The sequence below is a fragment of the Mya arenaria genome, chromosome 4 (genome assembly GCF_026914265.1).
Source record: "Mya arenaria isolate MELC-2E11 chromosome 4, ASM2691426v1".
NCBI classification, from domain to species: domain Eukaryota; kingdom Metazoa; phylum Mollusca; class Bivalvia; order Myida; family Myidae; genus Mya; species Mya arenaria.
This window is the reverse complement of record NC_069125.1, coordinates 50,354,713-50,411,146: the sequence shown is the minus strand read 5'-3', so window position 1 is coordinate 50,411,146 and position 56,434 is coordinate 50,354,713. Positions and strand designations below refer to the sequence as shown.

Below are 56,434 nucleotides of genomic sequence, written 5' to 3'. Positions count from 1 at the left end.
TTCTTAATGAATTTATACTTTACTTAATACATAATTAAATAACCTTTATTTCTATATAAGTTAAACAAATGAACATACTACCTTTTATCACAAGTTATACATTGTTTCCAGTTTTATATAACTATATTATATAAAACATTTCCTGTATTAAACCTGTGTTGAATACCAATATCACTTGGCATATTTGTGAACAGTTTAATTGGAAATTAATTGCTGAAATGTTATTATTCCTGCAAGTCATACGTTTATTTCTCATTTTGTAGACACGATTAAAGTTTTTTTTAATAAAGTATTTTATTTTCCATTTCAATCATACGAAGTACACGTTCCTCTGGATTTTATGAGATACATTCTTAAAATATCCGTCACTTTCTGTATTTAATCCTGATATAATGTCATTAACAAACTATAACGTCATCGGACTGGGTATGACGTCATCAATTAAAAGAAAGTAAATTTCGTTAAAAGTATAGTCATGTGATTACTAGTGGATAATTTCGCACTATTCTTTTGACTTTAAACGGAATCGGAACGATCGGATACAAATTTTGTTTACAATTATTCCTGGTACTACATTTTTGCAATGGTTGTCACTGCTTTGTCAGTTCGTGGTTTTCGGTTCATCATCAGTGCAATTAACACAGATATCTGAAAAAAATATCGGATGCCTGGGTATCATCGTGGGACGCAATGTTAACAAGTCGGAAAGAGATGTGGAAGTTATTTCATTTCTATTTTGCGCGAGCATGGTGTAAACATTCATTTGCAAAATGATGGATTATATGAACGAATCCTATTGATTGGATTAGAAGATATCTGTATGTTGTTTGCATATGAGTTTTATTTTCGCCAAATTCAGTGTTCAAACAATATGATATCTACGGGTCTTGTATTGGTTTGTTTCGTCACTTCTCTCACTTATAGCTCCAAATATTGGGTACGTATTTTTTATTGCATAAATAATGATTATTTTGTTAATGGAATTATCAACAATGACTTTGAGCATGGTCACAACACATTTATTGTCAATAATAACATTTAATTTCCAAAATTTAAGCCATTATGTTATTTATTGATTCCGTGCCAGTTTGCACGTGTCGTATTTATGGCACTTCGTACATATACAAGGAAAAGAACCACCTGAGAGCACAATTGATATTTTTGCTCCAATTGTTAGGAAGGATAGATTGATCTAAGTATGGAACACGGTTTTGATTTATTTTTAGGCTGTAGGACGCTAAGCTTGCATATAATACATTTTTACAATAAAAATCAAAGCGCTTAAAGCGTTGACAGGTTTTCAGCCTGCTAAGATTTGTGAAATGGAACAGAAAATGGGTGAAGATTTCTCAGTTTGTCTCAGTAATTCCAACCAAGTGATACAAATCTGTTTATTTTGTCCTCGGGTGAAATAGGTTGAGGACACTTTACATCAATAAGCACAGGCAATATAGTAAGTGGGTGATTCGATCCAGACGAATTTTGCGCGATCATCCTGACATTGTAGAAAGAGATCTCAAACATACTTTAATGTCCAAAACATTTTGTTGGATGCATTTGGCTTGCCGGGCATGCCCTGGTAGTAAATTAAATACAACTCAGGCATGTTTGAAGGGTAGCTCAGTGGCCAAAAATTAAAACATAAACCCCGTTTAATGGGTAAACGCCAAAGAAATAGAACACAAAATAATCACAAACAAGAAACATAGAACAACACCAGCACAAAACTCCACAAACAACACAGTGCATATATACTATATAAAAAACAAGGTGTGAATATCAAGGATTGTTAGGTACCGCCTTGAAACGGTCAGTAAAATGTATATTTACTGGGGATTTAAACCAGCTTGCGTGCACAACCTCACTCTTATCCCAACAATCCAAAATAAAGTGAAAACTTAAAAGGTAAATCTTATCTTAAATCATGCTTAAATGCTATATCCGTGGCAGTGCATTGTTTGTGCACCAAATTTTTAGATAAGGTTTCATATGCAATTGCGTATTACTCCATACGTGTATAATTGAGTATTTAGGGTGACTGATACTTCATGGTTTTGATTTAATTGAGTTTCAGCGTAAAAATCTAAAACAATTTGCGGAGGATTCATGAGCATACATACACTATCTTTAGATGTTTATGTAAAATGTTATATGTTTTAGAATACATGACCATAAACACAAAACGTAGCAGGCCGAAAGCCTTTCAACGATTTAAGCGCTTTGATTACTCTTTTTGTACATCTTCAAGTACTATTCCCAAAGCATATTATCGCCATCGCATTAGCATTAATAATATTCACCGCTTTAGGCCAAATTTATCGCGCAAACATAACATGACCATAATATTTTGTTGATGCACTTGTAGTTTTTGAAAAGTGATTACACAGTCACAAAAAGTTAATTGGTTTTGACTTCGGTGTCTGATGGTAACTGGGTAATTGTGGTATTTGACCTCCATGCCCTCCTCGTTCTGAATAGTAATGTATATCTGATACTTTTTAGGGGAGACTTTTGCGTATACGACAAAGAAATTGTCAAAAACAGCCACTCATAGCCGAATGTAACGACATGGGAGATTATTGCGCTGTAGTTTGATATGCTGCTGGGCTCAATAGATTTAGAGTACACGGGAATGCATGACACTTTAGTATTTATGTGATAATTTGTTTAAGTGACAGCATTCAGTCAGTGATTTGACTAATGATCCTGGCTTAAATACGCATAATCTCCTTTTGGAAGTTCGTCATGTTTCAAGGAAAAGTTAAGAATTTTGTCGTCAACAATTGGTTGTAGGTCGTCGGTTGTACTTGAAGGTTGCAATCTAGTCATACACATTTTCGGTACTTGTGTGGGTCATGTACTGCACATGGGTATTTTTTACACTGAAAATAACATGTTTAAATGTTTACACATATTTACACATCGTGATAAAATCTGTATTTACTCTTACGAATTTAGCCTAAGCACCAAACAATATGTTTTGTAGCTATTAATATATACTATTAAGTACACTATCTATAAGATATATATATATTTTGCTCTGAGAGAGAATACGGCACTAATTATAAAGAAATACCAAAGAGGACAAAAATATAATTGAAACGAATTTACCGTAAGAATGCATATGTTTCTTAACAATAGAATGAAGTGGAACCATAAAAAATAACATAAGTAAAAGCTGTACACTTTATGAAATAGACCACTATAAATGTTCGTGGTGCACTTACCGAATATCGTCCCCCAAAACTTGCTCTGAGCCTACGGAATTACCTGAAACAAGTTTTAAATATTAATTAAATAGTTCTTCATTTGAAGTAGCAGTTCTTGTGAAATACAAGCGTGATGGAAAAAAGAGCCCAAACATGAAACCAATAAACCTTTTCTGTGTCCGTGCCAGTATTTCACCACAAGAAGGACAGCAAAAAGAACAATACTGCAGAAGACAATGGCTATGACTGCTGAGGGGTCGATCTTCGCGCTGTCAGAATCTGAATAATGAGCAAAATAATACATCCACTCATTTGTTATTATTATTAACATCAACCGTTTCTGTCAGGGTATAATAATGACACAGTTTGAAAAGTATCAGTTCGAAATAATAAAATACTTTGATATTTTCGGTTTGATATACCATGCACACATATGTGACTACTTTAATAATAAATAGGTAGACTTATTGCTGATACCTTATTGCTGTAATGCTTGTAATGCTGAAAAGTCAACACCATTGCGTTGATAGAATGTCATAAATACTGGAATATTAAATACCTCTGACGCAGCACCTTTGTCAGTACGGATATAGCCATCATATCACCAGGTACCTGCCTGGTAAATTATCGCAATGTGTGCTTTGATCTGTGCAAATACTTCCATCTTCACATTCATCGATATCAACATCGCATGTAAACCCGGTCCATCCCTTTTTGAAAAAGCATTTCCCGGTGTCAGATATGCATGGCTCGCCTTCTTCAACGACGTTATCAATGTTACATGGGCATTCAAGAAAACATTCAGGACCGTAAAACAGGTGGTCACATCCTGAAACCAATGCAAAAATAGACGATATTGGACGCTCATGTACATGTTTCTTTCTGTAAGCATTCCCTGAAACAAATTTCGATCAAACACTGAAAATAACCAACTATTCTATTTCATTTAAAATGCTTACGTGTTAGAAAAACATCAATGTAGTTGGTGTTAATTGAAAAAACGAGTAAGAACAATAATGTTGTGACATCCTATGAGCAAATAACCGGACATGGTGAACAGTGCGCTACTTTTATTAAGTAAGCAAATTTTAAAAGACCAGTGATACTACTAAAATGGATACTTCACTGCTTGGCACAATACAACATTCAAAATCCCACAATGCATCTCATCGAATGCATAGGAGAAAGAGGCCATAATGTAAGGTTATGTTCGATCGTTTCCAGTATAAGAATGTCAATTATTGTAACGAGAGTCTTAATCAGACAGTCTACCAAACACAAAACAAACACGACTCGAAAACATACCTTTTTTGCATTTTAATCCATCGGGTGACAGTTTAAAACCTAGCATGCTTTTGCAATGATAGGAACCCTTTATTGCGATACATTCACTGTTCTCTGGACAGTAAAGGTCATTGGATGCGCATTCGTTCATCGAGACAGTTCTATTACACGTACTTCCGGACCAACCCGGTTTACATTCACAGTCACCGTTGTTTGGGTAGCAAAAAACGGTGTTCTTTTCAACACATTGGCATTCCTGCCCACAATTCTCCCCGTATAGGTCTTGTTTACACTGAATATATGTAGCAGGACACATGTTGTATGAATATTTCAAACGACAATTAAAGCATTATCTGTCAAATATTTCTTTGAAGCATTATAGTTTTTTTCTCTCCATTGTACTCGGTCAATTGTATGGCAGAATTATCTGGGATAGTTTATTAAATCAAAAGACAACCAACACAATTTAATATTAAAATGTAACACAGGCACATTTCAAGACAGTTGAAACCTTTGGAACGAATTAATTAAACAAATACCTGATTAGTTATATAAAGTAAACTGACATCAACAGTTTGAATATAAAAGTCCAGACAATAAGCAAAGAAATACGAATTTGTCAACATATTCAACCACGTTACAAAATTCCATATTCATTATTGGTGAAGATAAGTTGGAATTATAGAAGAACAAAGAAAATAAGCGATATTTACCATAGCAATACGCTGCATATGGAATTGTAGCCTTAAGGTAATATCGCATTTCATGTCCACACCTTCTAACTATAATGTCCTGCAAATGGTTGCATGTTCAGTCTGTGTCTAAAGAACAACCTTTCATAACCGCCAATTCACTCGTTAAGGACCACAATTCTAAAACTTTATATGAACAAATATAAAGTATCAAAAACGAGATGCCTTACCTCAAGATTAATCTAGTTCCTTATCATTATTTTGCTCAATCATAAGTTGCAGAGAAAATAAAACGTATCGACCATGCTCTATGCAGCTGATTGTCATGTTTGATTTCAATCCAGACCAATTTAACTAAACTGATAGAATTTTGTTCTATTTTCAAGAAGGACCCACATATCATTTGAAGTAGGTTTTGAACTAGACTTATGAAGCTATCCCCTTTTAAAACCTGATATCTGCAACATATATATATTCGCGATGAAAAATAGAATGTTATACACTATTGTATTGAAATAAACATGTTTTATAGCTCTGCAAACAACAATTTAATATATTTTGAAATTGTCTAAATATATTAAAGGAGACCTTGCAGGAAAATTGGTTTGAAAGTTCCACAGTTTCCGTTAGTGACATTGTGGCCTGGGCCCGCAAGGAGGAACGACCGACCATTGTATATCGGTCTAAACCATCCTGACTTTAACGTAGAGTCACTTAGCAAATTGTTTGGGTTATTCTCGAAGTTGCTGATCAGCCTTGTTGAAAGATTACTCATTACCAGTGCCTCGTCATCGCAGCCATTCTGAACAAACAGTTCTGTTAATATAAGTAGTAATAAAACAATTGTCGAATACAATCGACAAATCGTCGCTGACAATACTATGTCGGCGTGGTTGTCCAAAATCGATGTCGCTTAACATACAAAGAAACACGGGTGTTGAAACCTTTTATTTTTAATGAGCTATGGTTAAAGTTCCGGTCATATGAGCATCGCGACTGCGATGCGACCACTTCCCGTTTGACAGAAGACCGCCAAAACTGATGCAACAACCTCTGCCAATAGTTGGAATTATAGCTTGATGGCCGATCATTTGTTAAAATGAACATACTTCACTGTAATGAGTAAATTAATGTGTGCAAAATGATCATGCATTTCGATGGAATAAGATCGAATAAATGATTGACATTGCCAAAGGAAAAAAAATCAATCACAATAAATAAATTGCAATATTATACAGTCTTCAAAAATGAGTTCTGCATTTTGTGTATTTTCCCTTTAAATGTCGCCGCTAGCCAATGGATAATACTACGTCGGAAATTGTGCAACTTATAGGAAACTCTGATGGTAGCGTGTAATCTTCGGCTTTTAAGTGAAAAGTTGGTTATTAAGCAAACGATGAACTGACATGTAATGACTTAAGACCTGATTATCAATTAAATCATCCTTTTTAAACACAACGCACGTCTCATTTAGTCGCGCAACTTGAAAAAAATAGTAAGCATTCTTCTGCAATTTATTACAACTATTTATATATCTATCAACTACAGTCTGCATCCTCCCGACGCGCCGACTAATTAAAATGATCCAGTTGCTGCCATGATGGTTTACTTTTCTTTTGTGTTCTAGTCTTTACGCACTATAATTACAAGTCGAACTAATTGATAAAATAAAAAACAAACAATTGTTTATGTGAACTCTCTGAATATGTTTTAAAAAGCTGTTATGCGACAGCTGACAGGTCTTTTTATAGCAAACTCAACGGTGAATGATCGGCTCACCTTTGGACACCATTTTACAACCGATCTCATACGCGCTGGCCAATATCCTCCATTACTGACCAATCTCTGGTCACCACAGAGTTGCAAACATTAAACGCTCTTGTCAATTAAAAAAATGATATACGTACTGTGAAAACCAATTTGCAATGAAAATACTACCTCTAGAAGATTTTTAAAACCTTTGAGCGACCAAATCGTTCAAAGCTGGTGCAAGTGCAAAAGACCGGTTGCGACCTATTGCGCTTTGCGACCGCTGTGAAACATCGTAGCGACCTCTGAAACTGCGATTGTCATTGATTTCCTGGAGAAGAGTTCGCACCGTTTTTTGTGTGACCGAGACTACTTAGCGCAATTATTAAGACAATGAGACGAAAAAAACACTTTTACCGAAACATTAGGCAGCATACGCGATGGCAGGGTCCAGATAATATTGTACTTCGTAGCCACATCTCCGCATTGGTATGGTGTATTCAAGTTTGCATGGATTTACAGGGTCATACTGACAGGCCTTGATTACAGAAATATCGCTGGTGAGAGTTGACATGAATGGATGCAAGTCTGAAACGTAAAAAAGTACCCTTGTCAATATAACGGTTCCGTGAAAACTTTTGATGATAAATTGGTATTCACTCACAAAAATGGAATACTTTTTCTTAATATACATATTGAAGGGAAGCAATCATTCTTGGTGATCGGGCCGACTATCTTGCCCCTAACAGGCTCTTAAACGACACCGTTTATCGCAACATTGATTAATTAAATGTAACATGATTATTAAAACTAAAAATTGAGCAAAGTTATTTTATTCCAAATGTAAATGTGAAGTCTTCGTTATCGAAAATACAACTGGGGACACACAGCATATTTATTTTTATAATGCTTTTAAAAAATGCAAAATTGAGTAAAATGTTCGGTTAATTGTCAATTGTTTTGTTTTGTTTAAGATGAATAAAGCATATTTGAGAACAATGCTCGTACTTGCCAAAAATCTCTGTTTTCAGATATATGGTATTTTTTTCAAAGAGCTATATTTTCGGAATTTTTATAATACTGATTATTTAAGAATGAATTCGCTAAAGCGATATCACTATGTGGGTGACGGTTTTAGGTGAGGAGCGTAGCTACATCGCCATCTAAGGCTTCATTTTGGGCCTGCGCACTCCATCATTTTTTAAATGCAAATGCACAATTGACGGCGTGAATGTTTTTGAGAAAAAAGCAGAGTATGCCAATTTTAATGTAGTTACTATAAAGAACTAGCGCTGGCAATATTTTGTGCGGGTTAAATATCTAGAGTTATAACATGCTTTTGCAGAATACGATGACGTTCATAGAACTGAGTTGAGAGCTGCTCATTCTTTATCTAGATTCAATTTGTTGCAATTTCCACTATCTTATACAATTTAAGAATTGCAAATATATACGATCTAACAGATATGGCACATCTGTTCATAACTTTTAGATTTCATCTCGGAAATTTGTACATTGAAATAGTCAAAGTTTAAATAAAACTAATACTATAGATAATAAATAATAATTTATGTCCTGCTTAAATACATTTCTTCTGCTATTCTTGAGATATGTTATATTTAATACGTAAAGAGGACACTTAAATTGCTACAATAGAGGCTTTGATAAAGATCTAAGTTAAACGTTTTAATTGTTATCTGTCACATAGTTCATGAACGTATCATGCTAAACATCTTTTGTAACTTTTTAGTTTCATATATTTCAAAATAATAGCTGTAATAAGGAAGAATTGATTAAGAAAGATATGCCTGTTGCTTTTGAAAGAGTTTCACATAGATTTAGTAGACAATGCATACACAATGAGACCTACATTTTAAGCGAATTTATTTATGAGCCTGACAAAAAGAGTTCTTTTTTTCCATTTGCAAATAGTATCACTTGTGTTTGTATATTTTGCATTGGTACACAAAAAACTTTTAAAACCATATAAAATGAGAAAGTTCGAACACCTAAAGCTCATAATAGTGTTTTGATGAAATAATCTCAAAAGTATACGTTTTACAGGTAATTTTACGGTTGATTGACTTATTTCTTTCTCTGTCATTTAATATTTCCTTTGTATCCTATTGCATTGATGATTTCATTAATTCATTTAAATAATACGTAATTAGTCCTGCTGCCATACTGTAAGTAAGGGTTGTCGTTACAAGTGACACTACCGGGCTGTAAGCAGTCGTTGTCGTTACAAGTGAATCAAGAAAACAGCAAAAAACTGTCATACGCAACGTACAGTTTTGTTAATAAAAATATCGTAACTAACCTTTTTCGAAACCAATAAAGGTAACGACTAATCCGACGATTGTCTTTATACGGCTAATTTCCGATAGTTCACATGTCGAAAGCCATTCGGAACTCCTCGGCCATTTTGTTCAAAAACAACCTCGGATGTATGCCGGTACATCAGTTGAAGTAGTTCGTATTTTTTTAATTATATCGTTAATTAAATTTAGTGTTTTAGAGTTGATTTTTTTTATCTAAGTTTAAATTGATAACCAGTGAAGTGTATTATTGCAAAGATAATTAAGATTCCCAAATGTTAAGACATAAAGTTTAACTTCTAAAAAAAATTACTACGCGATCTACTTGCAGCGGACGTAAACGTACCTCTTTTTGAGTATGTAAACCGTCCAAATACATCCGAGGTTGTTTTTGAAAAAAATGGCCGAGGACTTCCGAATGGTCGAAAGCACATCCGGAAGTATTTTGTTTAAAACCAGCTCCAGTTGTGCGCAACCGCTAGGGCATGATATACTGTATGACTTTGAAATCAGGTAATCCTGATTAAAGCATTTTTCAGTATTACATCTGCCTTACAAACTACTGCTCTTTATTTAGGAGACAATTTGTAGCTGCAAGACCCGTATACATTATTATTACAAAGACTATTATTACTGTTTTGCGTATTTAGGTATTTAAATTGATTTTGCTTTGTTTACCCATTTGTAGTTTTGTTTGTACTTGAAATGGTAAAGTTGCCCTTTACTTTTAGAAGGATTACTTTAAAACTTATTAATCTTTTACTTGTTATTATTTGTGAATAATGTCATCTTACTTAAAGCTGAACTCTCACAGATTGAACATTTTGACTTTCTTTTTTTTTTAACTTGGAACGAGCCAATTTATATGAAAATGCATGGACACCCGTGATATCAGACTGCTGACAAAAATTAAATCGCAGATTTTCATAGTTTAGTTCAAAACTTGATGTTTTATGCATTTTTTCTTAAACCGTTTAAGTAACGCTTTAAGCCATAAAACATCAATTTACGACGGAAATATGAAATCTGCGATTTGATCTTTTGTTAGCAGTCTAATATCACTAGTTTGCATAAATTTACGCCAAAATTGGCTCATTCAAAGACAAAAAATAAAAAAAGTTGCCAAAACAGTAAATCTGTGAGACTGCTTTAAGAGATGGTTACAAATGACGTCTGTTTTTCCCACACAAGAGCTGGATATCAGGTCATTTCAGCCATGGAAGATAAAGAGAATATCTGTTGATTTCAGCGTAATGTCGTATTTTTACGAGTGGCGAAGCCACGACTAAAATAGTATTACTTTGAACACGAGTGAATTTTAATACGATCTTACATTGAAATCAATAATGTTTTCTGTTTTTTTAATGCATATTGTCAGGGTTTTAATAGTATTTTATTTTTTCCTATAAGTACCCTCTTTTTCTACGCCGCTATCCGTGGGACGCCCCTCACACGAAATTAGAGTATAGCAAATTTGAAAGATCGTACGTACAAACTAAATAATTGCGGATAATCAGTGGATAAAACTTGTTTCCTAGTTTTAGAGTCTGTCTCATGATAAATCGGAATTCAGTGAGCCCTCACTGTAGGAGACCAGTCTGATTTGCTTGGAGACAGGTCGTTTTACAGGTAAAGAGTGAAGACGACGCATGGTTGTTGAAATATTTTGAAGCGCTGGTGGGGTAAAAGAACTCATCATTTGATATGTTAAATGTTCTGTGAATTTTCCTGGAAGTTCGTTTTACATATTACAACAACAAAAAGTTTAAAAATATATTTAAACGATGATATAACGTCTGATGTATGTTCGAGCAGTTGTTTTCGTCTGTTGTTTTTTTGTTTTGTGAGAAAACAACTGTTCGAACATTCAGTTTAAAGTTCAAGACAACGAAAAAAAAGGATTACATTTTTTGCTGATAAACGGTAAGTTATGAATCTCCAAACATATCTTCACTTAAACTAATGCAACCTCTTATAAATTTCAAAATATTTTTGGCAACATTTTCTGGTTCAAGAAAGACGTTTTTGTTTTGATAAAGGGGAAGTCAGCAATCGATTTTAAAAAAAGTTTACATATTTACTCCTTAGTTTGCAGGGAATATATCAAATTGATATTCCCACTGTTGTTATTTCACTGATAAAACTCCATATTTCACAGAAAAGAATGAAAGAAAACCTTTTCTCTCTCCCCAGATAAATAGCTCCAAATATTTGACCATGCTGTAAATCCTTAACTTGCCCACGGGCAAAGATAAAAAAGTACCCGTATGGAACTATTTTTATTGCCATCACGCAAGTAAGTCACTTATTGAAGACCGTCATCTTAAGCTGCATGAAAACCTTATCTTGTGCCAATTTTTAAAATCCAAATAAATAATTTATCGCTTTAAATGGCACATGAAATTGTTAATGCTGAATTCAATAAATAATGCATTCACGTTGTGTTCCCACTTTCCCAACCGCTATTTTTTCCTGTAGAAATTGACGTTGGGGTCGGGGAGATGTATGGTGTGTTTATTAATAGAGTTGATAGGTGATAATTGACGAAAATTGCTATACAGTGCAGAAAAAGTTGCGTTTATAGTTTTGAGAAAGTTGTTCTTAAATTTAATAACGCCACACACATTGACTTCAGTTTTATACAAAATGGGGAGCAGCATCAACATATGTCATTATATCCATATCGCCTGTTTGCAGCTAGTGCTGCGTAAGCCTGATGGGCCTTGGCTCCAGCTCACGGTAGACCCGCTTCCTTAACCGCTGCTTTCCACCATTGTGTTGATCCCCGTACCTGCTTTCTCAGACCACTTAGGATGTCTGCGACAACGAAGGCGCTGTCATCTCTCTTGTGTGACTGTGTTCACCAGCGATTTTAGTAGAAAGATCATTCTTCGTGTTGATTTTCGCATCGCATATTTGGTTGACATAATTCCAATAGCGATTCTGCCGTTTTCTGGATTTCAGGCTGTACATGTAGCCATTTAGAACTACAGTCTGGCGTCCTCTGCTATTCTCTGTGAACCATATACAAATCATTTCAATGTTAAATAATAGTCGCTACGAATATATTGTACTTCGTCGTTTCAAATATGCACTTACAGTAAATTTGGACAGTTTTCGAGTATATAAGAACATAGAGTGTTAAATTTAGTGTTCATATTCACAATTTCAGGATGTATTTGATCAAGGTACAACAATCACAAATTATTATATAGATTGCATTGAAATACATGTAGAAAATACTTTTTGTCTTTAATTTGGCCTAGTTCACATAGTCTGCATATTCTCTGATCTAATTGTTCTCCAAAAAAACGACCTGTTTCTACCCCACGGGTGCGAAACAGTGGCTCCAGCTCTTTTAGAAGCTGTATATAAAAAAAGAGCCAATGACACTGCCGAGCTAGAGCAAAAGAACGGACATCATTATAAAACGTAAGCATAACTCGTTATTTTATCTAATATCACAATTATGAGGGCTTATTTGGGAAATCGGAGAATGCAGTGCCATATAAATATGTTTAATCTTCACATCTTTATTAATACGATAACATAAAGAAAAAAAACACATTATACGTATCCTTGCCCAATTTTGAATATAGAAATGAATGAAAAAACATATATCTAACAGATGAAAATAGATTCCAGTTTTTGCATAAAATTGGCTCATTCCAAGACAAAAAAATAAATAAAAAAAGTCAAAACCTTCAATCTGTGAGAGTGCACCTTTAAGGATATAAACTCAGCTTTAAATACAGAGGTACATCTCTATGTTGTCGTTTAAAAATTGAAGTGCACCTCTGTTTTTAGAACTGCACTCCTTAATAATGATAATAAGAGAGAGCAGTACCTTTTGATTAAGGTTACGCTTGCGAACTGACATTTACTCAATATTACATTAATAAACGAGAGATAAACACGAATTGTGAAAATTTCGGTGGTACTAAGAGGTGGCAAAAATGTGTATGGGAATATCACAACACCTACCTGTGAGGAATTATTACAAATATGTCACATGTATGACATGTATATGGGGGACTTCCATGGATGGAATTCCATCATTCAGTCGGCCTCTTATTGTTGGAGTTGATCACGGTCGATCAGAAGTGCTTTAAAGTGTCTTTGCATGTCTGTATATGCCCATACAATATATAGTAGCCTCTGGTATGACAATTTGTCTAACGCTTTGGACAAATTAAGTAATATATTGTTATACTGTTCTTGGTTACCTATATTTTTAGGAAGGTCGTTAATGGTAAGAATGAGTTGCGATGCACATGAACTTATTTACGAAACCGATTTCTAAGCATTTGTAAGTACAAGTATGATGTTAAAGCTTAGATGTTTCAAGTCAAGTCGTGATAATGTGTTCAAAAAGTTACATGAGACTATTGTCAGAGACATGTGCCTGTAGTTTGCTGGGTTTTATTACCCTTCTTGAATATTGGCAGGTCTTAGTCACTTGGAATAATAACATAATCTACTGATTCTTCGAAAACAAAATACTGGGGATAGTTCAGGAACGTTGTTTTAATATTCTAGTCTGGCGCTTGTCTGGATCAGCGACTTTATGAGGTTTGAGATCTTGAAGGAGCTTTTCAACGCAAGAATGTGACATATTGATGTGTGGCATAGTTGGGTGGGGACTTTGACCGTAATAGTGCAATAATGAGGTACACTTTATATATATTTGCTTTTGTTTCCTCATACGAAATTATATCTCACGACTTACATGGTGCAACCCCAATACTGATACATTTCATACTCTTGGTGAAATTCCAGAATTATTTAGAGGAAAATAGGTTATATTCTCTGTGTGTGGGTCTACAGGGTCATTTGTGAAAAGCTATTTTCCATTTTCTGATGAAATTCAATATCTGACTGTTTTAATCCTGTGTTTTCTTGAAACTCTTTTTCATCCGGCAGCTAACTTTCTTGACCTCCTTGTTAACCCATCAGTGACTGAATCTTGTTGGGCTCGTCTTGTATGATACAGAATAGCAGTTAATGGGCTTGACAACTGTTCAACATATTCAGGATATCACTATTGAGCTGAACTAAAATCATGTTGAAATTTAAGTGACTTCTTTTTTTAATTAATCCATTGCACAAGTGGATTGTCTTTTTATTAGTCAATAGTAATTCTTTGCATTTATGAAATTCTAGTTTGGAAAATTGGGCAAAAGCAAAGTTTTTCTATATTTTATTTTTTTATCACAGATAAATAATGATGAAAAGATAATGGGCGATAAGGAGTAAAGATAACTAAAACATAACAGTGTATACAAAACAGAAAAACAGAATTGCACTTTTTCATTCAAAGTAGGAAAATTAATACATAAGGTGCACAAACGTTTGGATGTGTTGCCTGTTTGGAGGGCCAATGAAGTAATGGTCGCCATTACCTTGACCCAAATACCAGCTGGGCTCATTTACTGACCATGATCAATGTGCATATTGAGTTTAAAGACATAACAACAAGTCGTTAAGAAGTAACTAATTTGAAAACGGGTAGTTAAGCTCATCTGTTTTTCGCAGATAAAAAATCTGGGTACTTTGACAGTCTTGGTTTTGTCGTATTGTAAACTTTAACTTTTGCCATTACTCAATTTTTTTTAATGATATTCGAATGAAGCTTGGTACATATTGTAGCCAGAAACAATATGCACATGTATATGAAGACCCATAGCCCGTGCTTAAAAAAGTCATATAATGCCCCTTATTCAACAGAACCAGACGAGCGTTGGTGATAGCTCCGTGACTCTCTTGTTCTTGCTCTATGGGAAAAATCATGTGTGGAAATAAAAACCATTCTGTGTTATTTCTTTAAAGAAGGCTCCAGTATTGGGAAGTAATAAATAACAGCTGCATTTTAGCAATTAGACGAATGCAGTTGAAGAAATGAATCATATCACTTATACAACAGTACATTTTAATATCTTAAATGACTCTAAACAATTTGAATGGCTAATATAATATTATATACATTTAATACAATAAACATGAACAGGCAGTGATTCATTTTTATGCTAATCCAATGTTATATACCCGTCTTTTTTCAAAAAGATCTATTATTCCTATACATTAGCATCAGACAAAATTGTTTTTGAATAAAATGTCAACAAAGCTATGCTTTGAACTCTCAAGATCCATGGTTATAAATAATTATTGTGAAAATATTGTGGGATGCCCTAAAGCACATTTAAAATAAATCACTGCATGTGGTGACTCAAAAATGAAACGAAAAAAAGTTCTTATAATAGGAATATAACTTAACTAATAATGTTCAAGGTTTACAGACTACACAAACCATTAATACGAGTCCCGTCTTTGAATATAACTATTACACCATGAAGAAAAGGCATGAAATAATTATAACTATATTAAATACAGACACACATTATATGCTAAGAATATATTGTGAAGCTGAATTAAATATGACTTGCTTGTAATCATAGCCGCTGCCCACAACCGTACCATCCCTACATAAAAGTTGCACAACTATTTATGTTCACTGTATATCACTATATTTGTATCACAATCACTTTGATTTTTCAGGAAAACATTATGTTAATTTAACACGCCGCTCATCTGGAGTCAGGAAACTTTAACGACCTCTCTGCACACCGGACATGTTGCGTTGTCCTGAAAGTTAAAGCCAGTAACGTAAAGTGGTATAGAAGAAAATCTCTAAAGCAAAACAGAGATCAAATAATAATACCAGGATAACGAATCACGTGACTTTAAAGGAGTTATCACGTGGGTCACCACGGGTCACAACCGATGTAAACCAACAAGAAGGTGACGTTTATTTCTAAATGACTTTTTTAGCAGAAAAACAACAACATGAAAACATTTCTAAGCCTATAAAAGACTATGCTATTTTCTGCTTCTACATAAGTGAACTATTTTAGACTTGCTTGTATTTAAATGACGCAATCCTTGGCCAAAGTTTCGACTTGACGGAAGTTTGTAGAACGATGCAAAGCTGAAGTTTTGGCCAAGGATTGTACTTCTTTAAAGCATATTATTTAAAAATCAATGGAACAGTAGTTTTTGTTTGTGAGATACTATTAGAAATTGCTCGTGCGATTGTTTAAAATATAGCAACTACATTGTATAAGGCATTAAAATGTCTACTTTATGTCATCAATGTTGTGTACCTTGACATGTATGAAGTCACGCAACGGTATGATTGCATTTTAATTAGGACAATACATTTTGATATAATTATGTTTTAAGGCAAATTTGATGGCTCAAAAATGTGTCCATACAATAAGCAGACATGACACGCCTCAATTCGACGAAAACCATTAGTTCAACAAAGGCAATCAGAATGTTTAGGCAAATTAAACCAATTATTGATGGACGTACACATTTGTGTAAAAATTCCAAATGCATGGCCAATCTTAACTCCCGATAAGCAAAAATCAAGTAATTTAGACCAATAACCAAATGTGACCATGACCTTTCACAATTGACATAATGCTTTACATGCTATATACTAGCTCTTTATGTTTAACATTATGCCAAAAATATTAAAATTCCAAAAAGTATATCCAAGTTACAGGCATGAAAAGCCAAATTACAATGAATTTTGATCAATGACCCTTGAATGTGACCTTCGACCTACTGGCATGGGTCTTGATCGCGACACGTCCCCTCCTCAGAGTGAACATTTGTGCAAAATAATCTTTAAAGTATCCCTTATCAGGACTACACAACGTACAAGCAAAAATACAAGGAATTTTGGTCAAAGGCATTTGAGTATGACTTTGACCTAAAAACAAGGGTATTGCACGCGAAACACCGTCTTTTTATTGTTATCTTTTTGTTCTAATTTATTTAAAAAAATAATCATGGCCAAGTTACAATCCAGATACAATTTTTAGACAAACATTTTTCACAAGAATATCCGACTGCCAAACATCATTCCCTTATCTAGTAACCTATGCCTTTCTTCCGAAAAACATGTTATCTATGGTATTGTTTTATTAAAATCGAGTATACGTATCAAAAACCCATACTATCTTGAAAGTAGTAGAGAATCTAGGAATTAACCCGAACATTATTATTTGGAGTATGCAGCTAATGTATATGTATTAAGAATAATGCAAATCATATTGAGTTTAAAACCTCTTTCTGTTTATTTTTCGCTTTTTGTTTAACTTTTCCACAAAGTAATGCACCAGTCAATTGTAACCACGGCTCCCCCAGGTCCGGGGAATAGCGGGGACTTTGACTTTCGGTCCATGCAACCCCGGCTAAAATTCTTGTTAGGCCCATTTCCAGCTCTATTTTGCGCGAAGACAAAACCACCGCAATCACCCGGCACTGCGGAGCCACCTGAAAGGTAAAAACACGGCCCATTTCCCCGACTATCCCCGCAGACCTGGGGGCCGTGGTTACAACTGACTGGTGAATATTTTAGTAAGTCCTGAAAATGATGCCTAAACAATGACTCTGTATTTTAAAGTACACTGTTCTATTTCATTTCACCAGTGCAATTAAGGATGTTCTGGTTCTTCTGTAATTGTCATAAATGTGTATTTTCTCGGTATTAACTAATGCCATCATCATAAAAATGTCTTATAAATCCTTCAAACGCAGTCAGTATTTTTATCTGAAGATCTTTGGTATTTTTCTTATAAAAAGGGCTAAACTTTTGGGTTTACCTGCTTGATAAAAGTTGAATAAACGAACAAAAAGTGAAAACATATCAGAAGTGAACCTACTTTTAACCATGGGTCAATACAGGAGTCATGGAATATATGGAGACAGGGCAATCTTTTCTGTGTATCTCCAGTCTTGTATTCCTCCATACACACGCTGCAGTCCGCGGTATCTCCGTCTCTCTGTGTGTACCTCTCGGTCGGAAGTGTGGAGCACTCCTCTATGGTTAGGCCTCTACTAACATTACCCAGGCGCGCTCCCAGTTCTAACAGAGACTGTTTGTACAAACTTTATTAGAAACATTCATTATAAGGATTACATTCAAAATGGATATTTTGCAGTTTTCTGGCTTTAGATCTACTCCCTATTCTTTGATTAAGATCCCAGTAGATAATAATGGTCTGAATTTAACACAAACCTGAAGTGGTATTGATGAACCAATAATTGCATACCAAAGAAGCTTATAAGAAAATACAAGATACAAGAATCTTTATTTCAAGTCGGGTATATGATAACAAGAAACATTCGCTCAATGAGCAATTTTCCGACATGAATAACAAACATACATAACATATCAAAACATAACAATGAGCTTGTGGCCTGGAAATAAAGCATAATTATAGTCTTAAATAGGTAAAAATATTGAAGCAAGTATTTACAAAAGCTGATTTTCGTAAATTGCGGTGTTACCACTAAAACATTTATAAGCTCTGTTTTGAATATCTTTTCTAGTTTTTCAGCGTTGGTCTTGCTACAAAAAAAATGCTTAATCTTTGAAGAAATCTGGGCATCAAAATTTAATAAACTCATTAATCAACCTCATCGCCTAAAAGTTTAACTTGCTCTTCACAAACAGTGTGATTAAGTATAACAAAATTATTCAATTGTTTTATTTCTTAAACAGACTTGAGCCAACTGAAATTGCTTGAAATTTGTCAGGGCTAGCATGCATTTGATTGTTAGAAAACCAGTTAAAAACATATTACTCTCTTCTTCAAGAGTGGTCTTAGCAACATCATGACTTTAATCAACCACATAAAGAGTATTGTCATCTGCATACTTATAAAAAGCTGCATTTTTTATCAAGTAAAAGATGTCATTGAGCAGATGTTGAAGACGGAAGGCCTAACTTTATTGCAGAACTGTTAAATAATGTGTGACTGTAAAAATGCAGAATTCAAAATCAGAAAACAGTATTCTCAACTTACATATTATTATTACTTTTTAAAAACTGAAGTAATTTATATGATTCTCTCTATAAATGGATAAGCTATATCTTACCTCATAACTATTTCCTATATTATTCAAGCCAGGGACGTCAAACATTGCAGGAACCCTGACAAAGTTCCCTCTTCTGCCCATCTGTAGGAAGTAGCAGTACATATAAACATAACAATAATTAAGCCACAATAGTGATCCTTTCCACCCATCTAGGTCCTAATTACAACAAGTTTCCTACAATGATGCTATTGTTTCAATTAATTTAACAACAAACAAGGTATCAAAAGAACCATATAGGAACACTTGATTACCCAGTCAAATATTATGAACATGTGTTGTTTTGTCATAGTAGTATTAGTAATTTAGTGTATTAGTCTGTCACTTACAAATACTATGATGGTTAAGTGTTTATTTCATTTATTGCCACATCAGAGGTGACACGTAAAGTGAGTTTGGTTTTAGTATTTTGCGTCTGCAACAAAAGATGGTAGCATGAATATAAAACACGGTGTTTTATCATCTCCATGTAACTGATTACACCATGAAAACCCAACCCCATGCCTGTTGTGTACCTGCCATAGTCTCCTATGGTGGTTCTGGAACTCCAGCTGTGCCTCATTAAGGTCTCGGAGCTGAGATTGGTGATGATGCTGTAACTGCTGTTGGCGGGCGGCCACTGCCTGGAAATGAAATGTAAGATTAGCATACTAGTCATCAGAACTACCATATTTTTAAGTATTGAGTAGGAAACTATAAATTTATTCAATTTAACAAGAGTTTGATTTTCATAATTTTTCGCGAACCGGTCAGGGCGAAAATTCTAAACCTGGCAAAAATATCCATTTTAAAATTTTTGTCACTTAGGAAATATTGCAACACTAATTTTGAAACTCTAGAAATTTGGCAAATTTATTTTTTGGGGAATCGAATTAAAAGCAGTGAACTATTTTTTTGTACATAAGCTTGCCATATACTAAGTTTAATCACTCCGCATCATTCTTAACTGAATTAATGAAGTATAATGGCATGGCCGAAAATTTGAGTAACACAATGGAAAGTCTACACTCTTAGTTCCATTATAATAAGTCATTCCCTAACTCCTGTTATTTAATAAAAAAAAACATTTTTTTTTTTTTTTTTTTAAGTCAATGATATTTACCCTGAACCAAAAAGCAATCCAAAGGTAAATTTTACACAATCTTCGAATGTTGATAACTTTAAATTTATTTAAAACTCCAGTTACTAACTAGAGCCCAATTGTTATTCCATAGTACGTCTTGAAATGAGCCTTCTATGTGCTTCACCTCACCATTTTCCTATTTAAGTAACAGTGACCTTGACCCTACTAACCCCAATAGCAATCAATCCGAACAAAGATCTTTACATGGACATCCTTAATTGTTTCATCGCTACATGTATATTTAAAGATATTATTAAATTGAGTTAATGAGCATAACCCTTTCATTTCATTTTAAGCACCAGCCATCAAGACTCAACTGTCCCCAAAAGTAATCCAGCCCAATATACATCTATGATCTTCATTTGATATACCCTGTACTTAAGCTTCATCACTGTAGGTTATTTTTACATTGAGTGAAAAAAAATTATTTTTACTGTTACATCAAGTCTGACCTTGCCTCTCCTAGCCCCACACTCCTGCACAAGGTACCTCTTTAAATAAACCTCATACACAAGTCTCATCACTATACAAACACAACAGACTGCATCACTATAGATACACAAAATCTAACAAGAGCGTTTGAGAGGAAAACATTTTTCTATTTCTAGTAGCAAGTACCTTCACTCCATTGACCTCAAATACAATACCAAGCTATATCTACACATTAGCTTGCTGTAAACCAAGTTTCAACATTGTAATTCATTTCTTACTTAAGCTATTGAGCATAAATCATTTTCCTATTGTAGGTTATACTGACCTTGAACCCACCAATTCCGAAAGCAGTCATCAGCTACATTCACACCAAGTTTAATCATTACTTAACAAAGATAAACAAACTAAAGTTATTGAGCAGAAACCTGCACTCCCGAACATGCTCCCGCCCTCGAATCAATGCCAAACCTCATTTAATAACCAGGACCTTTCTGTTAAAGAAACCTGGTTCAACATGAAATGTTTCAGGAGTAAAAGTATCAATGACATCATTTGTTTCATTAATGTTAAAGCATCTTACAAGAATAAAACTCATAAAAGCAATCACAAACGTAGTTTTCCAGTATCAGAGAAATATGAATGTAGTTAAAAGGATAGATATTTATACATTCAATTGCAGGAGTGTAAATATTCAGGAATAATAAAAAAACAGACAAACTGTGACACATGAAAGAATTCTTAATGTAAAATGTAGGGATGTCGCATGCATGTTTTCAGATGTCGTATGCGGCCGCAGCAGCACCATTTTAGTAATATGTGATTATTTTTTTATATTGAGATACAAATACACAAACCTGTTGTATTTCCTGGCGAGTTCTTCTCCTTTCCTGTTGCATTTGATGATAATCCTGCAGAATACCTGTACATAAAGTTCAAATTTGAAAGTACACAAAATAATTATGCTATGTTTTGTTAGTCTCTGTAAGGTATAATTGGCAGTTATGAATAATTCAATGCAATTAAATTTAGCAATTTCCTGGGCAGATTAACATTTCATTGACATTTACATACTTAAATGAAATAATACCCATTACCTGCAGATTGTGGAGCAACTGGGGGAACCATAGTAGGCCCAGCCCAACCCCCTCTGTTCCCGGCCCCATCCCTTGCATCCTCCTCCCTCTGTAGAGAAAGGGCCAACTCTTGGTCAATAGTCTCCTGATTTGTCCTCTCTTCACCTTGACCTCTGGTCATTCCTTGAGATCTGTGACCCCTATTTTGATGCAAAACACCTCTCCGTCCTCTGTTTCTAACATGTTGGCCACCCCTTTTCGCTATTTCTCCCTGGGTTAATGATTCTTGCACTGTAAGGGCAAACATTCTGTCTTGCTGCTCTTGCTCTTCCCTTTCAGCTTGTATTAATTCCTCCAAATGCAGGCGATCTTGCTCTTCCCTCTCAGTTCTTAGCATTTCCTCCAAATGCAGGCGATCTTGCTCTACCTGTCTCTGTCTTTCTTGGTTTAACTCTTCCTGTTAATAAGAATGCTGATAAGCATACATGTACATAACTATCATAAGTCAGTGATATTTTTTGGTGTAATTAACTGCCTTCTAAAGGGATTTTCCCTTGCGAAAAACTGTCCATTTTTCCCCAAATTTTATAAAAAAATTCCAATTTGATAAATGCAGATTACGTTGATGAATAAAAAAGCAATGAATTTCTTAAAATAAATACAATCTTGACAAGACTGACCCTTTAACAGCATAATGTAAGCAAAAAAGTTAAAACATGAATATTTGCCATTATATTAGCAATATTGGCCTGTTTTTATATTTTTACCAAAGTCAACTTTTTTCTCACCTTGCAAGGCACAGGCGGTAAAAATAATTAAAAAAAATCACTGTATGTTGGTATAAAGTTGATTTAATAACAAGAAGAATGAAAATGTTCTGAACTTTTCAGTTATACTAAATCTGGCGAAAGGAATATTTTGCAATAGTGTGACAATTTTTCTCTATCATACTTTATAAATTTATGGATATTATATCAATCAAATATAAGAAAAATAAAATGTGCAAAACTGAATACAATTTAAAAAAAACTTTTTTTTTTCCATTTCTAACTAAAACTCTACGAACTGAATATGTTGCCTGCTTGAAGCATACTCTTATTTACAATTTGGCAATTCAAGGGCTATTACTCTGACTCTGGATTGAATAATGCAATCTAGCCATCTTTCAAACTTGACAGACATATTTTACCCATAACCATTCTAAAACAAGAGCTGTCACAGTATGTGACGAATGCCCCCGATTGTGACATTGACCTATGAACAAGGTCAGTACATGAAAAGTTGATCTTGCCTTTACATGTCAAATACATATGGGAAGTTATTTTAAATTGCCTCTAAACATAAAAAAATACAACCCATAGTTGACAACCGACTCTGTTATGTCCTTATATATGCAGCATTCCATTGTAAATAAACACTCAAGTGTGACCTTGACCTTAGAGATAGGGACATGGGTCTGTCATGCGACACGTCGTCTTGGTATGTGGAACACATGTGGCAAGTTATTTTAAAATCTGTCCATTCAAGGGAAAGTTACAGCCCGGACACAACAACCTATACTCTATGTCCTTATATGCAGCACTCTGTTGTGAATAAACACTAAGTGTGACCTTGACCTTTGAGATAGGGACACGGGTCTTGCACGCGACACGTCATCTTGGTATGTGGAACACATGTGGCAAGTTATTTTAAAATCTGTCCATACAAGGGAAAGTTACAGCCCAGACACGACAACCTATACTCTATGTCCTTATATGCAGCACTCCATTGTGAATAAACACTAAGTGTGACCTTGACCTTAGAGGTAGGGACACGGGTCGTGCATGCGACAAATTGTCTTGGTATGTGGAACACATGTGGCAAGTTATTTTAAAATCTGTCCATACATGGGAAAGTTACAGCCCGGACACGACAACCTATACTCTATGTCCTATATGCAGCACTCAATTGTGAATAAAGACTAAGTGTGACCTTGACCTTTGAGGTAGGGACAAGGGTCTTGCACGCGACACATCGTCTTGGTATGTGGAACACATGTGGCAAGTTATTTTAAAATCTGTCCATACAAGGGAAAGTTACAGCCCGGACACGACAACCTATACTCTATGTCCTATATGCAGCACTCCATTGTGAATAAAGACTAAGTGTGACCTTGACCTTTGAGGTAGCGGCACGGGTCTTGCACGTGACACGTCGTCTTGGTATGTGGAACACATGTGGCAAGTTATTTTAAAATCTGTCCATACATGGGAAAGTAACAGCCCGGACAGGACAACCTATACTCTATGTCCTATATGCAGGACTCCATTGCGAATAAAGACTAAGTGTGACCTTGACCTTTGAGGTAGGGGCACGGGTCTTGCACGTGACACGTCGTCTTGGTATGTGGAACACATATGGCAAGTTATTTTAAAATCTGTTCATACATGGGAAAGTTACAGCCCGGACACAACAACCTATACTCTATGTCCTATATGCAGCACTCCATTGTGAATAAAGACTAAGTGTGAGCTTGACCTTACAGGTAGGGGCACGGGTCTTGCACGCGACACGTCGTCTTGGTATGTGGAACACATGTGGCAAGTTATTTTAAAATCTGTCTATACATGGGAAAGTTACAGCCCGGACACGACAACCTATACTCTATGTCATATAAATGCAGCACTCCATTGTGAATAAAGACTAAGTGTGACCTTGACCGTTGAGGTAGGGGCACGGGTCTTGCACGTGACACGTCGTCTTGGTAAATGGAACACATGTGGCAAGTTATTTTAAAATCTGTCCATACAAAGGAAAGTTACAGCACGGACACGAGTTATTGAGCCGGACACACGGACGGAAGGACGGACGGACGGACGGTGCGATTTTAATATGCCCACCTTCGGGGGCATAAAAATGGTAAAGACCCAATGAGAAAGTTAGATATCGGAAAGGAATGTGTGACACCGCAGTCAATATGGAAAATCTTGTGGACGATTAACAATTGCAATGGCACACATCATGATCATGCTTTTTATTTCACATTTGCAAAGTTTCATTGCATGTACACTTACTCCTAGCAAACAAGAATTTGTTACCTGCATTAATCTAGCAATTTGTTCGTCATGTTCACTGTTGTTTGTTCGAGGTACATTATGTTCAGCTGTTTTCATGGTCCAATGTGGCTGCTTGGACATTGTGGATGTGGAGGCAGCAGCCTGGCTTTGGCTTGTTTGCACTAGTTGGGGAAAGGTTGGTGCGGAGGCTGGAGCCTGGCCTCGGATTGTTTGCACTGGTTGAGGCATGGGTGGTGTGGAGGCTGCAGCCTGACCTCGGCTTGTTTGCCCTGGTTGGGGCATGGGTGGTGTGGAGGCTGGAGCCTGGCACCGGCTTGTTTGCACTGGTTGGGGCATGGGTGGTGAGAAGGCTGAAGCATGACCTTGGCTTGTTTGCACTGGTTGGGGCATGGGTGGTGAGAAGGCTGAAGCATGACCTTGGCTTGTTTGCCCTGGTTGGGACACTGTGAAAACAGAACGGCAATCAAGAATTCAATATTTTATACAAAATTATCTCAAGTACAATGGGAAAATTTGTTTTGCATGCAAGTAAACAATATGAATCTGAATGTGTAATCACATACTTTAGTTATTAACTTATTATTTTTCTGAATATAAACCTCAAGCAAAATATAAGCAAGCACTTTACATCACATCTAAAGAACTCTATAAAATGCATCTAGAAAAACTAGGTCATACCCGTATGCTGCTGCTGCTGATGTTGGCCATAGGGTGGAAAAGCGCTGTTGAAAGGATCATCCATATCCATTGGAGATTCTGTTCTGTGGGTATTTTCATTCCCTGTTGCTGTCCAGAAATCTTCAGTATTGCATTGTGCCATTGCTAGCATGGTCTAGACAGAAAATGATGTTATGGTTAATCATGATATCTATAAAAAGTTCTAAAAAATGGACATATCACACTCTTTTTGCACAATTCCATAAGACAAATCACATTTGTATAGCACAATGCAATAAGACATATCCCACTCATTTGCACAACGCCATAAGACATATCCCACTCATAAGCACAATGCCAAAAGACATATCACACTCATTAGAACAATGTCATAAGACTTAACACACTCATACGAACAATGCCATAAGACATAACACACTCATACGCACAATGCCATAAGACATAACACACTCATTAGCACAATGCCATAAGACATAACACACTCATTAGCACAATGCCATAAGACATATCATACTTGTGAGCACAATGACACTTGTAAGCATAATGCCATGCAAGAATGTTATCTAATGCTGCTTGGTGAACATGTGTGTTACAAGTATTAACAGCATGGTACATTGGGTGCCATGGTTTATATTGCCGTTTTAACATTGACAGCCTTATTGTTATATATATCAACTTGACCTTCATATGTTACATATTGTATATAAGCGTTTCCAATTGAAAAACAAATCATTTCCGTACCTGGGTAAAAAGGTATGATGATGTTAAGATATTTCAACCTACATCACATGTTTACACCATTACAGTATTGAAACATTTATTACATTATGAGTTATAAGAACAGATTTTAAACATTCATGAATGATTTATTTAACTAAACATCAAATCTGGTCTTTTTATAGTACTAAGTAGTCTTCCAGAAGGCAAGTAGCTCTTGGACACTTTTTAAGCTTTCTTTCAAGATATTCTCCTTGTTTTTGAATGTATCTTTTTTAAATATAACTTTCAGCTCTCTCTCTCTCTGTTAGAATAATGCAAAACTAAGTGAAATTAAATATCTTGAGTTGATGTACTTTGGCTTCTATTAAGGTTATCAAAATGAGCCAAATATTGGTTTGATAACAGTAGTTCTCGGACACTTCCTTAAAGGAACTGTACTTCGTATGATAAACAGCGAAAAAAAAAGAAATTTGTCAAAAACTGACATAAACTTGGTATCAATGTGTACAATGCCTTGGAACTTACTAACTGAAGTACATCATTGCTTGCAATTTAATTATTTTTTGCAGTTTTTTCTTATTTTTCCATTAAAAATATTACTAGGTATGTCTACCTAGTAGAATTCATTCCTTATGCATGATTGGCTAGTCGATGTTATCACGTGATATGACCATGTTAGGTATATAGCTTAAATATTCCAACTATTAAGAGTAAGCCTTCATAGCACAGTGGATACAGCACTGGACTACAATTTTGTCGACACCTGTTCAAACCTGGTCTCTGATTTTTTTTTCACATTTTGGTATGTTTTTTTACAATTATGATATCAAAGAGTAAAACATTTTATTAAAAAATTGTCTTGAGATTGGTTACAGAAATAAAACTTTTTTTGGTGCCAATCTGGTGTACAGTCCCTTTAAGTTAACAACAACACCAGGAATGCTCTCCTGAAGCAAGTTTGTTTCATATAATCTATGCGAAACTTATAATCAAACCAGTATTCTTTTGTCATTAAAATAACATTGTTTAAAGGAGCATACAAATATATACACGTCATAACATGACGTTCATAATGGTCGACCTTCATTTTACGGTTATTCAGAAAAAAATTATGGTTGTGTGGCCTTTCTTCATAAAGTTAAACTTGCCAAAATCATATTACATATATATGTAATCCTGTATCTTTTCCCTGACATTTTCTTATTTTAATACAATAATCATAATTCAAATTTACTTTCATTGTCATAGAACAACATCTATATAGCCTGACATACCTTGTATGTCGCATAGCCTGACAAACCTTGTATGTCGCATAGTCATGAAAAAAACTGTGAAATAAGCTTTTCCTGATAACAATGTAAAATGTCGATAAAAAGTCAGCTAAATTGTTTTACATGTCTTTAGTCTGTTTTTCCTGGTGTCATGTTTTTTTTTAATCCTTGCAGAAGTAATTTAAGATTTTGTAATAAACCTGAAACTTTTGCTATTTAACTTCAAATAAACCTTGTTTGATCAAAAAAAAAGTTACATGCTGGGACATTTTAAGCACCTGATTGAGCACCTGACCAGGTGCTTGGAATTTAATTTCCTAAATGAGGTGCAAATCATGACTGTCCGAGAACTACAGCAGTCCAAAAACAACTCGCCTACTGGTACTAGGATATTAGCTAACTAGTAATGGAAGGGTGCTGCACCCTGTCCTTTTTTGGAAGCACCCTTCTGCCCTCATGGAGACCAGTGTGTGTACCCTCCTGCCTCCATAGAATTAAATGCTAGGGATAAACAAAATTTTATTAGCTTAATTTATTATAAAACCTGTCTAAAACCCTAGGTCCTGTTCACCAAAAACATGTGCATCATTAACAAGTGCAGAAAATAATTAGTCCAAATTTTGTATCATTGAAACAATAATACACTATCAACCACACGTTTTTTGCATTGCCATTGCGTGAAAGATTGCGCTAACACAGTGGCGCGCATTATCACCTCGTTCATTGGCTGCTACCACATATGGCATCTGAAAACATGCACGCGTCATATTGCCACGATGCGGCTCACAGCAATATGCAGGTATTTTAACAGGTATTTTTGGTACACATATAGAACATTCTAAATTGTACCATGCTCACAGAATGGCTTTCACCCGATTGCAAGGGTAAACAATCTCATCCCCCCAATTGATAATTAGGTCACTGGAATATTGAGTGTTTGTTTAAGCATTTTTAATAAGTTAATTGATACTAAAATATACCTGCGAATGGCCTTTCACGCCTTTAGGAAGAGTTTGTACCAGTAGCTCTGTTATATTCTGGAGCTGTTGATAGTGGGGAAAATTATAGAAATGAACGTGGTGAACATCATTTCCCCACATATTACATTTTAATCTTTAAGTACATTAGAACATCGAACGGCATTTTTCAAAAATACTCAATGAAACTAGTAGAAACTTCATAAGTGGTGCTAGATAATCAAAATTATCGATCCCCTGAACACACACATGTTTTAAATGGTGTTCTGGATTTGTACTGTCAACCAGTATATTAAACAAAAGGAATACATATCACATACGTAATAGAATATTCTGAATCCCATTTTCTGTTTCAATTATTCGATTTAACTTGGTTAAGACTTTTATAGTAATAATATCCGTAATATGTACTGTTGACAGTGTAAAATAATCATAACAAATGTTAATATATTACCTGCGATTTCTGTATGAATACAGAAATTGCTTCGAATTCTGTAAATTATTTTTAATCTTAATTTCGTGTTTTAGTTTCCTTTTCGATCCCTCTTGCGCAATGTTTACAAAAGCGTCGACTGATCAAGATCAAAATGGTTTAGTCAAATCGTCCAAAGTGACTAGTGATACTAGAATGTTACTAGACCAATTCCTTCATTCTCTTTTCTCCAAAAAAAGGATTTTTACCAAAAAGTAACGTAGTAGGGTACCAGTCTAGGTGACACTGCTGCAAATTAATCCGCTTATTTACTTGCTATAATCTGATCAGGAATAGATTAGCCGCTAGTGTCGTTGATTATGTTATTGTCAATTATAATATGTTTCAGTTGATTGATCATTTTGAAGTGCATGATCTAAATGAATTTTCGGACCACTGTCCATTACATTTTACAATAAATCTAAACAATATGAAAAATGGCAATGAAAATTTTTCATGTGATAAAATTATGTGGGATGTTTCTAAAAAGGAACAATTTTTATCAAAACTAAATGATAATAAGCCTCATTTTAATAATATTGTTGAAAATTTATTAAACGATTGTGTGGATTTAAACACTTGTATCGATGATTTTTCAACCTTGATACATGATATATCATTTGCTGTACATGGTAAAACCATTCGTATTACAGGTAACAAAATTAGTTCACCACACAGAAAACAGTCGCCTTGGTTTGATAACACGTGTAAGCAACGTAAAAAGGATTTTTACAATTGTAAAAGGCTGTATACTGAAAATCCTACACCTGATAACAGATTATTATTTTTGAATGCTAGGGCTTTGTATTGTAAAGCCAAGCGTAAAGCTAAACATAGGTATTCATATATTGAAAAATGTACATTAGCTACACTTAGCAAGACAAATGCTAGATCCTTTTGGAAATATATCAATAAGTATAAAGGTAAAAAAAATACAAATTCTAATGACATAAGTATTGATGAATTTGTTAAGCATTTCAAAAATATGTCAAATACACCCCATCCCAGCAATTTCGATGTTAACGATTATCCTGATTCTGTGAATACTATTGAAATCAATGAATTGGATTGCGACTTCACTGTTGATGAGATATGTAAAATTATTTCAAGTCTGAAACGCAATAAGAGCTGCGACACATCTAATGTTGTTGCTGATTTTTTCATAGATTCCAAAGAATTTATTGCTCCATATTTGACCAAATTATTTAATTACATATTTCAGAAGGGTGTCTATCCAGAAGCGTGGAGTAAAGGGGCTATTGTCCCAATCTTTAAAAAAGGTGATCGTTCTGATCCGGCAAATTACAGAGGAATAACTTTAGTTAATATTACTGCTAAGATATTCTCATTAGTTCTTAGAAATAGAATTGATAAATGGTGTGAGAACAATAATGTATATAATGAATCACAGTTCGGATTTAGAAATAGTCATAGTACTTCTGATTGTATTTTTATCTTACATGCATTAATTCAGAATACTATTCTAAGCAAACATAAACTATATTGTGCATTTGTTGATTACGAAAAAGCTTTCGATACTGTTATCCATGATGCATTGTGGGTAAAATTAGTAGAATCGGGAGTTAGCTCCAAGATGATAAATATGATAAAATCTATATATAGAAGTGTTAAGGCTTGTATTAAGGATGCTAGTAATATGTCCTACTCTGATATGTTTGATATATCACTTGGTGTTAAACAAGGGGAGCCATTATCACCCCTTTTATTTATTTTGTTTATCAATGATGTTAAAGACTCTGTTGACTTTCACAATTTAACTGAGTCAGACATTGATACACTATCTATTTTTATGCTGTTGTTTGCGGATGATATCGCATTATTTACCACTGATCCTGTAAGTTTACAGCATCAGCTAAATTCTCTGTACATGTATTCATGTAACTGGGGTTTAAAAATCAACATTAAAAAAAACTAAAATATGTGTGTTTGAAAGCAGGAAAAGCCAGTGTAATTTTAGATGGACAATTAATGACGAAATTGTTGAAGTGGTGGATAACTTTTGTTACTTAGGTATTAACTTTTCTTATACTGGGAATATGAATAATGCTGTAAAAATGCTGAATGAACAGGCTTTAAAGGCATACAACCATCTACTATCGGTCTTTAGTAGATTAACACTAGATATTAAAACTAAACTATCGTTGTTTGATGCTCTAATTGTACCAATTATTTTATATGGATCGGAGATTTGGGGAGCATATGATCATAGCGAGCTAGATAAACTCCATTTAAAGTTCTGCAAACATATTCTTGGTGTTAAACAACAGACATCTAATGCCGCCGTTTTAGGCGAGATAGGACGGTTTCCATTGTCAGTTATATGTAAAGAAAGGGCATTAAAATATTGGATAAAAATTAATATGAATCCGAATTCATTAATGCACCATGTGTTAACAAAACAATCCAATATTTATCATTATAATAACATACGTCCTGCTAGTAAAAAAATATGGCACTCAGCTATGTCTGAGTTGTTAAACAGAATGGGTTATGGTAACTTGTTAGTTGATTTTAATACAGATTACAATTATTCTCCTTTGTTAACCCAAAGAGTACGGGATCAATATATTCAAACGTGGTATGATAACTTAACATCCCAACCAAAAATGGAATACTATTGTAGATTTAAAAAAGAATTTTTATTTGAAGAATATTTAACGTGTGTCAAAAATGATAAACACCGAAAAGAATTATCAAGATTTAGACTGTCATCTCATTCACTGGAAATAGAGACTGGTCGATATACGAATATTAACAGAGACAACAGAAAATGTAAACTCTGTTCACATGACACTGTGGAGTCTGAATACCATTTTCTACTTTGTTGTACAGCCTATTCAGATCTTAGAAAAAAATATCATATTAAATTTAATTGGCCAAATATGGCTTAATTTAAATATTTGATGTCAGTAAAGAGGGACTTATTTTTACAAAACTTAGCTAAGTTTATATATAGTGCTATGAAATTAAGACAAGAAAAGCTAGAAGTTTAGCTGCTTCTAATGGTTATATTTTCGTATATATTATTAGGATATTGCTTTTGTGAATGTATATGTAATGTTATCACATAATTGCTTTATAAATCAATATACTTTTGTGTCTTGGCCATAATTAGACAGTTTGTAAATGGTCAAAGGCAAACATGCCGATTCGCCAATAAACTCTTGAAAAAATTCTAAAGTCATCAATCATCCCGCTCAGCGATTGAATATTAAATGCTTTGAATGGTCTCGCATACTCAGTCTCAGTTAAATGTAACAGCGTTCCTTCGTGTTTTTTTCCGGCGTTGATATTATTTCTCTAAGTGAAAGCGCTATGGGGTTTTTTTCAATGCGTGTTCCAGCTTAGAGACTTATGTAAATAAATTCCAAGGCTTGACCATCTTTAATAGTTGTTGTCAGTTTTACATTCACTGTTGTAATATGAATGACTACAAGATGCAAGCATCCACGGACCCAAGAGATATTCTGAGACCTTTTCTGGCAGATCGTATATACGGAGGGCTGTCAGACTTTTCAACCCCAAGACTTTTCAACCCCTTTGTCATTTGTGAAATCAAAGACTTTTCAACCCCTTTGTCATTTCAACCCCTAAAATTGCTAAGACTTTTCAACCCCACCTTAAACATAGACCTTTCAACCCCTAATGAACGAAGACTTTTCAACCCCTTAATATATCACCTTTTTAAGAAAATAACTACAACAGTAAACAATTTATTTTGAAATTTCTTTTAAAAATCAAGAATATATTAAGATTAAAAATATAACAGACAAAAAATATGTAATACATACAAAATATACATACTTGAAACACATAATAATACTATAATTCATTAAATATTTACATTGAAATAAATAATGCTCGACTGTCCATTTAGCTATTTAGTCACTTAGCCATAAATCCCTATCTCCCTGAGGAAATCCTCACACAATATATTATGTGCATGGTACTGCTCCATAAATTAATTGAAACAGCGTTTGTTTTTCTTTTAGTTTTTTAAACACTTTTTTTTAAACTTTTTGTCATCAATAAAAAAGACAATAAAATGAGTTGAACTTTAAATAAAAATCTTCCTAATATTTCAAAATATCTAGATTTAGCAGACAATGTTTAAGAAATACAAAAGTATACATTGAGTTCAAAGATGTTAAAAATGTATTATAGATTGAGTTCCAAATGCTTTCAAATTACATAAGTGTAACATAAGATTTTATTAACGTTTTTTTTATTTCTCAGTTTAAAAAAAAGTAAGGACATTCTATTATAAAGTGGTATATATGTAAAAAAAATGCTATCAGCATTGTATTGTCTTTTCATATATGCAATTTAAGAATGGAATGAAGGTCGCACATTCATTAATGGGCAACATGTGTGACATGGTCATACATTCCTAAGGGATTAGGGGGCTTCATATCACCTTTAATTTGAGGTTATAGAACAGAACAGAACAGAATGTTTATTTAACTTAAGCATATACAGCTCATCGTTATAAACACAAAAATAAATACACCTAATCAATTCACTATTGTTATAGTAACTTGAAAGTGACAGTTAATTAAGGTTCTAATATCATGGCCATCATTCCGAACAATGGGCAGCTTGATTCATTTTGTGTATGATTTTCAGGATTTAAAACCAAACAAAAAATATATTTTAGTTAATTATACCCACAAACTCTGAATTTTTAGATAATACGGTATCAAGAACTATAATCAAACTGTACTGAAATAGCAATATGGTACTACAAAAAAAGTTTGCACTGTTGACCTTTTTAAAAGCAATGAAAGTTCAAGTTCAGGTTTTTATTGGCATTCTACAGGCACAAAAAGGAGAAAGTTCCGTAAATTCTTCTTTGCATTCATTTTCTTTTGCAATTATTCAAATTTGTTATTTAAAGAACAAAATTATGGTAATAACTTTGTACATAATATATGTGAATTCGCTGAAATATGTAATATCCTTCAGAATAATACAACAATTGCATGTTCGGGGTAACCAAGCATCAAAATCTTACTTTACCGTACCATTGTTAATGTTCGGAATATTATTTTGAAAAACACTAACCATCAAGTGCTTAGTAAATCAAGGCAAAGCCTTTGTAAATTTCATCCAATACTTTGGAGAAAAGTGTAACAAATAAGCCAAACAAATCTTTAATTGTATTTCAATAACAATTGGTTAGGTTTGTTGCAAAAACAATGAAAAAGACAACACCTGGCTGACAAAAATAATAGGGGTTGAAAAGTCTTTGATATAGGGGTTGAAAAGTCTTCAATATGGCTATCAAAATATTTCAACTAGGGGTTGAAAAGTCTTTGATTTAGGGGTTGTAAAGTCCAAACAGATAGGGGTTGAAAAGCCTTTAAAATAGGGGTTGAAAAGTCTAAGGGTTGAAAAGTCTTCGTTTTGAGAAGGGGTTGAAAAGTCTTGGGGTTGAAAATTCCTGCTCCCTATACGGAGTAGGATCAGTATCAAGCCAGTACACTTCCTTGAGACACCCCAGATTGAATTTGTCAAGTATTGGAGATGGAACAGACCAGTACAACCTGCTGTTCTCGAGACGATGGTATCATCCTGTCCTGTATCCACTTCTGTATATTGTTCGTTACCGTAAAACGTGCACTTGTACAGTAGCCTCTGGCGTGGCAGTGTGTTGAATGCTTTAGAAAAATCAAGTAGCATCATATGTCAGACTGTTTATCGTAATCTATATTTTTAGCAATGTCGTTGATGATAAGAATTGGTTGTGATTCGCATGATCGTCTTGTGCGGAATCCATGTTCAAGAACATCTGTTTACAAGTAGAAAGTTCAAGAACATCTGTATGTTGTTGAAATCTAATGTTTCAAGATGGAACCTTTGATATGTTACCATGTTCTAGCAGTTTAACATGCCACTGAAGTCAGCGACACGGTTCTGTCGTCAAGTTCATGTTTTTTCTTGAACATTGACACTTCATTAGCGTTTGTTCGATCGCTTGGAATAATACTAGAATCTAATGATGCTTTGAAGGATAAGTTAAGTGAGTCTGTAGACGCGATGAGTTATGAGGCTTGATATCTTAATTGAGCTTTTCCCCAGCCAGCCTGTGTGTGTTATAGCCGGAGGCACACTTTGTCGCGGATGAAATTTAGCTTTTCGTGTGTGTGTGTTTTTTTTTTAAATACTGAGGGTCTACTGATTGCTTAGGTAATCCCATCTCACTTGACGATTTTAGGGATGCAACCCGAACACAATCGCATTCGTTACTTTCGGTGATCGAGACCCACGTCCCAACCTCAAAGTTAATGGTCACACTGAGAGTTAAATCCTGATATAGAATGTTATTAAAATGCACGTAGATAGAGAAGCCGTACATTGTCATGCACGGAGATATTTTAAAACTATTTTGCACACGTGTTAGATACATAAAGACGACGTGTCGCGTGCAGGACCCATGCGGCACACGCTTATAGTTTATGATAGCCCTTCCTGAATGTAGGCATAGTATCCACTGCATTATCTATTGAACTGGATGGTACTTAGGGGACATTTGTCACTTACTGTGACAACTCTTGTTTCATTGGTAACCACGTACGTGTTCTTGATATCAAAGCACCTGGCGTATAAGTGATATCAGTGCGATTGGCGTATCAGTACTATTGGTATATCAGTGCTACTGGGGTAACAGTGTTGCTGGAGTTTCATTGATATCAGTGGTTCTGGTGTATCAGTGCTACTGGCGTATGAGTGATATTAGTGCTGCTGGCATATAAGTGATATCAGTGCTACTGGCGCATCAGTGTTGCTGGCGTATAAGAGATATCAGTGCTACTGGTGTATCAGTGCTGCTGGCATATAAGTTATATCAGTGCTACTGGTGTATCAGTGCTGCTGGCATATAAGTTATATCAGTGCTACTGGTGTATCAGTGTTGCTGGTATATAAGTGATATCAGTGCTACTGGTGTATCGATGCTACTGGCACATCAGTGATATCAGTGCTACTGGCGTAACAGTGATATCAGTGCTACTGGCGTAACAGTGCTGCTGGTGTATCATTGCTGCTGGTGTGCCAGCGACATAAGAGCTGATGATGTATCGGTGATATCTGAGCTCATAGCGTTTAAGTAATATCAGTGCTGCTGGCATGTGTCATTGATATTGTATCATGTGTATAAGTGGTATCAGTGCTGGTCGTTTATTAGTGGCATCAATGCTGCTTGTGTATTAGTGGTATCAGTCATGCTCGTGTATTAGTGGAATCAGTGCTGCTTGTGTATAAGTGATATCAGTGCTGCTCGTGTATTAATGGTATCAATGCTGCTTGCGTATTAGTGATATCAGTGCTGCTTGTAATAAGTGATATTAATGCTGCTCGTGTATTAGTAGTATCAGTGATATCAGTGCTGCTTGTGTATCAGTGATATCAGTGCTGCATGTGTATCAGTGATGCTTGTGTATCAGTGATATCAGTGCTGCTTGTGTATTAGTGGTATCAGTGCTGCCTGTGTAGTAGTGGTATCAGTACTGCTTGTGTATCAGTGATATCAGTGCTGTTTGCGTATTAGTTGTATCAGTGCTGCTTGTGTATTAGTGTCATCAGTGCTGCTTGTGTAGTAGTGGTATCAAAGCTGCTCGTGTATTAGTGGTATCAGTGCTGCTTGTGTATAAGTGATATCAGTGCTACTCGTGTATTAGTGGTATCAGTGATGCTTGTGTATAAGTGATATAAGTGCTGCTTGTGTATAATGATATCAGTGCTACTCGTGTATCAGTGGTATCAGTGCTACTCGTGTAAAAGTGATATTAGTGCTGCTTGTGTATAAGTGATATAAGGGCTGCTTGTGAATCAGAATGTCAATGATGCTCGTGTATTAGTGATATCAGTGCTGCTTGTGTATTAGTGGTATCAGTGCTGCTTGTGTATTAGTGGTATCCGTGCTGTTTGTGTAATAGTGGTATCAATGCTGCTCGTGTATAAGTGGTATCAGTGCTTCTTGTGTATAATTGATATCAGTGCTGGCATATCAGTGATATCAGTGCTGCTCGTGTATCAGTGATATCAGTGCTGCCTGTGAATCAGTGATGTCAGTGAAGCTTGTGTATTAGTGGTATCAGTGCTGCTTGTGTATAAGTGATATCAGTGCTACTCGTGTATTAGTGGTATCAGTGTGGTCGTGTATAAGTTATATCAGTGCTGGCATATCAGTGATATCAGTTTCTTGCTGGCATATCAGTGATTTTTGGCATTCTAGCCTTTTAACATTGAAGATTAGGAGAAAAACCTTTTTGTTTTAAACATAGCTACTTCTACTATAACATGTATGTACATTTTATGTACTTGTAAAATTGTATAGATATAATTAAGCATTTTCTGAATATGTTTTATTATTCAAAACCATTGAGCTGTGCCTTTATATATGATTTATGAATAAATGATAAACATGAAAAAAGTTTCTTTTTATGAGACAATTAAAGCACATGTACAGACAAAACAAATTGAAACAAGACATTCTAGAATTAAACTATCACATGAAAAGTGCGTTTGAAATGTAAACTGTTCGAAAGGATTTTTTTTAATCATAATTGTCGTTTGGCATATCGTGGAAAAAGCTGAAAAAGTTCAATCACAATTAAGCCGTGTTTCGGTCAAAAATGGGAATTACTAACAATAGTTTTGTTTTACAAAGTTTGGCAAATTTTGTCCATAATGCGAATGAACGACTGTTTTGTTTATTTGTTGAATGTACGTGAAGTTAGCGGCCTAGCGGCGTGAAGTTAGCGGCCTCGCGGCCTCGCGGCCTAGCGGCGTGAAGTTGGCGACCTAGCGGCTTAGCGGCCTATTTTTTTTCTCTCTATTTCCAAGCATGCGTCTTTTTTTAAAACAATGATAAATCAAAGTTTTTTATTCATACAGTTACATAGCGGCCTTAAATTGTTTTCTATTCAGAACATTTTTCTATACGTTTTAATTTAAAAAAATATAAATTAACTGTTTTATGCACAAGTTATCACTCTGAAGCGTTTTTAACTTTTTTTCAAAAAAGTCGATCAAGCGGCGTGAAATTAGCGGCCTGGCGGCCGAGCGGGCTAAAATTGAATCCTATTTCAAAGCATATATGCATGCATTTTCTCCTAAAACAATGACATATTAACTGTTTTTATGCTCACATTAACACATTGAAGCGATTATCAACATTTTTTTTCTCAAAAACGTCGATAAAGCAGTCAGCTAAAAGCATTAAACATGCCTGTTCTTCTAAAACAATGATATATTTACTGTTTTTATGCACAAATTATCACTCTGAAGCGTTTTTCAACTTTTTTCAAAAAGTCGATCGAGCACTTCAGCGGCCTAGCGGCGTGAAGTTAGCGGCCTGGCGATCTTGCGGCCTAGCGGCCTAAATTGAATCCTATTTCAAAGCACGTATACATGCATTTTCTTCTAAAACAATGACATATTAACTGTTTTTATGCACAAATTAACACATTGAAGCGATTATCAATATTTTTTTCAAAGACGTCGATAAAGCAGTCAGCTAATTCAAAACATTAAACATGTTCTTCTAAAACAATGATGTATTTACTGTTTTTATGCACAAATTATCACTCTGAAGCGTTTTTTATTTTTTTCCCCCAAAAAAGTCGATCGAGCACTTCAGCGGCCCAGCGGCCTAGCGGCGTGAAGTTAGCGGCCTAGCGGCCTAAAATGGTTTCCTATTTTAAAGCATGTATACATGCATTTTCTTCTAAAACAATGACATATTAACTGTATGAATGCACAAATTAACACTTTGAAGCTATAAGCGTTTTTCAAAAATTCGATTAAGCAGTCAGCTATTTCAAAGCATTAAACATGCCTGATCTTCTAAAACAATTATATATTTACTGTTTTATGCACAAATTATCACACTGAAGCGTTTTCAACTTTTTTTCCAAAAAGTCGATCGAGCACTTCAGCGGCCTAGCGGCGTGAAGTTAGCGGCCTGGCGGCCCAGCGGCCCAGCGGCCAAAAATGGTTTCCTATTTCAAAGCATGTATACATGAATTTTCTTCTAAAACAATGACATATTAACTGTTGCACAAATTAACACATTGAAGCGATTTTCAACATTTTTTTCAAAAACGTCGATAAAGCAGTCAGCTAATTCAAAATTCATGTATTTACATGTACTGAATATGCTCATAATTGGAATATAACTAGATTAATAATGTCCAAGGTTACAGAAAACATCAACCATCAAAGAAGGACTACGTCAGTAAGTCTTTGAACACATTTGAACTATTACCCATACATATGAATATAGCGTTAGGCTGAGTGAAATAACATGACAAACTTGTATCCATAGCCCTTGTCAAAAAATATACAATCACTATTCATGTTTACAGTACATCACTATAATCTGTTCACAATGTGTGGATTTTCAAGAAAACATTCCTGTTAATTGAACTAGACGCTCTTCTGGAGTCAGGAAACGTGAACAACTTCTCTGCACACCGGACATCTTGCGCTGTTCTGAAAATTAAAGCCAGTCAAGTTGTTTAGAAGAAAATCGTTGAAGCCAAAAAGTTATAATACTCCTAGGATTAACGGAGAATATTTGTTACATTGTGGTTTGATATTAATTTCAGCAAGTATTAAACATCCTCGTACACCAGAGCGTTGATGTTATGCGTACAATTTAGCATTATCCTACCTGATGAATGAGAATGGTATTCAAGGAAACTATGTTTTCATGAGGGCACAACCATATGTAAAAAAAAATAATCTGTGACCATGAGAAAAAAAACAAAGATCTTACACTGCCATTTAATCAGTTTCCTGTGTCTTTCATACTAAAATTTAATATAAAACATGTTGATTTGATTAGCACTTATTCGGAAATCGCTTGACAAAAATATCGTTTATATCATGACGTTATTTGGGTGGAATTGTCTACGATAGAAAACTTTACCTTCCACAATCCTGCAATCTACGAGAACAGTAAACAAGTATAAACAATAATATTTTCACTGCATTGGGAATTAAAGCAGCAGTGAACAGAAAATATGTATCTCTAACAAATCTTAAAAGAATATACATGTGCCTAAAACTGAAACATTAGTTTCTGTTCGTGCGACATGATAAGAAACTCCTCGTGTGATTGTCTCAAATATAGCATCTACAACGCTTCCAAATGTCTACTTCATGTTATCAGTGTTATGTTGCTTTTCATGCAAGTCAAACAACTATGATGTAACGCAGCGGTATGGTTGTACTGTACTTTGTTTTGACAATATGTTTCCTTATTATTATTATGTATTTTTGCAATATGTTGCTCGGACTTGGATGGCCCCAGTAGTCCCAAAGGTAATTACTAAAGTTTTGTCAGACAAACGTCAACTGATGGGATATGATTAAACAGTTTTGTGGAAGATTGTTGAATTAAATAGCAATGTGTTAAATATATTGAATTCATATTGCTTCATTGTTTATGTCCAGGAGGCTTGCCTTTCATTATTCAGTGGCTGTTATTAATCAACACATACATATTTGATAACGTTTATTTGTGCAGATATATTTATGGAGAAAATGTATCCGAACATTATTCTTTCGAATATGCAGTGAAAGTGGGTACATCATTATTTCGAGTATGCAGTGAAAGTGGGTACATCATTCTTTCGAGTATGCAGTGAAAGTGGGTACATCATTCTTTCGAGTATGCAGTGAATGTGGGTACATCATTATTTCGAATATGCAGTGAAAGTGGGTACATCATTATTTCGAGTATGCAGTGAATGTGGGAGCATTATTCTTTCGAGTATGCAGTGAATGTGGGTACATCATTATTTCGAGTATGCAGTGAATGTGGGTACATCATTATTTCGAATATGCAGTGAAAGTGGGTACATCATTATTTCGAATATGCAGTGAAAGTGGGTACATCATTATTTCGAGTATGCAGTGAATGTGGGTACATCATTATTTCGAGTATGCAGTGAATGTGGGTACATCATTATTTCGAGTATGCAGTGAATGTGGGTACATCATTATTTCGAGTATGCAGTGAATGTGGGAGCATTATTCTTTCGAGTATGCAGTGAATGTGGGTACATCATTATTTCGAATATGCAGTGAATGTGGGAGCATTATTCTTTCGAGTATGCAGTGAATGTGGGTACATCATTCTTTCGAGTATGCAGTGAATGTGGGTACATCATTATTTCGAGTATGCAGTGAATGTGGGAGCATTATTCTTTCGAGTATGCAGTGAATGTGGGTACATCATTATTTCGAGTATGCAGTGAATGTGGGAGCATTATTCTTTCGAGTATGCAGTGAATGTGGGAGCATTATTCTTTCGAGTATGCAGGTGGGTAGATTATTCTTTCGAGTATGCAGTGAATGTGGGAGCATTATTCTTTCGAGTATGCAGGTGGGTAGATTATTCTTTCGAGTATGCAGGTGGGTAGATTATTCTTTCGAGTATGCAGTGAATGTGGGTACATCATTCTTTCGAGTATGCAGGTGGGTAGATTATTCTTTCGAGTATGCAGTGAATGTGGGTACATCATTCTTTCGAGTATGCAGTGAATATGGGTTCATCATACGTTCGAGTATGCAGTGAATGTGGGAGAATTATTCTTTCGAGTATGCAGTGAATGTGGGTACATCATTCTTTCGAGTATGCAGTGAATGTGGGAGAATTATTCTTTCGAGTATGCAGTGAATGTGGGTAGATTATTCTTTCGAGTATGCAGGTGGGTAGATTATTCTTTCGAGTATGCAGTGAATGTGGGTACATCATTCTTTCGAGTATGCAGGTGGGTAGATCATTCTTTCGAGTATGCAGTGAATGTGGGTACATCATTCTTTCGAGTATGCAGTGAATGTGGGTACATTATTCTTTCGAGTATGCAGTGAATGTGGGTACATTATTCTTTCGAGTATGCAGTGAATGTGGGAGCATTATTCTTTCGAGTATGCAGTGAATGTGGGTACATTATTCTTCCGAATATGCAGTGAATGTGGGAGCATTATTCTTTCTAGTATGCAGTGAATGTGGGAGCATTATTCTTTCGAGTATGCAGTGAATGTGGGAGCATTATTCTTTCGAGTATGCAGTGAATGTGGGTACATTAATCTTTCGAGTATGCAGTGAATGTGGGAGAATTATTCTTTCGAGTATGCAATGAATGTGGGTACATCATTCTTTCGAGTATGAAGTGAGTATGGGTACATCATTATTTCGAGTATGCAGTGAATATGGGTTCATCATACGTTCGAGTATGCAGTGAATGTGGGAGAATTATTCTTTCGAGTATGCAGTGAATGTGGGTACATCATTCTTTCGAGTATGCAGTGAATGTGGGAGAATTATTCTTTCGAGTATGCAGTGAATGTGGGTTCATCATACGTTCGAGTATGCAGTGAATGTGGGAGAATTATTCTTTCGAGTATGCAGTGAATGTGGGTACATCATTCTTTCGAGTATGCAGTGAATGTGGGAGAATTATACTTTCGAGTATGCAGTGAATGTGGGAGCATTATTCTTTCGAGTATGCAGTGAATTTGGGTACATTATTCTTTCGAGTATGCAGTGAATTTGGGTACATTATTCTTTCAAGTATGCAGTGAATTTGGGTACATTATTCTTTCGAGTAGGCAGTGAATGTATGTGTAGCCATTCTAAGGAATGTGCAATGCATTGAATTTGAATATACTTTTTAAGATGTGCACCGTCTTTTAAATTTTCTCCTTTAATATAACTTTATTAAACTTGAAATGGAATTAACGTGCTGAAAATAAGGCCTAAACAATGAATCTGTTTTTGATATTGTCATTTTTGATATCGCAATGGTCGTTGAGCATCCTCTGCTTCTTCTGTAACTGCCAAATATTTATATTTGGTAAGTATACATGTTTTTAGCAATGTCATCGTCTAATAACATAGCTATATTAATGGCGCCAACTTTATGAAACGAGGTTTAATGGTTGAACATGGGAGGTCGAGTAATGGATAAAATTCGTATAAATTTCGTTAAATTAATCATAAATTGTTTAGTGGTTAGGCCAGAGTTTTTATATCTTTAGATTTACGGGAGCGCCGTACCTAAATATTGCAAAACCCAAATAAAAATAAAATTCATTTTCGTAGTTTTATTTTTTTTTTTTTTCCGACGAACGTTGCTCCAATGTTAAGAAGAAAATAAAATTAGTGTTCTATAACCCATATCCCAGAACCAACTGGTGTACCAATTGTCATTAATTATAGGTCTTTTTACTGCACAAACCACGTAAACCAGTCGGAAATACGCGGGGAAACAGAACAGGTACCCGTTACCATAACAACGTCCTGTCAAAAGTGAAAGTAGTTTTTGTCAAACCCCTTATTTCTCGCAATTTCTGCAGCTATATAGAAATGTTTTACAACAAAAACGTTCCGATGTTTATGTTTCATTAGTTAAATCAAACCATGGAGAACTTAAAGCGTGTTTATTGTGATTTTTTTTTTATAAATTCAGTATGTTGTTCGCGTTTCGTGGAATGATTGCGAAACTTCCGGTCAAAATAAGGAGACAGAAATTCTTGGGTTGTTTTGTCGTCTATTAAAAGTCGATGGCGCACGTCGTATATTAACAAGGATGAATTGGATTACAGTGCAAAAATGTATAGCTTCTGACAAACACAAACTGCAAAATGATATCGTGTTCATCATAGTCAAAATGGATATTTTTTCTGAATTTGACTCTGGGGAGCATTGAACACACTACTTCACGATCACATATTTGAAGAGAAAAACACAAGGTATCGTGATAATCGTAGTTTTTAATTAGTTTAATAATGATTTAGAATTTAAATCGTTATAGAGTACTGAAAATGATGTAATAATAACATAGTGTGTGTTTCCGATAAAACCAAAAATCTGAACATAAGATATCTGGCAGTCAGTGCAAGAAGTCAAACTTATCCGTTGCTTATTGCCAACGGACATAGCTGGAATTAGAAGGATATTTTTCAGGACTGATTCTAAAATCAGTTCTTAGACCTGGTTTTTTGAAACATATAACACTTGTTAAATTTATCTTAATGCTCCCGAATTTTCTTTGGTGAAGTACATAAATGTAGATTTTGACTGTCTGTGTATCCGTAAGCCCTGTCAAACTTTGAAGTGAAGAGGAATTTCCATCAGGGCGTCGACTTTTTTGGTTATTTTTTCTATATCAAATCCACATCACGGTAAATTGTCACGGTACTATTTCGTTAAAAACACATTTGACCTCCTTATTATACCGTGTCTGAAACTTTGTTCAATGTTTGATTACTTCACAATGGAAAGGATATGCTTATACTGTGGGCATAAGGTTAGAAATGGCCATTTAAACTTCTTTATTACACTGACATGACTGTTTCATAAAATCCATGGGTTGATAATATATGCACCTCATATGCATAGATGCATTCGAACAAATATATACAATTAATTTCAATGAGCGCTTGAACTCCACAGTGTTGAGGTCAATATTTTCAGTCATTAAAAGGATCTTATAATTATGCTTTTGAAACTTTATGGTGATCTATCACCCTTTTTTCAGCCTATGAAATAGCTGACACAAGTAAGGTGTGTTTTGTCTTCATGATATAAGAAGATTTAAAAAATAAAAAAAATCGGAGAAAAATCCGTTTTATTTTTATTTATTTCTCCTTCGGGACATTTTATGCATTTTATTTTTATTTTTATTTCCTCCTCCTTACCCAACTTTTTGAAAAATCTCCCGTAAATCTAAAGATAAAAAAACTCTGGCCTTACTCCCTTTTAAAAAAAAATGAAGATTTATTTTAAAGCTATACTCTGCTTATACCTGATAGTTTTCCAAACGACTAGCGATGACAGGCATAAAGCAAATAAAACCTAGAAATAGTTCAAGTAAAGACTTGATGAATACTGTATTTGCTATATTGCCTCATTCCGTTTAAAGTACGTTTCCCAGTTTTAGTATAAATTTAGGTTACATGCTATCTCGAATAGCTGGGTTTGCAACAAATAAATAACAATTCTATTAAAAACTGTTAAATAAACATATGCAACTGTAATACGAACTTCTTACATATTATATTAACATATAACTAAGTAAACAACAATAACATGGTGATGAAAAGCCTTTATCATTGAATACACATATCAGTCTTAATCGTGCTTATGCAATTAATCGAACATTTCATTAAAAACCAATATATCTTGCAATATCGTGATACGGGGCTAGCCTATTACACCAAATACAGCGATACGTTTTTTTGCGTATCGTTAAACCCCTTATTGTACATATTGATTGACGAGAGCAAGCACGTGGGTTAAACTGAAACCGATACACGAATATTCATTTCTATTTTTTTTTCAACATATAAATTATATTCATAGCACACTTTCATCTATGGTCTTTCTTGTGAACCCTTAAAACGCTGTAAGAAAATTTCTAGTCAGGCGAAGATCTGTGGGATGTTTTTTTCCCGGTAACTCACCCTGTTTTTTTTACATAAAAAGAGCTGAACATATTTAAAAACTTTGGGGTCCTACTAGCTCGATTACACAATAAAATGAGATAACGTATCAGTTGTAAGAAGTGAACTACCTTCAACCATGGGTCAATGCAGGAGTCATGGAATACATGGAGACAGGGCAATGTTTTCTGTGTATCTCCAGTCTTGTATTCCTCCATACACACGCTGCAGCCCTCCGACTGTCTGTCTGTCTGTCTGTATCTCTTAGTCGGCAGTTTGGAGCACTCCTTCGTAGTCAAGCCTCTAGCAACATTACGCTCTTCCAGTTCTAAAAGAGCCTGTTTGTTTAAACTATCTCGATTAGAAACATGCCTTATAAGGATCACATACAAAACGTGTATTTTTGTACTCCTAGCTTTAGCTTTGCCTCCTTTTTTGTTTGATCAAGATTCTAGTAGACAAGAACGTTCTGAATTTTACAAGAATCTGAAGTGGTATCGATGAACCAATGATTGCATACTAAAGCTTGAAGCCTTCATTAAAAGATAACAAATCATATAACATAATTGTAACGTAGTTTGGGACTGTAAAAATGCACCCTTAAAAATCAGATTGATACTTTACTTTCCTTTGAACAGAATGTAATTGATAACAATTGATAATAATCTTACCTCATAACCATTTACGTCATCATTCAAGACAGATACGTCAGGCATTGCAGGAGCCCTGACAATGTTCCCTCTTCTGCCCAGCTGTAACAGGAAGCAGCGTCAATGCATATTAACATAACAATAACCAACAAGTTTCCTACAATGAAAGTTACTGTTAAAAATGATTTAACAACAAACACGGTATCAAAAGAACTATACAGGAATACTTGATTACTCAGTCTATTATGAACATGTGTTGTTTAGTGTTTTAATAAGTCTGTTCCTTGCAACACTATGATGCCAAATTGTTTATTTCATTCACTGGCACTAGGGTGAGAAATCACTCGACTTCAACGGGGTCCTCACATGGGTCAGCACGGGTCAAAGCCGATGTAAACAAACAATTAAGTAAGTGACGTTATTTTCTAAATAACTTTTTTGACATAAATGTATGCAGATATTCCTACGCCTATACAAGACTATGCTATTTTCTGCTTCTACACGTGTGAACTATTTTAGATTTGTTTGTATTTTAACAATGCAATCCTCGGCCAAAATTTCAACTTGACGGACATATGTAGAACCATGTGTACTGTTTGCGTCGTGATATTTCTCACTCTGGCCACGACGAGTTGTGTACACGTTAAGTGAATCTGGTCTTAGTTACGACGAATTTTGAGATTGCAACCAAAGATGGCGTCATGAATATAAAAGCACTCAGTGTATATCGCCTCCATTGTATGTTACTATAATAACTCCGTGAGAAACCTAACCCCACGCCTGTTTTGTACCTGCAACCTGTGGTGGTTTTGGGATTGTAGTTGCGCAGCATCAAGGTCTCCAAGTTGAGATTGGTGAGGATGCTGTAACTCCTGTTGACTGGCGGCCACTGCCTGGATTTTTAAAAAACAACAACACTGTAGTCATAAGATCTTAGGATACTATCGATTGCTTCATACTATAGATTGCTTTTTTGCAAGGGTTTGAATTTGTGCGTGCTTTTTTGTGAATCAACCAGAACCCAAGTTCAAAACCGCAAATTGGCTCAATATTTTTGAAACCCTGGAAAAACTACAAACATCAAAAATATCTACAACGCGTCCGTTGAACTTCACTTACTTTGCACTTCCCAAAATACTGATTCAAAAATATTCACACTCTGGTATAAGCCAACTACAATGCTGAAAAATAAAGCTTCAAAGACGATGAAATGTTAACACTGCAATCTTATAAAACTCATAAAACTCGATTTTTATTAGTGCAATTTGGAAATCTTCTCAATATTCCTACAAACTAAAGTCATTTTCACTTGAGCTTGCTATATACCAAGTATAATCACTCTACTTCATTCTTAACAAAATTAAGTTACCCCCAAAGGTAAGTATCTACACTTAGTTTTATCAGAATACATCAGTCTATACATAAGCACTCCAGCAGAATGACCTAAACTTGACCACCAACCCCTTATAGAATCCCAACCGAACTTTCCTAAAAGGATCACTATTAAAAAATAATCTCACTATACTTATCCTAACAGGTCTATTTTAAATAAATGACATAAGCCTTGACTCCATCACCAAAAATGTAAACCAAAGGTTATTCTGCAGACAATTTTCAAGGTATAGAACCTTTTTTATTCAATACTCAAGTTACTTAGAAGAAACCGTTTTTTCTATTTTTATAACAGCTTCCTTGACACCTAAATCCAAATCCAGGGTACATTTTCACATGAGCCTCCTATATACTGAGTTTTATCATCACATCTTAATATAAACTCTAGTGATTTAGTAAATATTTTGTGTTCTCTATTTTTAGCCACAATTACCTTGACCTAGAACCCAAATGCAATTCCATGGTGCTTACACAAGACAGCCATCAGCTTCATCTTACCATTTTCTTATTTTAGTGACAGTGACCCTGACCCTAATTACCCTAACAGCAATCAACGCCAAAGTGCATCTCAGCATGACCTTCCTTAAATTGAGTAATTGAGCGGAATCCTTTCATTTGATTTAAAATACCAACAGACCCTAAAAGCAATAAATCCCAATTTACATCTTTACTTAATTAACCTTGTACCCAGCTTCATTACCGTTAGCTACTTTTTACATTTTGAATGGAAAACCTTTTTTAAATTTAAGAAGCAACACAACTGACCTTGACCTTACTTACCCCAAATACGTGCTCACTGTTTCTTTTTACATCAGCCTTCTGTACAAGTTTTATCACTACACAAACACGTCAAATGTCATCCCCATACACACATTCTAACAAGAGCTTTTGAGAGAAAACCATTTTTCCATTTCAAATAACATGTACAATGACATCACTAACCTCAGATACAATCTCAAAATATCTTTTCATAAGAGCTTGCTACATACCAAGTTTGAACACTTTAATTTGAACCTTACTCAAGCCATTGAGCGTAACCCATTTTCCTATGTAAGTAACATAATCACCATCAACTCCAAAGCAGCACCTGTAACATTTAGCTGACAAATGCCCTGATTAGGTCTTGTCGGACGGATAGCCATTATTAGAGCACGCGTGATATTTGCAAAATATCTACATCCCCTCCCAATGACAGCCAATTATTTATTTCGCATTGGACACGCTTTTTGTGTTCAATGACACCACGACCGTGACCTACTGAACTCAAAATCAAAAGGAGTCATCTGCTACTCATAACCAACCGCCCTATTAAGTTTTAGTTGAGAAAGGTTTGCACAAGTCTACTCTTGTTATCTATCGGAAAAGCTTTGGTCTACCGACCGACCGACGCAGCGAGACATATGCAAAACAATATTCCTGCTTCTTAGAAGAAGGTTATAATCATAAGCTACCTACACACCAAATCGCATTACTACGAGGAGAAATCTTCCCTCCCAAGCATCCTCCGGCCATAGAATCAATGACAAATCTCACTCTGAAAATCCGGACTTTTCAACTAAAATACTGATTGTCAATGCAACCATTTGTTTCAACAATGTAATAAGCATCTTACCAGAATAAAAGGTCATAACACCAGCCACAATCGCGGTTTTTAGTATAAGAGGAACACAAATGCAAGAAAATTTATACATTCAACCGCTTGAGTGTAAATATTCAGGAACTATCAAAAACGTGACGCACTGTGACACAAAAAAAGAAATCTGGTTGTAAATGTAAAAATAAAAATAAACTGAGATACAAACACACAAACCTGTTGTATGTCCTGGCGAGAACTTCTCATTTCTTGTTGCATTCGATGATCATTCCGCAGAGTACCTGCACATAAAGTTTACATTTGATAGTATTACAAGAGCGTCTACTGTCGCAAAATCCGCGCGTTTTAGTTTTAGGACTACAAGTTTGGTGATGAATGGTTGTATGTTAAGCCAAATTCAAAGAGCGGACACTAGAATTTTTTACCAATTCAATGTTCACTACACTGGGGTAACTAAGACGACATGGCTGGTCATCAAACCTGACAGATCTATATGTTCTGCCCATAAACATTCTGACCAAATTTGGTGATGACAAAGTCATTAAAATTCTGGTTAGGACAAAACCGATTTCAGTTTATTTCTATTATTTCTATTGGCGATAACTCCAAAATCATCAAGCGATTTTGATGGTTAACGAACTTGTCCAAAACATTTTTTTTTCAATTCACATCCTGACTAAATTTCGTGATGAGAGGACAGAACCTTCTAAAGTTATTGACCAGAGAAGATCAGTTATGTTTTAATTAGGTAAGATAATTTTCGAGTGTATTGAGCAATATGGTTTATGAAAATATTATGCCCATACACTTTTTGACCAAATTTGGTGATGATTGGACGAAGGCTTTTAAAGTTATCGAACGGACAACATACTGCCACCCGCCCGCCTTAGATATACAGCAGGAGAAACTACAGTTCCATCGCTTATACGAACGGGCGTATAAAAGAAGAATGTTATGTTTTGTTAGTGTCAATAAGGCAAAAAAAGACAGTTGGGAGTAGTTCAATGCTTGTAAAGTGAGCCATCTACTACGCAGATATTCTTTCATTGACATAAACTTGCTTAAACGAAACAATACCAATTACCTGCAGATTGTGGGGCTACAGGGGGGACCACATTAGGCCTAGCACCATCGTCTCTGTTCCCGACACCTTTCTTCTTATCCTCCTCTCTATGTGGAGACAGAGCTAGCTTATGGTCAACAGTCTTCTGATGTGTCCTCTCCTGACCATGACCTCTGCCCATTCCTCGAAATATGTGACAAATTTGATTACGAAAACCTCTCCATCCTCTGTTTCTACCATGTTGGCCATTCCTTTGTGCCATTTCTGCTTGGGTTAGCGAGTCTTTCAGTGTACAACCGTCACTGTTCCATGCTGGTTTCCTTTCACTCTCCTCTAACTGTAGAGACAGGGCGAGCTCGTGGTCAAAAGTCCCCTGATGTGTCCTATCCTGACCTTGACCTCTGCCTATTCCTCGAGATCTTTGATTCCTATTTTGATGCAGAAAGCTTCCCCGCCCTCTGTTTCTACAATGTTGGCCACCCCTTTTCGCCCTTTCTTCTTGGGTTATAGATTCTTGCACTGCAAGGGCAAACATTCTGTCTTGCTGCTCTTGCTCTTCCATGTGAGCTCGTAGTATTTCCTCCAAATGCAGGCGATCTTGCTCTTCCCTGTCAGCTCGTAGTATTTCCGCCAAATGTAGGTGATCTTGAACTTCCTGTGCTTGTCTTTTACAGTTTTACTCTACTTGAGTGTGCTGATTAACAAACATACACATAGTTAGCACATTGTAGTATACAGTTGTATTAATAACTTGAAAATGTCCTTTCGATATTTCTGAATCAGGCTTAACGAATATTTTGCAAAAGTATTATAAGTTTACTCTACCACACTATGTTACTTTGTAAATATTATATAAATTGTAGATTAGAAAAAAATGACATGTGCAAAATCTTATACATTTTGAAAAAAATGAAGTTTTTCCATTTTTAGCTAGATCTTCACAAATTGAATATATTGCCTATGTTTTGTTTCCCATTCGTTCGAGTAACCGATGTTCACTAATGCGGTATAATGGATAAGAAACACAATGTTTGAATTACAAAAGAGTGGCCAATGTGTATTCTAATCACTCTAGCTGGTTTCCATATATTTCCAGCTTCAAATCTAACTACTAGTAAGTTATTAACTTGAAGCCTTGAACGCGGTGTTTGCCTTTATAAATGTCATAAAAGAAACTCTGCCTTTATCAATACCCATAAACAACCTGCAAAGACATTATATGTCATCGAAGCTTCCGGAGAACAGATTGTCAATAAATACGCAAAAACAACTTGAAAATAAACTTCCGTTCTGAATTTTTACTTTTGTCATAATAATTTATTTCATAACATTATTACATTTTAAAGTGCTTTTTAAGTATCTCTTAGAAGTTGATAGTAGCTCTTAGCAGTTCTCAGTACTTGTCAATTTATTTCATTTTAGTGCATAACAGTTTAGCCGATACGATACAATATGAGTTTATTGCGTAAAGCATTATACAATGTTCATAGCATATAAACATACAATGTACATTGAATGGAGAAAGTACAGATCTCTGAAACACCTCAACATATATATGAAAGTAGCTTTATGTATTTTAGTAGCTCTAAGTTGCTTTAAAAAAAAGACCGTTAAATATCAGAACAATCGGCACGATGCCATAAGACATATCACACTCATTACCACAATCCCATAAGACATATCCCACTCATTAGCACAATCCCATAAGACATATCCCACTCATTAGTACAATCCCATAAGACATATCACACTCATTAGCACAATCCCATAAGACATATCACACTCATTAGCACAATATCATAAGACAAATCACACTCATTAACACAATGCCATAAGACATATCACACTCATTAACACAATGCCATAAGACATATCCCACTCATTAGCACAATCCCATAAGACATATCCCACTCATTAGCACCATATCATAAGACATATCACACACATTGGCACAATGCAATAGGGCATATCACACTTATAAGCATAATGCCATAAGACATATCATCTCCTTTAGCAAAATGTCATAAGACATATCACACCCATTAGCACAATGCCATCAGACCTAATACACTTATTAGCACAATGTCACTTATAAGCTTAATGCTACACAAGAATGTTATCTAATGCTGCTTGGTGAACATGTGTGTTACAAGTATTAACAGCATGGTACATTGGGTGCCATGGTTTATTTTGCCATTTTGGCCTTAACAGCCTTATTATAATATATATCAACTTAATATTTCACATGTGTCTGCGGTCCAAATCGAACAAAACTCTGAACAGAGCAGGTTGGATGGTTTAGTGATGATCAGAATTTTCTATCCAGATGAAATATACACCATAACATTATTGAAGCATTCTTTCTTTATAAGTAATAATAACCGATTTTAAGTTTTTAACACTAAATCTGGCCCGTAGTATTAGTAAACACTTCACCGAAATGTATATATAACGTGACGAAGTGAAAAGAAATAATGATTACTAAAATTATAATAAGGATTGTAGCCAGGTTTCGAAAATGACATTGTGCTGCAGGAAAGGGACAGTGAGCTAGGGGAAAAGGGCACATTGTGTCGGGCTGAAAATAATTTGAACATTTTGCATCTGTAAGTTATTGTGATTAATTGAAGTAATAATGTCATTTTTGTATCGTTTTTTAAGTTTTAATCAAAACAAAAGAAGTATTCAATTCTATGAATGCAGAAGGGTGCCCATCCCAGAGTGCAGCACCCAGAAGGGTGCCCATCCCAGAGTGCAGCACCTAGAAGGGTGCCCATCCCAGAGTGCAGCACCCAGAAGGGTGCCCATCCCAGAGTGCAGCACCCATTCATAACTCTTTAGCTAAACCCGTATAAACTATTCTGAGACTAAACCTCTCTTTCTATTTCAAGTACATTGTATTCGATTGAACTAAATTTAGATGTTTTACAGTTGACATTGTAAATATTTTAGTGTAATTGCGAATTCTGTATGTTGCTTCAATTAGAATAGATTATTTTTAAAAGTACGTAGGCACTCTATAACCATCAATGTAATACATTACAAAAATATATAACTTAGTGAAAAGGTCAACAATGTCGTCCTTAAAAATGACAGGTCTATGAAATAAATCATCAAATAAATGTAAGACCAAGTGAAAGATAATCTGAGACAAGACTTATATAATAATTCCCTATTCCTGGGTAGAAACGAGTACTGGTGTCCGTTTTGAGAATCCTTGAAATACTACCCCTTGCGTTGATCGAACCAACAACCTATTGTTTGAGAGGCGGACACCTATACCACGAGTCCTCTATCAACCTCACAAGCGTGTTTGAAACACAAAAAGAGAACGACAATTTGAAACAACAAAATACTGAGCAAAAGATTAAAAGGCCTCAGATAATGACCAAGAAGAGTCTGTTATTATGCAGGCAAATAAAATGAATGGAATGGAGCAGTATTCAGGACGAAACAATGTAGTATTAACATTATATAAGTAAAACACTGTAAAAGCATAAAATACCGACAGAAACATTAAACTTATAGTGGTCACTCTGAATGATAAAAAGGACTGGTCCTGACTGAAAGTGGCAATGATATCTCACACCGACTGGGAAAGCCAGGAGAAAGATCAAGACCAATGATAGTGAAATATATTTCGCGAATGAAAAGGAACGAGCTGCTGCAATGGAGAAAGGAACTCAAATTACCCGCATATATATAAACGATGAAATTACAAAAATGACTAAGTTTGTATTCGACGGTGATTATTCAATAGGACCTACAGGAGCCAGAGTACCAGAGAGAGTATGTGTACGCGAAGGAAAGATTTTTCACAAATGAAGCGGGACTATAAACATTGGATTAGAACACATCAATGGCGTTACACCATGGCAGCGAACCGCTTTTCTTCTTCTTCTTTTTTTTTTTGGGGGGGGGGGGGGGGGGCAGTGGATCGTTACACACCTGTGACAGGCATAGATCTTCACCACGTGTGTCCAAACTAGCAGCTTTTGACATAAATACTAGTTAAATTGAAATAAAATTCATTTAATTCATTTCAGAAATATGACTTAATTTTGAAAGGCATTAACGCCATCAGTTAAATCTTGTTTTTGTTTTTTGTTTTTATTCAAGTGAATATAAAGATACATTTATAGAATATTAATTAATATACCTGATGAAAGGGTTTCATTGTAAGTAAACTTTGACCATAGATATACTTTGCTACCTTTATATGCATGCATCTCAGTTGTACAAATTCATTTGGATAAATACACCATCAAGACGCCATCATCAAGACTATAAATATTAGATATGGATACAGCAGTGGTGTAGTACGATGGCAGCGTACCGCTTTCCTTGGGGAAATGGTGCATCGTTGCACATGTATCCAAACTATAGCGGTTTATATATGACAAAAATACTTTTGAATTTGAAATAGAATTCATTTATACAATATAACTTTATTGTGAAGGGTAAATTAACTAAAACATTGAATTATAAATACAAAAAATGATTTTCATACACATGTGTATGAAAACCATTTTTTATATATATTTATGAATTGCGTACAGTATTGTGTTTCTACAGGAATTCAATATTGGTCAAGTAAAAATAAAGGTTCGGCTCTTTATTGTAGCTATTCAAAGGATCTTATCCCTTTCGTTTTTTTCGCTCGCGGATGAATTCAATCAAAAAGCTAACTTCGTCTGTGGCAACTGATTAGAAACTATTTGCTTACCTTATTTATTCCAGTGCTTTGACACTAAACACTATTTCTCCAAAATTTAAATCAATCACATTTACATGTTTACAGACGTGATAAATCAAACACACTCCTAGATTTTATGACTTCTCTTCCCTTCTGTATGTTTCTTGTTACCCCGGAATTTATTATAATGATTCATGTATACGAAGTAGCATCATTTGTGTATGTTATTTGTTTGAACATTTGTTCTCGCACCTTTTATACAGTACATGTCACGGTGTGCATTTACTTTTTACTTCAACGTTTGTGTATATTTCTTTATCTCGAAACACGTAGTTTAATTCGATTAAAAATCATAACAACTACGAATAAAATATTCTCAGAGTATAAAGAAATAGATGGATTTTTAACACGGTAGAAAATGTACACCTTTTATAGCCAATACTTAATTAAACAAGAAAGAAAATTAAATTAAGACAAGATTATACACAAAAATTACAACTGTATAAAACATATGTTTTCATATTAGTTCTGTTATTATTAACAGATTTATTAATTTGTATGATTTATGGTTACTACAATATCCAATCATTACTCTTATCAACAACTCGACCGTCTCCGGCAAGCAAGCTTCTGTTGGATAATGGCCGAGGCGTTCCGATTGACCATCTTGCTGACTTTCTGACAGATGTAGAAAACGATATTAACAAAAAAACACACACGTTTTTTTAGTTTGCATGGTACAATAAACCGGAATTATTTTTTTTTTGTGCTAACTAAAATCTATATGGATAAAACGATATTTGAAAGCATAAAATAATAGGGATGGGAAAAAATGTATGCACGCAAATTTAAAAAAGAGGAAATTATCAAAAACTTTAATCCAACTTGGACCAACATGAAAAAAATCAATTGCTCCTGAAAAAAAAACGACGTATTTTTCAAGCATAAAACAATAAATAATAACTATGATGAAAATAATTATAATAATAAAGATGAAAATAATAATAATAATAATAATAATAATAATAATAATAATAATAATAAATTATAATAATGAAACAACTAATGCAAATTTTCGCTCCTTTTACGGAATGATATCAGAAAGGTGTAACGTTATTTGAGCACATTTACGACTGTCGAATTCTTGCTACAAATTCGACAAAATTAGACTTCTGGATGACTTAAGGAACAGGATTTCCTACAATACATTTCCTAAAATACCTAACACTTGGTAGTTCTATACCAGCCTCTTTAAAAACGAAACTTATATAAGAAACTATAAAAAAAAATGCACCACCAAATAACTTAACTGATAAATTACTACAATAAAGGCAAATATAACATTAAATTAGTTCATTATTAATCGTTGAATGAAATGAACGATTCTGGTAGAAATAATTAAATGTCTAAACTTTTGATGCTTTTATTTCCAAATAACATCGGGATTTTGTTATGTAGAAATTAAGATAGTCTCTTCTTCAATCTCAAATTTAGGGAAACAAAACATGAATGAACTTTCCTTACGAAAGTAAAATAAAAACAACGTTTGTAGATC

General features: G+C 34.9%; 2 protein-coding genes across 3 annotated transcripts; both read right to left on the bottom strand.

Moving 5' to 3' along the window:
* Nucleotides 1-14,445: 14,445 nt before the first annotated feature.
* Nucleotides 14,446-29,098, bottom strand: LOC128229997 (E3 ubiquitin-protein ligase arkadia-A-like). Of its 2 annotated transcripts, XM_052941966.1 has the most exons (10): nucleotides 28,985-29,091; nucleotides 28,534-28,596; nucleotides 25,563-25,716; nucleotides 24,906-25,327; nucleotides 21,850-22,285; nucleotides 21,610-21,674; nucleotides 19,716-19,823; nucleotides 19,204-19,284; nucleotides 17,985-18,197; nucleotides 14,446-15,894 (listed from the first exon to the last, which is right to left on the bottom strand). In XM_052941966.1, exons 3-10 carry the CDS (start codon nucleotides 25,711-25,713, stop codon nucleotides 15,847-15,849), a joined length of 1,524 nt encoding a protein of 507 aa, XP_052797926.1. In that variant the 5' UTR covers nucleotides 25,714-25,716; nucleotides 28,534-28,596; nucleotides 28,985-29,091; the 3' UTR covers nucleotides 14,446-15,846. The 2 variants fall into 2 exon arrangements, with proteins under 2 accessions (XP_052797926.1, XP_052797925.1); XM_052941965.1 differs by lacking the exon at nucleotides 28,534-28,596 and having other exon boundaries at nucleotides 28,985-29,098.
* Nucleotides 29,099-37,503: 8,405 nt separating this feature from the next.
* On the bottom strand, nucleotides 37,504-55,017 carry LOC128232555 (uncharacterized). Its single transcript, XM_052946191.1, has 7 exons — nucleotides 54,910-55,017; nucleotides 50,205-50,877; nucleotides 49,337-49,401; nucleotides 46,926-47,027; nucleotides 46,156-46,236; nucleotides 45,616-45,822; nucleotides 37,504-39,520 (listed from the first exon to the last, which is right to left on the bottom strand). Exons 2-7 carry the CDS (start codon nucleotides 50,743-50,745, stop codon nucleotides 39,473-39,475), a joined length of 1,044 nt encoding a protein of 347 aa, XP_052802151.1. The 5' UTR covers nucleotides 50,746-50,877; nucleotides 54,910-55,017; the 3' UTR covers nucleotides 37,504-39,472.
* Nucleotides 55,018-56,434: the final 1,417 nt, after the last annotated feature.

What these genes read in the sequence shown, in the direction of transcription:
- LOC128232555 (XM_052946191.1), bottom strand. Translation starts at nt 50,745, where the DNA reads ATGGAAGAGCAAGAGCAGCAAGACAGAATGTTTGCCCTTGCAGTGCAA. An exon ending in CTCGCCAGGACATACAACAG is followed by an intron (nt 47,028 to 49,336) that starts GTTTGTGTGTTT and finishes TTAAAAATCCAG; the next exon opens with GCAGTGGCCGCCAGTCAACA. An exon ending in GCATTGACCCATGGTTGAAG is followed by an intron (nt 39,521 to 45,615) that starts GTAGTTCACTTC and finishes TTTAATTTTCAG; the next exon opens with AACAGCGCAAGATGTCCGGT.
- LOC128229997 (XM_052941965.1), bottom strand. Translation starts at nt 25,713, where the DNA reads ATGCTAGCAATGGCACAATGCAATACTGAAGATTTCTGGACAGCAACA. An exon ending in TCAGCAGCAGCAGCATACGG is followed by an intron (nt 25,328 to 25,562) that starts GTATGACCTAGT and finishes CTGTTTTCACAG; the next exon opens with TGTCCCAACCAGGGCAAACA. An exon ending in ACCATAGGAGACTATGGCAG is followed by an intron (nt 19,285 to 19,715) that starts GTACACAACAGG and finishes TACTTCCTACAG; the next exon opens with ATGGGCAGAAGAGGGAACTT.